Source organism: Otolemur garnettii, unplaced genomic scaffold, assembly GCF_000181295.1.
Source record: "Otolemur garnettii isolate 467f Iridium unplaced genomic scaffold, OtoGar3 scaffold00028, whole genome shotgun sequence".
Classification (NCBI taxonomy): domain Eukaryota; kingdom Metazoa; phylum Chordata; class Mammalia; order Primates; family Galagidae; genus Otolemur; species Otolemur garnettii.
Window position 1 is genome coordinate 13,524,667 of NW_003852423.1, and position 72,089 is coordinate 13,596,755.

A 72,089-nucleotide genomic window follows, 5' to 3' on the forward strand; every position below is an offset into this window, starting at 1 on the left:
TCAAAATCTGCCACCTGAGACACAGAAGAGAGTAGGCGTATTTAACCTCTGGCGCTCATCTCCCAGAGTTGTCCTAGAGAATATTAATGCCTCTTTAATACCATGATGCTTTCCACTTTGTCCATGCACTGGAGTGACTAGGCTTCTGTAGCTGGGACACAAAGAGTGGCAGAAAAGCCCAGGGTAGAAAACAGGAGATATTCCAGACTGTCACCAATGGTCAGAACAAAACAGTGGGACTAGGTAATGTGAACCGAGTCTAAGACACACCCAATGCAACTCTCAATCTTAACATTAGGAAATAACATTTTCTTTCAAAGTGCACATGGAACATTCGGGAAATTTGACCATACTTTAGGCCATAAAAAAAGGTTCAATAAATTCCACAAATAGGAAAACTATAAACAGCATTCTTTGAAACCAGGGAGATAAAACTAGCAATGAATTTTGAATAATGATGGATTTTTAAAAAACTATTTATGTGGGTATTAAACAACTGCTAAGTTAAAAGATAAATACAAAAAAATTCTTAGAAATAACAAAATGAAAATATTAAACATCAGAAGTTGATATTTAATTAAAGCACCGAGAGGGGAAATGTATACTAAATAAATAATACACCTATAGAAGTACATACATATTTATAACTCCTAACTCCAAAAACTAGAAATAGAATAAACTAAATAAACATAAAGCCAAAGGAAGAAACTAGTGAGACAAAAGTACAGTGAGTAAGGAAATATTAAAAGTACAAAAGCTGTTTCTTTCAATGAAATTGGAAGAGACAATTGATTAGCCAACCTAATGAAAGAAAAAAAAAAGCAGAGTGGGGAAATGACAAAAAAGAACTAACCTCAATCAAGGACCTTTTTTGAGGTCATATTATATTTGAGGACCTTTATTTGAGGTCATATATAATATTCTTACATATTATAAGAAATGACTATTACATCTGGTGACCATTCATCCAACCTTCCCCAGAGCAGTTAACTCCTGTGGTCCCACTATCCCATCTGTAGCTCTCAAAACATCCTGGTTTGGAAAATGATTTTTATGCTCAATCAAATTTTGCACAACTCTACATATAAATTTGGAAACACAAATGGAAATAAATAATTTTGTAGAAATAATGTAAAAGCAAGATTACCTAAAGCAGAAGCAGAAATCTAAATAGGTCAACTACCATTGAAGACAGAGAGGAAATAGTTTCATGGATTCCTCCACGAAATAAACACTGGGACCAGAGCCTAGTTTTATGAGGGAATTCTACAAAACCATTAGAGATCAGATACAAGTAATAACCAATGTTATTTATGCTATGCCAGGGCACAGTAAGAGGGGGAAATTTTCCAAATTCATTTTGGGAAATGGGAAGATTGATACCAAAAACTTGAAAAAGATTACACCAAAAAGAAAACTATGAACCAGTCTCACTTATGACTCTATCTATGTAAAAACCTTAAACTATTGACCAATAGATTCTAATGGCACAATAAAAAAATAATGTGTCCTAAGTGATTCCTCCTCCCCAGCATATAAAGCTTATGAAGTATTAGAAAGTCTTTTAATATAATTCATTATACTAATAAAGCTAAGGAAAAGGGTAGATCCAATTGTAAACAAGATATATTAGTTTCTAAATGAATCAGATGTTTAAATGTCAGAAAATGAAGCCCCAAGAATACTATTTAATAGAAAAGATCCTCTATAATCTGTAAGTGGAAGAATCTTTTCTAAGATATAACTTATAGCAGCAATAAGGAAAATTTGATATATTTGACTACATAACTTTTAAATTTGTTTCTTATGAACAGAGAGAAGGGTACTAAAATATAAATAGCAAACTTGGAAAAACCTATTTGCAACTTCTATTATAGACAGAAAGGTAATAACCCAGGCATTTAAAGGGCTACTTAGAAAAGGGTCAGAAGTCTGAATGAATTGTTCACAGGAAAAGAAATGAGGACTCAACCAGAGAAAAGAATGTCCAATCTCAGTCAAACGAAAGGCATTAGACATTTATTGAGACATCATTTTGGCAAAAATCCATAAGTGTGACCATTATTCTGTTATTGTCTATGAGAAAACAGATACTTTTAACATTACCAGAGTGAATGTAATTTCAAGCATTATATCCAGTGAGCATCCTTCAGCACAGTGACTTATGCATGCATTTTCTCTTTGATTTAATTATCCCACTTCTAGAAATCTGTTCCACAATAAAATAGAGAAAGAACATCACTCCCAGAAATGTCCTTTGTGCCTGTTTCCAGTTAACAACCTGTTACAAGCAACCACTCTTCTGATTTCTGTCACCATAAATTAGATTTGCCTGTTCTTGAATTTTATGTAAATGCAATCATAAAATATGTACCTGGATTCTTTGTTAAAAGTGTTCTGAGATTCCTTATATTGTTTGGGGGTAATGGTAGTTTGCCTCTTCTCACTGTAGTGTAATATGTATTTCACTATATAAGGATACCACAATTTGTTTATCCATTTGCCTGTTGATTGACATTTGAGTAGTTTCTAATACAGGTCTATTATGAATAATCTGCTTGAAAATTCTTATTCTCTTTATGTTTAAGTAAATACTTAGAAATGGAATTGTACATCAAAGGGTGGATGAATGTTGAACCTTATAAGAAACTGCCAAATATTCTCCAAAATGGTCATATCATTAACACTCCTATCAATAATATTATATATGACAATTCCAGTTGCCCCAAATTATTGACAACTTCTATATTCTTGGTTGTTTTTTATTTTAGTCATTCTAGTACATGTAGTGATACTCCAAAGTAAGTTTCATTTATACGATTGAATACCATTTTCATATGCCCATTGGCTATTTGCATATCTTTTACAAAATGCTCAAATACTTTGCCCATTTTTTAAATTGTCTGCCATTTTATTGTTGATTTATAGACATTCTTAATATTCTCTGGATATGAGTGTTTTGTGATAGGTAAGTATTTTGAATGTTATTTTCCAAGTCTATAGTTTGTTCATTCATTTTCTTTATGTTATCTTTCAGTTAGAAAAATATTTCATTCTGGTAAAGAATAATTTGTGAAATGTTTATACTGAGTCCTTTTTTGGTCTTACCTAGAAAGTATTTCTATGTCTTGAGTTTTCTGAAGGCTGTATTTTATATTTTCTTCTAGGAGCTTTATAGATCTAGCTTTTCTTGTTAAAGTCTATGATACATGTCAGATCAATGTTTGTGTGTGTCATGAGGTAGTTAAGTCTACTTTTTTCCATTTAGAACACCAGGTGTATGTTATCATTTATTAAAAAGACTTTCCTGATTGAATTGTCTTGGAAAGCTTTGTCAAAAACCACTTGATGTAACTACTTCTGGACACCGGTTTGTTTCACTCATCAATTTATCTATCTCTGCTATCTAACAGGGGATCTCAATCAACATAATTTGGTAACTTTGCATCTGTTCAAAGGTTTATGTAGTCTTTGTTTTTTAATCAATTTAGGTGGTGGATTCCATTTATAGATTTGCATATGCTGAACCATCCTTGTATTTCTAGGATAAAGCCCACTTGGTTGTGATGAGCTATTTTTTTTAATGTCCAGCTGAATTTGGTTTGCTAACATTTTATTGATAATTTTTATGTCTATATTCTTAAGGGATATTGATCTGTAGTTTTTTTTTTTTAGTTATGCCCTTTCCTGGCTTTGATGTCAAGGTGATACTGGCTTTATAGAATAAGCTGTGAAGGATTCCTTTCTTCTCAATTCTCAATGTCATAGAATAATTTCTGCAATGTATGTACAATTTCTTCATTGTAGGTTGGATAAAATTTGGGTGTGAAACCATCTGGTCCAAGACTTTTTTTCATTAGGAGATTTTTTATTGCTTCTTTCAATTTTGGTAATGGATATTGGTCTGTTTAGGAGTTCTATTTCTTCTTGACTGAGCCTAGGAAAATTGTCTCTTTACAAGAATTTGTCCATTTCCTCCATGTTTTCAAGTTTATACATTTCACATGCCCTTGAAAAGAACATGTTAACATAATTGAGTGGAATGTTTAAATGCCAATAAATTTCATCTGGTTGACGGTGTCATTCACAACTTCTGTACTGCTTGCTATTGATTGCTTTTCTACATGTTCTTTTAATTGAAGAATTGAAAATTTACACTAAAATTGTTTCTTTCTCTATTTCTTCCTTTAGTTCTGTCAGTTTTCATTTCATAAACCCAACTATTAGGTATCCATATACTTATGATTTATGTTAATATGTATTATTGATGAATTAACCCTTTTGTAATTATGAAATGCCTTATTTTTATCTGATAATGGTTTCTGTCCTGAAGTCTCCTTTGAGATTAACCTTATCATTCCAATTTATTTATGCTTACTATTTGCCAGATAATATCTTCTCCTTTTTTTACTTTTATCCTGTTTATGTCTTTATACCTAAAGTCTGTTCTTTATAAATAGCATATAGTTTGGTGTTTCTTTTTTTATAAAATCAGACAATCTCTGTCTTTAATCTGAGTGTTACTCATTTTATAATTACAAATGTCTATTTTAATGCTACAACATTAATCTTTCCTATATGTCTCATCTATTATTTATTCCATTTTTCCCTAATTTCTACCTCCTTTTGAATTTTTGGAGTATTTCTTAGAATTTTATTTTGTGACCATTCTTGACTTAGTAGATGTATCATTCATTTTCTTTTTTAAGTTGTTGAACTATGGTTTATTATATGCAACTTTAACATATACAGTCCATGTTCAAATGATATTATGTCATTTTACATGCAATGAAAAACCTATCAACAGTATTCTTCCCTTTTTTCCTCTTCCAATCTTTGTTCTCTTATTGTCATATATTTCACTTTTATATAATATTATGTTGGTGATAAACTGGTATTCTTTATGCTTTCTGCATTCAAATATCATTTAAAAATTAAGAAATTAGAAAATAGCCTTTTATTTTAATTTGCATGTTTACCCTTTCCATGGGTCATATTTTCTTGTTTCCTTGCATGTCCCATATTGTTTTTCTTTTATGCCATATATCCCTGCCCCAACAGCAGAGACTGAGATAAATAAGTTTTCCCCTAGAAAGTGGCACATTTATTCTTCTGTTAGACACTAGCATGAGGACCTGAGTCAGTCTAATCTGATATTAAGCTGTACTTTGACTTTGTTAAGTTTATTTCACTGCTGGCTCCAAGTGTTTTCAGGTGGCATAGGGATTTGCCCTTCAACATGTTTGGGGCTTTATACGTCAGTAGTGTTAAGATATTTCTGTAGTTCCCTGCCTAGCTGCCTCCTTTCAAAACTGTGGAATTTCTCTATATATTATCAGAGCCCAACTTTTAGGGTTTGGTGGTCTTTTCTTTGTTCTTCAGTCTCTCTTCAGGTTTTACTACCCAGCTTCTAGCCTCTGATCATCTCTAAAGTGTACATGGTGATGGCCTACAGTGCCTTGACATGATTTCTCTTTGCTCTATAGCTCTGCTCCTAACATTCAGCAGGTTGCTGCTTTGTGCTTAGTGAGGGCCTGAAAGGGATCTCCCTTAGCTCTCCTGTTCTGTCTTCAGTGGCCTACTGCATTCAAAGTGAAGAAAGTGCTATGAGTCTCAGGGACAATATCTCTGCCTTGTCTCAGACTCCTGCCCTTGCCCCTGCCTGCAACGTACTACCTGCCTTGTTGCATTCAATGAAGACCTTTGAGAAAGTGGTGACAGCAAGTAGGTGTAGATTCTCTCTGGCCAGGGATCTTCAGGATTCTAATCCATCATTCCAACTGATACCCAGTCATTAGGGCTTCTCTTATCTCTTCCTACAATGGATTCTTCTCCTCTCTTTCCATCAATGATGTTGGCAGCCATAAGTTTCTTCTCTCCTAGAAAGGATTACTTTCTCTAATTCAGCTCGTTTATACTTCCTGGCATCATCAACTCTAAGACAGTTTTTATGACTTATCTTGCTTATGTTCATTGTCAGAATTTTGTGATGTTCTATATCCTAACTGGTGGTCAAATTCTCTTCCCCTCTTTCAATGAAGGCCCTTTAAATGGTCCTGGAGCTATAACCTCTTGCCAGATGTTCTCAATTACACATTTCAAAGTTTTTTTGATCCTCTAAATACAGATTTTGTCCATGTTGATCAAGGAAAGTGTTATTTGACAAAATTAAATTTGATTTTTATCATCAGTGGGAATCGAAGAATAAGAGATGCAGCAAAGGAAAGGAAAAGGTTCCTACCATGAGCCAAGCGCTATATCAGATACGTCAATGGTACCATCTCCCCAAGACTCATAACTCTGCAAGACAGCTATTATTATTCCCATTTTGTAGTTGAGAAATGAAATCTCAGAGATTAAATTGTCTGTGTTCCTAGAATGTGAATAGAAAGGACAGGGCTTAAGTTCAGTTCTCTATGACTTCAAATCTTGTGTTTCTTCCCTAGGATATTATGTGTCAAACAAGAAAGTGTATGGAGAAAAGGAGGGAATTGTTTAGGAAGTAATGAGTGACCAGGTTGAAGAGGTCAGGTGAGATCAAGTGACCCTTGATTCTTGGTGTAGATGTTCAAAGCTGACCTCAAAAGCAATTGGTATCACTATAATTTCTTATAGTGTGATGAGAATATAAGAAAAGTTCTTCTGGAAGAACTGGCAGAGATAAAGTATACTTGCTTAATGTGCACCACTAACCCAAACCCAAATGAACATATAATCTAGTGAAAGCCATGTGCTTACTTTGTCAACATAGCCTAGAGGCAGATCCTCTAACTTTCTTTCCAACCAGCGTTCACCCTGTGGCTGCTCCTTTGTACGCATTCCAGAGCTGTCACTGCCAGGCCAGGGAGTCCTGGACAGATGGGAGGAGGAGGCCAAAGCTCTGTACAGAGACCCTTGCCAGCTACTGGGTAGCTGACCTTCTCCCTGGCAAAAGGCAAGAGAGTTTCCCACTGGGCTTTATGAGTGTAGTAATATGAGGCATGTAATTTCCTTGAAATCAAGTGCAGAAGTTATAGCTGCTATTTTAAATACATGCTGGGTTTAAAATTTGCTTTCACATATTCCTAAATTGTGTGTCATTTTTCATGCAGTTGAAACCAAAGAGGCAAAGTCCTAAAACTTTAAAAGATATTTCCATACCATAAAAACCTTAGTCAACACTTTTCCTTATGTTCTGGAGAGTTAATGAACTTATTAATATTTTTGTAGCTAAAACTCAAACACGATAACCCCTTATATCTAACTCTTCTCTCTGAGCAATAGAAGCTTTAAACTACTTTGTACATACCTTAAAATTCTATGTGCCCTTTGGGAGAATATACATGCTTGTTCCCTCTGTGTTCAGAAGCCCCCATAAACAGTGCATCGTGTTTGCCGTTACTACCATCTGGTAGCTGACATCAATTCCCTCGCTGGTTTCCTCCAACAAGGCAGCCTTATATGAATGCTTGAGGTAATGTTTGACAGGTTTTGGTGACACAGTGGGGTTTAGGCTTGGTTCCTTTATTGCACTGACTCTCTAGTGGAGATTTCTCAGAATCTGGGCAATTCTAGGATTTGAAAAACTCTAATAGCTTAACTGGAAGAAAGCAAGCAAGGGAACAGGGCAATGAATTTATTCTCTATAGGTCTGCTCATTTTCTTGCGCTGTGAGAGGTCAACAGTGACCAGTGTCCAGGTGCCCCTGAGTATCTTAGAGCTGCAGTAGCCTCTATTTTTTTAGCATGTTTCTCATCTTTAGCACCCTTACTTAAATGAGCATCAGAGAAGCTGTGATGGAATTAATATTCAAGGAAAGCTTTGGGTTAGTAACCGAATAAAAGCCACATGGCTCCCTTGCTGTTCTGCTGAGTAGTGATCACTGTTTTATACAATAGCCAGATGTCCAGCTTTAAGGACATATTACTCAAAAAAAATAAAATCATCTCAGTTTTCATGAGTAAGCAAATGATGGGTCAGATCTACCATTTCAATGGTGCAGGAGAATAGCCAGGCATAAAGTATGGGAGGTCGCCAGGGCAGATCCAGCTGGGGAAGGCATGAGGCCCTTTATAGAGTGAGCTGGGGGGAAGATCACTGACTCTGGGGAGAGGAGTTTGGTTTCAAGTCACCCCCTTGCTCTTATTAGCTGTGTGGTATTAGCAAGGGACCTAGGTCTTTGAAAATCAAGTTTTACACTTGTAACATAAAGTGAGCACATACACTTCATGGACTTGTAATGAGAATTAACCAGACTATAATTAGGAAATTGTAGTGGGAACTTAATAAAAGGTAGTTAGGTCAGGGTGACTGTGGCCCTTTGGGTCAGAATGATGCTCAAGGCCCTGAATTTCCAATGGATAATACAAACTAATATGGGGCTGGACCTAGCAACTGGACAGAGAGGCACCTAAGTGGGAAAGCTTTAGAACTGACTCAGCCACAAGAAATGAATAAAAATCAAGATAGTGTGGTGGGATGAAGGATGAGGTATGCATGGAAAATGGGGACATATTGCAGATCAGATGTCCCTCAAGCATCAGAAAGCCGTATGTCAGGTCCTAACAAGTGAGTGATGCAGCCTCTGAGATAGTCAGACCAGCCAACTGACCTCAGAAAGTAGGGACCAGCCCAAGCCTTTTCACCATGATTCACCCACATTCCTCAGAAAATGCTGTTACTGAGGCCAAATGTCAGAAATAATTCAAAGTTCATTTGAAGTTTGGTGGTTCTTGAACCCAGATGGCACTGTCCCTACAGAGGGATTGGAACTTGTAGTTCTTTTCAACAAGGATAGGTAAGTAGCTACTGCATTTTTTCAACTTTCAGAATTTGGCTGTACTTGGCCGTCTTCTCTACTGTAATTCACACAAAGGACTTTGAGATTATAGTGACATTGTATTTTATTCACCATTGAATCTGTAGTACCTAAAATGCTGAGTCTGCAGTATTCTTCATAGTTCAGTCAGATGGATGAACAGATATGCTGTTATTTCTCAGCCTAATATTTCCCTGCCTTTCCTTCAAAGCCATCAGCCCTTTCTTCGACTGCCCCAATGTATCTTCTTAGAAGCAGGTTCTTCTTGCCTTGTGCTCTCACAGCACTGGGCTCATTCCTTCTAGAGCACTCAGTGCACCTTTTTATGATTTTCCTGCATCTGTCTCCCCTCATTTCCATCAGATTATGAACTCTTTAAAAAATGGGCATTGGCTCTTACTCAGTTAACTCCCTAACAAACAGTAAGGAGCACCAAGAAGTCAACTTTCAGTAAACCGCAGTTGAATAAACTAACCCCCTTTGTGAGAGAAACCCTCCTTCCCAGGCCTTGGGCTCCAAAAATGGGCTACTGTTTTATTTAACTGATGGTAAATGTTGCAGAGCCTGGCAAAGAAGCCCACACATTTGTGTGTTCTGAGGGGACCCACCAAGGAAGCAGAACAACAGTAATCACAACATGTTAAATTTTTAGCAAGATGTCCTCTGAGTCTTTATGAAAGTGAGTCTCCCTGAATGCCATTCACGCTCTACCTTTCAAGGAGCCTTAGATTTGGAATCTGGTCAGTAGTTGGAGTACAGATGCCGGAGCCAGAGGGTCTGGGATACAATCTTGTCTCTGCACTTCTTGGCTTTGTGTGAAATCTCTTCATGCCCCACTTTCTTCATTCATAAAAAGGGATGATAATGAGAGTACCTACCTCATAGGGTTGTTGGGAAGATTAAACAAATAATCAGGTAATAATTTAAGTAATTAGCACAGTGTCCAGCCTATAGTAAGCACTAAGTTAAGGGCTAAACTTTCTTTTTTTTTTTTTGGCCGGGGCCAGGTTGGAACCTACCACCTCTGGCATATGGGGCCAGCGCCCCACTCCTTGAGCCACAGGTGCTGCCCAAGTGCTAAATATTTTTTTATAGACAGTTTAGCCTTTTAAAAATATAAGACAGGAAAAGACCAGGGACTTCTGGTCTGGACAAGACGGCATATATGGCAGAAAATGAGCTTGTGCGTGTGGTAGAAAATGTGTTCAACATCATTAGCCATCCAAGGAATGCAAATTAAGAACTCAGTGAGATGATATTTTATACCTATCAGAATGACCAAAGTAAAATATAGTAATGACCAGTATCTTGAATGTGGGGTTGGGTACATGAACCTACACAGATGATAAAATTATATAGAACTCAATACACAAGTACACACACACACACACACACAAAACTGAGGAGATCAGAAGATAGGTGAATTGCACTGGTGTCAATATTTGAGAAACTGTGATAATGTGCCATATAGTTTTATAAAATGTCACTATGGGGAGAAAATGAGCATGATAAACAAGGCCTCTATCACTTTATTTTACACTATTTTATTTTATTTTAGCAGAATCTTACTCTGTTGCCTAGTCTCACTCATAGTGCCATAGCTCATAGCAACCTCAAACAATCCTTGCCTCAGCCTCCTGAGTAGCTGGGACCACAGGCATCTACCACAACACCTGGCTAGTTTTTTCTGTTTTAGTGGAGATGGGGTCTTGCTCTTGGTCAGGCTGGTCTTGAACTGCTGAGCTCAAGAAATCTACCTGCCTTAGCCTCCCAGAATGCGAAAATTATATGCACAAGCCACTGTGCTTGGCCTTCTCGGTATTATTTCCAACAAACTACATATGTATCTCCACATGTAAGCAAAATCTTGATAAAAATGTCAACTAAGGTAAAAGAGAAAAAGACAACTATTCACTTTACCTCCTATCTTAGTAGGTACTTAAAAGCATTTGACAATATCAGAAAGATTAAAAATGTTTTCTATATTTTTATTGCAATGAAATGACAATAAATGACATCAGATTTTCTTATGGATTAAATAGTGCCCTAACATCAAGATCTGAAATGTCTTCTAAGCTGCTCAGAGTAAAGACATAGGCACTTATTTACCAGAAGGTATTGATCTGAGTGATCCAAGACAATTAACTTTCCTCTCTGGCAGGCCATTGGAGAAAATCAGAGATCCTGCAATATTTCTGGGACAAAATTGGCCTGAAAACATTCAGTGTTCTTTCTCTTTCTCTCTCTCTCTCGATTGAGAAGTTGGCCTCCCATCACTCATAGACACAGAAACTGCCCTAGATTGAGGAAAATCTCTCCAGTGGACACGATATAGATTATTGACAAATAAATTGTCTGGGAATGTTCAACACTATAATCATTTGTATTCATAAAGATGAGATATTAGTGATTAAAATGAAAATATATTCATTCACAGCTAGTACCATTAGACCTCCATCAGGAATGAATGCAGAAGTCAATTCAGCCACACATCAGAGGGCTTTTGGACCTACAAATCATGTCATGGCCACAATGGCTCCTTGTTCTTACACAGGGAGCACTGTAGGCCAAGGGTCTATGACTTCAACACTGCACATATGTGGTTGCTATTTAGAACTCTCCAAGGTATAGATTTACATTACCATCTGCCATCTCAGTTGCTGTTTACATCTGTCTTAGAAGGGGGAGGGGGACGTACTCAATTGCATTATGTGTAGAAATCCCTGGGAAAAATCAACAACAGCCACAAGCTAAACTTGAGAGAAGGAGATATGTCTCTCCAAAGGGGAAATAAGAAATTCACACTCTTTTCTGTTTGAAAATATTCCTTTCAAACTGGAAAGTTAAGGGACAAGAGTTTGTGAAAAGCCACAGGCTGGAATATCCTAACATGGTGAATCTTCTCTGAGAAGTCTCAGGAAAAAAAATCTTGATCATGTACATTTTAAACTTAAAGTCATGATGAATTGGACTTCATAAAAATTAAAAATCTACCTTTTGTGAAAGACTCTAGTAAGAGGTTGAAAAGACAAGGTGAGTTTGCAGTTGTCAAGCCACATTTCTGACACAGGGCTAGTATCTGGAGTATCTAGTACTAGTTTTAAAGAAACTTCATAACTAAACAATGAGAAAAATCAGCCCAGTTAGAAAATGGGCAAAAGGCATGTAGGAACATTTCACCAAAGAAAATATGTGAATAATGAATGAGCACATGAAAATATGTTTAGCACCCTTGGCACCCACAGAATGATGAGCTATGACTACCGTACCTACCTGTGTAAGGGCTTTTAAAAATAGTGGCAACACAAAATACTGGTGAAGACACAGAGAAACGGGATTATTTCTACATTTCTGATGGAAATGGGAAATGATAGAGTCGCTTTGGTAGTGTTGTAAAATTAAGCATGCAATTGTCAGCAATTATACTTCTGGGCATTTATCCCAGAGAAATTAAAAATTGTGTTCACATAAAAGCCTCTACACAATGTTCATAGCATTGGGAATGGCAATGCTCACAGCAATGTTCAAACATTGGGAACAGCCCAGATGTCTTTCAACAGGTGAATGATTAAGCAAACTGTGGTATTTGTGATGGAGTATTACTTGGCAATAAAAAGGAACAAATTCTTTCTTTTCTTTTCTTTCTTTCTTTCTTTTATTACTCAGCAATAAAAAGGAATTTTTTTTTCTTTCTTCTCTTTCTTTTTTTGATTACTCAGCAATAAAAGGGAACAAATTTTTTCTTTCTTCTCTTTCTTCCTTTCTTTTGCCAAAACCTGAGATTAAACCAAGGGAACAAATTCTTGATGCAACAACCTGGATGGATCTCCAGGGAATAATCCTGAGTGAGGAAAAAAGGTCAAACCCAATGCTTACATACTGTATGATTCCATTTTTATAACATTTCTGAAATAGAAAAGTTACAGAAATGAAGAACAGATTTGTGGTTTCCAGGACTCCAAAAAGTGGGTATGAGCTGGGAGAGTAAGAATGGAGGAAGATGTGGGGGGCCAAATGAGGGCAGGAAGGGGACGCCTGGGGGGGACAGGCATGCTCTGAGTAAGGCTGTGTCAATATCCATATACTAATTTTGATACTGTAGGGTAGTTTTACAAGATGTTACCTATGGAAATAATTGTTTAAAGAGTACAGGAAATCTCTCTGTATTATTTCTTACTATTGCATGTGAATCTAAAATTTCTCCAAGAAAAGTGGAATTTTTTAAAAACTTAAGGGTTTAGGAAGAAAGTATATCTTTTCCACCCAAGTTTGGAATGAACATGCCCCTAACTCATTGGCTGACGAGGCTGCTGATAAGAAGAGGAAGCAGGCTGTTTGAACAGAAAGCCTGCCCTGGGCACCGTCCCTGAGCATCCCGGGGCTTCCCTTCCTAGCCAGAACCATCACTGCTCAGCAGCCCCCATCTCTTCCTGGGAGGTCCTAAAATGGAACAGACAAGGATGTCCACTCTCTGCGGATTTGTTACCACAATCTCTGAAGAAATTCTAAGCCTCGGAGTCAGCCTTAGGATGAGTTTACTATGGTTTCAGCTCCGTTATTTGGGTTAGTAGCAAATGGGAAGGAGGCATCAACCTGTTACCTGTAACTAGCAGGTAGCTGAAGCCAGTGAGGGGGCAGCTGGGACCTACACTGTCCGCAACCTCAGGAAAGAAAAGCAACAATATGGGCAGTGCCTACAGATCTTCTGAGAACATGTCTCTTGGGCATCACTGTGTAGTCTCCTGGCGGCTGTCAGGGCCCTCAAGGCCTTCCAGGCTGTGCTGATCTCTACCTGTCCTCCCAAACTGACCATCTGCTCCTAACTCCTGGATCCATGACTGTACGCTGCTGCTGCTCCAACCAGCACACTTAGTTCACAGTGAACTCTCCTCCAGCGAGCTGACCCCAAATGCAGACACTTCCTCTCCCTCTGACAGCATCTTGCTGAAACACTTTGGGCCCAAGTCTTTTATGGAGTGCCCATGTATTCTTAATATTGGAAGATTTGGTTTTGTTTCTTTGAAGGAGGATGTACCCTTTTTTTGGCCTCCATACCCAACCCATACAACCGGGGGCTGCTTCCTTCCACAACGTGCTGTTTCAAATGCTTTACTCCGTGAGAGATACCACAAAGCGGTTAAGAGTGTGTTCTCCGGCATTCGGTTACCCTGTTCAATCCATGGCCTTACTATCTCCTGGCAGTGAGATGTGGCAGATGATTTGGCACCTCTGAGTTCCAGCTTCTTCATCACTGTTGAAATATGAATGTGCAAGTTGCTCGTCTCACAAGGATGGCGTGGCGATTAAAGGAACTGATAAGTGTGAAGTCTCTAGAAGAGTGCCTAGCTCATAGGTAGCCTCATGTTAATGTCAATGACTACTACTGTTACTTGTCATCAGGACAGCACTCTGAGAGGCAGTAATGATGAGTGAAAGTACTCTGAATTAAAAGCAAAAGAGTGGAGGGTGGAAATTAGCTGGTGACCTCTCTCGGGCAAGCCACTTAACCTCTCTTGCCTCAATTTTCATATTTGCAAAATCAGGACCTCCTTCCCCCACCAAGAAAACCCAATCTATGGCACAGGCTTGTTATGGAAATCCAGAGATGTAGCCAGCTCACCTGGATTTCTCCAGCATGCACACTGGAAGCTCAAAGCATGACTTTGTATGTTATATTTTGTAATGTATGATCATTGCAGTGGAGAGCAGTGATGGCGAGGTTAGTCCTCTGTTCTTCTCCATCCCCCTTGCCCTGGTGCCTGTGAAACAGAGCGTCCCCATGGCAACAGCAGCAGCTGGTCCCTAGATAAGAGGAGCTGGAGCCGGCCAGCAGCAGCCACTGCCGCACAGGAGCTGGGCCCAGCATCCGTGAGCAAACGCTCCCTCCCTGTCTCTCGCCTTCTCTTCTCACTGCCTTCACTGACTGGTAAGTGCTTTGCAATTTTACTCCAAAAACTTTTGTGGTGAGAAAGGCAAGTTTCTAATAAGTTGCAATTTCCCTGTAGCTGCTGGAACAGAAAGAAGGCTCTAGCTAGCTAGTGGCATGGGGCTTGTGCTTTATGGAGCAAGGCTAAGTTGGGGCAAGATGGGGAGCAGAGAAAGTCATCACTTTGAAGTCGTTTTTCTAAAGGAGGTGTCCTAATGAATTCTATAAAAGCCCCTGAATCTTCACAAACCAAATTGCAAAGCTTTAGGATGAACGTTTGGTATCTTTGCATATTCACACAGGAGAGAGCGGTTATCTTACGAGGCTGGGGTAAGGACACTTCCCAGAAAACTTCCCCATGCCCTACTTCAAGTCAGAGTCGCTCCTCCAGGAATACTGCCAATTTAGGTCTTCTAAATGAACAAATTTGATTTTAAAATGTGGCACTTTTTGACCTGAATTCAATCTTCAGATTGCAAAGAGACTTAACAAAGGGCATGTATTTTATATAGCCGGAAGGTGATGAAGCAGACTCCACATGGGCTGTAGACATAACTTTCTACCTTTTTATTCCACCAAGTAAATCTAGAATTGATTATTTTGTGGACATTCTTTAAATTACCAGAGGACAAAGCTAAGTCTCAACTCCCTCCTAAAAAATCAGCATTATCATGTTCCCCAGACCTGGAAATGGGTATTCTGGAGTTGGTTTGTACCTAGGACTGTTCTCCTCTCAATATGAGCTTTAAAAAAGGCAAAAAAAAAAAAAAAAAAAAGGATTAGGAGATTATTCTGATGGATCAATTTAGACGTACATATTAAAATCACAGGGGGGACCAAAAGATCAAGGAAGACCCTCTGACTCATCAAAATGTTGGCATGCAGGACCTGGGGGGTGTGTTTTCCACATATTGTGGTGTAAACACTCCCAACAAGCTGGAGAAGAGCCACTGTCATCCCCATTTTACAGACATGAAAACTAAGTTTCCAAGAGGATGCATAACCCTCCCAAGTTCATCCAGCTGGAGAGGGGTACAAGCAGCCAAGCAATTGCTTCACCCCATATTTCCTCACAGCATCCAATGCTTACAGTCGTGAGAAATGTCCTGTGCATGAGTTAACGCACATATTATTCTCACATCCAGCTGAAATACCTACTCAATGTTAAAAGACAAAATGCCCAGACCAGCGTCTGACCACAAATTGAACCCACTGATCTTTTCTCAGTAGCAGAGATAGTATTAATGCCCTCCTGAAATAGGGACTAGGTCTGAGCTAGTGGAGGGTGGCCTCCGTAAAATGAATGCATCCTCAGTTTCCCCAGGCTGCCCTGATGTGCCTGCCCTTCTGCCGTTAGTGGGGTTTCTTCCCTGGAACCCAGTTCCTTGGCCCTTTCCAATCCCTGTGTATTGCGACATCGATTTATATATCTCCCCTCTCAGTTATTCTTGCATTTGTAAGTCTATGTCTCTCTGTGAAAAGAAAAGCATTGTCCCTTCTGAAAAGGAAGATGAGGATTAGTGAGAAGATGCTGGAAATGTTTAAGATATGGGGTTCTAAAAACCTTCCTCAAACCCTGAAATTATTAGTGTATACCCCTTGGTCTCTTTCATGCTACACAGGTACCTATATTCTGTCAAACAACAATGGGAAAAATAATTTAGATCAACAATTCTTTATTCTCTAAATGAGAAATATAAAAAATTCTGAAAACGAAGAAGTTTGTTGTTATTAACTTCAACACAAAACCTGACCTGAAAGAATCTTTCATAGTCGTCTATCTTTATGTCAGTCAGTGTGAATAATAGTCTTGCTGCAGAAAAAACTGTACCTGATTGCTGGCACTCCCTGAGACCCCTCTGGGCGTTTATGTAATAAAAATGTCCTGATTTCCACAGCACACTTGGCCCCAGACATGTCATAAGGGTGGGTGGACTGATACTGACAATCACAGTGGCAGTCCAAGTCCCTGTATGAATGTTAGAACGCACAGCCCACTTTGAACCAAGATGAATGTTAAAGGGGACATTTATATTAAGACAGTTTACAAAACACCCCCACATGTGAAGTATCAGTCAGCGGGCATCTCTAAATGTCCTAGTTTGGGGGTTGAAATTTGAAGACCTAAAGGACCAGCTGCTTAGGTCTGAAAGAAAGAGCTGATGCCTAAAGTTACTACACTACAGGGAGAAGCCCAAAGAGATGAGGCAATCCTCCGAGCAGCATGCTGAGAGTAGCGCCCCATTATGACACCTGCTTAGGGTGGAGACAATCAAAGAGGGGAAGGCACAGGCAGGGTCAGGAAGAGGAAATGGAAAGATCCCATTTTCTTCTTTCAGGAATTAGACCAGATCACATCTGAAAGTGGTTCTCTCTGAAAGAATTTTATCAAAGCTGCAGTAGCTTGTGGGGAGAGAGGGTGAAAATGATTACATTGTGGTTGAGCTCCAAGGACCCTCACTACATCTTTAAGGTTTAGCAACTTCATCAAAGTTTCATGGCTTTTTAGTTAAGGACCTGCGATTCAACCTGAGTCTATATGACTTGAAAGCACAGGTTCAAATTACATAGCCAGCTATTGGGCACAAAGGAGCAGCTAAATGATCCCGGGACTGAGAGAAGCGTATCTTACAAGAGCCAGGGAGAAGGAGAGGGAAGCTATTGCTAGACAGGACTCAGTGTAGAGAGTCAGGGCTCACGTTCAAATGATGATCCTGACTCTGTGTGTGTAACTAATGGTAGGCCATTTTGACCTTTTTGAGCCCCAGTTTCTTTTTCTGGAATTTTGACCAGATCTTCCATGAGGGTGAGTTCCAGTGCAACATCTGAGTGGGCTCGTGACTATGTTCAAAGAGGAGGAAAATTGGTTAAGTGGATGCCTAAGACCACAGTGGAGACTAACTTTGCCTTCAGAGCACAGCACGGAGGCCACTCATCCTGAGTGATGCCCCCCGCCTCTCCACTCCACTCAGGCCAGTGGGGGCTGGCCTAGCCAAGGGAACAGCGTACTTCCGGTGGTCCCAGGGAGTCGGCAATCTCTATACATACACTAAAACAATGGTCTGAATTGATTTCTGCTGAAGTCACTTGGTACAATCAGTCTGCTCAGAGTGACACTAAAAGCCATACCCAAGTGATCAGCTAATGGCTCCATCTGCCATGCAATGATCTCAGCTTATACAGGAGAGACTTTCCTGCCTTTCTGAAGAAAACTGGCTTATTTCTCAGAAGACAACTGAGTTGAACTCATTTGAGGGGGTTGAAATGTTAGCACCATGGGTCTACATGTTCATCTGCATGCCAGCAGTCTAGGAATCTCAAAAGAAGAGGATCAGTGGGGTCGTTTTAACTGTATGCCTTCCTCCCTTACCAGTCTTGCTATGGTCAGATATGAGTAATAAATTATCCAAAAGGAACTCGAGATGCAGAGTCTAGGCAGACACTAAGGAAGATTTTCTATAAATCTCAGCTAATGCATTTCTCATTCAGACCTGACACAGACATGTCCATTCTGGGTTTCCACTCTTCCTCCTGAGCAAGGGCTGTAACTTAATAGCTCTGGAAAGTTCAGTGGATCTGTGGCCCAGGAAAGATGAGAGATGGGGAAAGGGAACAGATTTATTCTCATCTCAAGAATCCCTAGGGGGAAAATAAAGATGGATTCAAGACCTACATGTTCTCTACAACCATCATAATACAGACAGGGAGGCAGTCATATTACTTTACAGTCGTAGGATGTAAGGCTAGAAAATCAGAAGCTCAATTTGGGTTCAAAGGATTCACTTTGTTTTTAAGGGACTTGGCTGTATAACGAAAGTCTGCAGAACCAGATCTGAATCGAGGCTGGGCCACTTAATAGACATGAGACTAAATAAATTAATTAAACTTCCTGAGCCTCAGTTTCCTCACCTGGGAAGTAGACAAAATTCTACTTTGCAGAACAGAGAAAATATAGGCAAAGTTCTGTGACTCTCTGCTAATTTGTATCTAATTGAGAGTTGGCAATTATCCACTCCAAAACCCCCAAAGTGCCTCTGAGAAAAGGCAAACTTGAACATTTAATACACGGCACCTACCAATAAATCTGTGTGTGTGTGTGTGTGTGTGTGTGTGTGTGTGTTTCATTTAATTTTGGCTAGAATCTCAAGGTTAGAGCTTCTAGTAGCTAAACTTAAGAAGCAGACTTGAATTGGGAACATAACAGAAAATGCTCAAAAGTATAGTTATTTAATAAATAAATGAATTAATTAACATAAGGCATACTCTTTCTTATTTTATTTATTTATTTACTGATTTTTTATTGTTGGGGATTCATTGAGGGCACAAGAAACCAGGTTCCACTGATTGCGTTTGTTAGGTAAATTCCCTCTTTATAATTGTGTTTCTTACTCTTTTGTAGTGCTGGAGAAGAAGTGAATCCCCTCCTTGATGATGTCCACTCAGCAAATGCAGCCACTGGAGCTGTCAGAGGACAGGCTGGACAAGCCAGATCTTCGCTGTGGCCATGCAGGTAAGTGCTCTGTTGTGAATGTCAGTAGTGGGAGCCAAAAAGGGGGAGCGTCTGCTATTCAGTTTGCAGGCAAGTCAGAAAGAAGCCTCTTGAAACCTGATAGTCTGTGCCTTCTGGTCACAGCCAGCACCAGATGGGCAGGCAGATAGCCACGGGTCTGTGGGGTCTGCCATGTAAATATTAGCTGAAGCACTGGGGAAAACTTCATTAGAGACAGCGGAAGAGTGAGGGTGACAGAAAGAGAGAGAGAAAGCATTGTCCTCTTTTCGGGTTCTGACAGTCCCAGACAGGGGATTTCTGAGGCAACAAATGAAATGTGGCAGTGTAGCTTGTTTCTGGTATTTCCTGACACACTTGCACCCCATGTGCAGTGCCAATAAAATATTTCAAATATCTCTCTTAGCCTATCAAGATAGAATTTTAAATAGCCTTTTTCTGCTTTATTGTCAATCTGTTTCCTTTCCAGAACTGACTTTTTGCATAACCTTTGCAATGAAAATACCAGAAACATTTCTGCCTCTACCCATTTCTAAAAATGAGACACACTCAGACTTTTGATGGATGGGCCTTTTGCATATTCATAGCCTTTGTCTCTGCCTCGCTTGCTTATGACTCCCCCCTCCTCTCCTCTCTCCCCATTTGCCATCAAGATATTTTATGTTGAGGATTTCTCTAAAAATGGGGAAAAGTGCAATGGGAAAAAAATTCACAATTGAAGCAAATGTCTTGCTCTCTGCACTGTGCGCTGAGGAGCGTCCTCGGGTTGAATGATTGCCCTGTGACAGGTCTCCACCCAGCCTGCCCCTCTGGAGACCCACAGCGTGCAGCACCCACTCTGAGCAACATTCATTCACTCATTAAACAAATGACTATGCTATGTATAATGTTGGGGGGAGGTGACTGTGCTATATAGTAACACATTTGAAAAATTGCTTTTTCAACCAGGCATTATAATACCTAGTCCCAATAGTCAGATCAGCCTGACTCTATTCACCCATTCAACATGCCTTTATGAAAGGGAGAGGCAATTAAGAATAAAATTACAAAAGGAATATAATCCTTAATTTCCAGGGAAGCTTGGTCTGGAACAAGAGATGTATCATTATAGGACAATGAACCAGTGTTACAACAATGACAGAGAAGCCCAAAGGAGAGCAACCTAAACAAAAGGATTGAGGAAAGGTTTTAATGGGTAAGGAGTAATCAGCTGGGGTCATTACATACGGCAACTTCTGACAGACTTGATGTAGAATCCAGGCTCAAACGCTCTGGTGAGTTGATGCAGAAGATTGAGAAAAGTACTGAATAAGAAGACCACAGGCCCTTGAAATAGGGTGGGCAAATAGGAGAGTTTCAAAGCCAGGGGGCAGCAGAGCCCAAGTGGGAATCATTAGAATGACTTGGTTGCCTTCATAGAAATGAAGGCAAGTGAGAAATTTATGAGAATTCTAGGGGAACATACCAAGACCAAGGGAGATTAAGATTCCATCCTGACCTCTGGGGAGTCCAAGGTCAGCAAGCCTTGAGCCAAGGAATCCAGGGGCAGTTAGCACACAGAGAGAACCTATTCTCCCATCAGAAATTTAACTCAAAACCCACTCTGTGGCTTGACAATATTCTTAAATTCTTCTTTGTCTTGATGATTCATTCATTTGAGTTTTCTTAGAGTTTTACAGAATTCTAGTTTTTCATTGGATTATACCAATTCATGGGAGACTACTTAAGTCCTCTGGGGAAAAGGTCAAAATGAATAAACACTTTTCTTTTTCAGACCAAATGCCCTCTGCCCCAATTATCAGGTATAATCGGAAACCAGTCAGTTTGTGCCTGGACCTTTACTCACACTATATTCTTTTATCTTTGTATCCCATCAAAATCAGATGATCTTTCAGACCAGTTCATTAAGGACTGTGATCTCAAAAAGAAGCCAAGAAAGGGGAAAAATGTACAGGCCACCCTGAATGTTGAGTCAGACCAAAAAAAACCAAGAAGAAAAGATACACCAGCACTGCACATCCCCCCCTTCATACCAGGTAATGGACGGCAAAGTTGGGTTGCACAGCAGTAGAGGGGAGTCACTTGCCACCAGGCCACAACAGTCTTACAAATCTTCGCTTAAATACGTGGGTATATTTTAACAAATGAGTACATCCATTACAATATGACAAGCTGCTGTAACAGATCACTTTTAAAATTTTAGTGGCTTTATTTTCTATTCAGCAATAGTGGAAGTCAAGGTTGTGGGGAAGGCAAGTTCTACTCCAAACTCTCATTTCATTCAGGGACCCAGGCTAAGGTTTTGATATCTTCAATATATGGTGAGCAAAGTCTCCAGGAGCTTCCCAAATCATCCAGAGTATCACCTTGGAGAGGGGGTGAGGGCAGATGAGGGAGGATTCTGGGTGAGCCAGGGCTCTGCCAGTCACAGCCCCCACCTAACTGCAAGGAAGGTCAGGAAATTTGCCCAAATCTATGCCCAGGAGAAATGCAAAACAGTCTGGTGAACAGCAAGCGAGTCTCTATAACACCCCTAGATGAGACATGTGACATTCCCCTTTTCTCCAAAGTTTCATTTTCTTTTCTCCTTCCCCCTTGGTCATTTATTTGATATCATCTCTGTTCACAACACATGTGGGCAATGCAAAACAAATGAAACACGGATCTTGCTGGGCAAGAACTTTCAGTTTTCAAAAAAATAATAGTACATAAATAGCTGAAACATGCCGTGAGAACTGGTGCCACAATGAGGCCCTTGAAAAGGATATTGGGAGCTCGCTCTGGGAAGAGAACTGCAGAATATTTTATATAGGAGATTGTTTTCTAAATGATGGAGAAAATTTTCACCTATGGAATAGAAGTGAGAAGGCAGCAGTTGGACATAGAATGACAATTGAGGTATCAGGGCATGTGTACGTGTCGCATGTAAGCTTGCAGAACAGCAAGATGTGCCCTCCGGCTGAAGAGCATGGCCTTTGGAGGCAGAACCTGGGCTGTATTTTTGTCTGACACTTGTGAGTTATAATAATTGGGTTATTATAATAATAACAGATCTTTGCCTCACTTTCTTCAGATAGCTGTAACTTTAAATTCCTCAGGGTTTTGTGAGGCTAAAATAACGACGGGCATCCTTTATATCAAGGATATTCCTAGCATAGCCTAAATCAATAATAACTCTTCTTATAAAGAAATTTTCTTTGTTAAACTAAGTTGGAAGAGCTACATGAACTAGCTTCACTGGGTGTGTAACTGGGCACAGTCCTAATATGCTCACATTTGTATGTGTGTATTTGACCCTGTTTCTCTCTGTGTTCCCTTAACTGTGCAGGTGTGCTTTCAGAACATCTAATTAAAAGATACGATGTTCAAGAGAGACATCCAAAGGGCAAAATGAGCCCAGCACTTCATAACACTGACCTGGAACAGAAAAAGCCAAGGAGAAAAGACACACCTGCCCTGCACATGTCCCCCTTTGCAGCAGGTAAAAGAGCTGGTGTAAGGCATTTGCAGGGGACAAGGGGACAGGTCACAGCCTTACCATCTGGAGGTGCCAGTGGCATGGCCTCTGTCCTGGCCCAGCAAGCTGTGCTGTGTTCAAGTGCTCTGGGGAGGAGTCAGGCATTCACTGCTGCTTTTCAGGTTTATCTTCACTGGCAGCTCCCCAGGGGCTGAGGTGGAGAGGGGGCGGGTCACAGCATTACTCATGCTTCAGCAGAGCTGGTCAGAATCACTGAACCCACAGAATAGAAATGTCAGTAGGTCCTTGAGAAGAGCTGAAATGCCCTCCTCCCTGGTCCCCTGTGGATCATGCATCCTAAGGCTGATGGCTGATTCTCCCAAGATACCGGAACTAATTGGCTAAATCCTCAAAAGGAGAGAGAGAGAGATTGACAGAGAGAAAGAGAGAGAATAGGGGCGGTGCCTGTGGCTCAAAGGAGTAAGGCGCCGGCCCCATATGCAGGAGGTGGTGGGTTCAAACCCAGCCCTGACCAAAAAATGCAAAAAAAAAAAAAAAAAAAAAAAGAGAGAGAGAGAGAGAGAATAATAGCTATCTTAATATGTATGAAATCCAACCAGAAATTCTTACCAATCTATGTGCACAACCCCAGGCTATAAGGAAGCTACTCTGTGAGAGACAATCCTTGTTCTGTTGACAGAATTTTATACGCAAGTTGGGGAATAAGACATGAGCATTCATGGCTAGAGTGTGAGATGCGTGTGGTAGGTTTTACATAAGTAATTGTGGCAGAGGAATCACAGAGGGGATAATGTGCTAATAATTACTGACATCCTACTAAGCATTAGGTACTGAGTTTGGCACATCTCACAGATTTTTTAAAAATTAACATAATAAAGTAGCTATTACCTCCTTTCACAGATGAAGAAACTGAGGGAGAAATAATTTGGTGACTTTAAAGTCTTATGTGGATGAAATTGAGGAATAGATGGCTGACTGGCAGATTGGTTGGATCAATGATGAGATGATTAGGTATAGAAATGAATAGATCAAATTCCATACAGGATCAAACACTCTTATTGTTATGTGGAGGAGCCAGGACTCAAACCCAGGTATCTGACTTTAATGCGGTTTTGCATATTTGCTATTGGATAAGAGCTCCGGAGATCTCAGGAGAACTGACATAAGAACTGGAAAACACAACTTGTTAATTCCAACTCTTTCTCCATGGAAAGAAGGAATTGTTATACGGTGATATTTCTATAGTAGAAGTTCACAGTGCTAATGTAATACAGGCATAACTTGTTTTATTGAGCTTGGTCTTGTTATGCTTCACAAATACTTGTTTTTTAATGAAAGGTTTGTGGCACTCCTATTTTGAGCACCACTTTTCTAACCACATGGGCTCACTACAGGTCTCTGCGTCACATTTTTGTAATCCTCACGCTATTCCAAACTTTATTATCACCATTATTATTGTTACATTTGTTATGATGATTTGTGATCAGTGGCTCTTTGATAGTTCTGTTCTAATTACCTTGGGGTGTCACAAAATGCACCCATATAAGATACAGAACTTCATTAATAAATGCTGCATGTGTTCTGACTGCTCCACTGACCAACCATTCCCCCATCTCTCTTCCTCTCCTTGGGCCTCCCTGGAAATCAAAACCTAGAAATGATTAGGTTTAGTGAGGGAGGCAAGTAAAAAGCTGGGTTAGGCTGAAAGGTAGCCTCTTACACAAACAGCCAACTTGTAAATGCAAAAGAAAGGAAGGGCTGTTCTGTAAGGAAATTAAAAGGGCTACTCCAGTAAACACATAAATAAGAAAGTTAAGCAGCTTTATTGCTGATATGGAGAAAGTTTGAGTGGTCGAGATAGAAAATCAAACCAACCACAACTTTCCTTTAAGCCAAAGCTTGATCCAGAGCAAGGTTCAAACTCTCTTTAATTTGATGAAATCCAAGAAAGGTGATGAAAGTGGTAAAGAAAAGTTTGAAGCTAGCAGAGGTTAATTCATGAAGTTTAAGGAAAAAGGCTATCTCCGGTTCAAGATGAAGGAGAAAGTGCTCATATAAAAACCACAGAAAGTTATCTGGAAGATCTATCCACGATCACTGATGAATGATCTACACAACAGATCTAAACACCATTTCTTGCTACACTAAACCACAGATTTTATTTTTATTGTTGAGGAATCGTTGAGGGGACAGTGAGCCAGGTTATACTGCTTGTGTTTGCTGGATGACGTCCCTCTATTAATAGTGTCCCATCCCCAAGAGGTGTGTCACATACCATGGCTCTACACTCCCCTCCTTCCTTCCCTCTTTCCTTTCCCTCCATTCCTCCTCCCCCCACCATGTACTAGCATCAATTGTTCTCATATCAGAATTGAGTACATTGGACTCTTGCTTCTTTATTCTTGTGATGCTTTACTAAGAATGTATTTCAGCTCCATCCAAATTAATACAAGAGATGTAAAGTCACTATTCTTTTTAGTGGCTGAATAGTATTTCATGGTATACATATACCACAGCTTGTTAACCCATTTCTGGATTGGTGGACATTTAAGTTGTTTCCACAATTTGGCAATTGTAAATCGAGCTGCAATAAACAGCCTAGTGCAAATGTCCTTATAATAAAATGATTTTTTTTCTTCTGGGTAGATGCCCAGTAATGGGATTGCAGAAAAACAGCTTTTTACTGGAAGAAGAAAAAAAAATCTTCTAGGCTTCTAGGGCTTTTCTTTCTAAGTGGGAGAAGCCAATGCTTGGCTTCAAAGCTTCAAAGGACCAGCTGACTTTCTTGTTAGGGATTTAACCAGTTAGCTGGTGACTTTAAGTTGAAGCCAGTGCTCATTTACTCTAAGAATGATGCTAGGTCTATTCTGCCTATGCTCTGAAAATAGAAACAAGAAAGCCTAATAGTACATGTTTACAATCAGATTACTGAATATTTTAAGTTAACTTTTGAGACCTACTGCTTAAAAAAATTCCTTTCAATATATTACTGGTCATGATGATGTGTTTAATCACCAAAGAGTTCTGATAGAGGTGTACAAGGAGATTAATGTTATTTTATGCCTGCTAGCCCAATGTCCATTCTACAACCCAGAGATCAATGACTAATTTCAGTTTTTTAGTCTTATGATTAAATAAATACATTCTGTGAGGCTACCACTTGCATAAATAGTGAGTCCTCTGATAGGCAAAGTCAACTGAAAACCTTCTGGAAAGGATTCACCATTCTGGATACCATTAAGAACATCTGTGATCCATGGAAGGAAATCAGAATACCAAGAGTCACAAGAGTTTGGAAGAAATTGATTTCAAAGCTAACTGATAACTTTGAAGAGATCAAGACTCCAGTGGAGGAAGTCACTACAGGTGTGGTGAGAGCCACAAATAGAAGGGAAACATAAAGATGTCACTGAATTGCTGCAATCTCATGTTAAAACTCGAACCAATGAGGAGTTGTTTCTTATGGATGAGTAAAGAGTTTCCTTGAAATGGAATCTGCTCCTGGTGAAGCTGCTATGAACATTATTGAAAGGACAATAAGTAATTTGGAATATTACATTAACTTAGTGGATAAGTCAGTGGCAGCATTAAAGAGAACTGACTCGAATTTTCCAACAAAGAAGTTATACTGTGGGTAAAATGCTACCAGACAGCCTCACATGCGACAGAAAAATATTTTATAAAAGGAAGAGTGGATCAATGTAGCAAACTTTAGTGTTGTCTTACTTTAAGAAATTGTCCACCTTCATCAATTACTATACTTGTCAGTCAGCAGCCACCAACTTTGAAGTAAGACCCTTCATCAGCAAAACGATTATGACTTGCTGAAGCCTCACATGTTTGTCAGCATTTTCTATCAATGATGTATTTTAATTGCTTTTTAAGATATAATTCTATTACACACTTAGTAGACTACAGAATAGTATAAATAGAACTTTTACATTCACTGGGACACCAAAATATCCATGTGATTCTCTTTATTGTGATACTTGCATTATCGCGCTGGCCTGGAACCAAGGCTGCAATGTCTCTGAGACATGCCTGTGGTAAAATCTTGGAAAAATCCTGCACTAAGGGAATCACTTTGATTTCATATAACCTAGGTCTTCTACACTTGCCATAGATACTTTTTTCTGCTGCCTATTAGTCTCATCATTTAAAGGCTATGCAACAGTATGGGAAATTCTGTGTTAGAATTATACCATAAAACGCAAATCCATTTTTCGCCCTTTATTTTTTGCTTCTATCAAAGAGTAGTTGTTGCTAAGTGAAATGAGAAGGATAGACAAGAGCACATATTTTCTGGCTTGCCAGGCATAGAGTGTGAGGAGACAGTTTCTGCAGAAATGGTCCAAGGACCGCATCAGAAGATCTGATCCTACCTCCAGTGCACTTCTTATAGGTTACCTGTATTCCTACCTAAGCTGGTCCCCTACCTGATCACATATACCCATCCAAGCTCTGCCTCTGTCCCAGGTCCAGTTACCTTTCAATACTCAGCCTACTCAAACCCTCTGCTAACACAATCCTCTAAATCAAAAAGGATTCTTTTCTATTCTGAATTATTGCTGTTATAGTCATGGGCATGCAATCACCTCAGACTTGGTCATCTATCTCTTTTAGCATTGTCTTTATTGTTCTTATTATTGTTACTGTAGCTACTGTTTCAATTCACTTATCCCAATACCTTCCTTAGTGAATTCATCATCTTGGACTGGGTTGTGATAGCCTTGTGTTTCCGGTATTGACCTTGAAGTCTAGTCCAATCATTTCTATTTAGCAATACCAACTATACATATACTAATTTGATATTCAATTTGGCAATCACAGTTTTGAAGTACCTGATGGAGACTAGTTATTTTCTGCCCATTCTTGTATCTGTTTTCATTGAAAACTTTTAAAGAAAGTCTTGGTGGAGGAACACAAGTATTTATTGGGAAGGAGTCATCCTAGTATACAGAATTGAATATGTGTCTTAGAATCGAAAAGGTCTGGGTTTTGTCTCTGGTTCTGCTCCACACTGGGTTTATATCCCCGGGCAATTAACATAAACTATAAGAGCCACCTTCATTTTATCCACCCCTGAAAGGTAGAACATAAAATCGATCCTCTGTGGTTGTTAATACAGTTAATTAAAGTACATAAGGCACTTACCAGACTTCCTAGCATAAAAATAAAAGCGTTCAGTAAATGTTAATTCCTCTTCATTCTCTGTTCAATCAGATATTCTTTGAGATGACCCATTTGTGAAGGTGGAAATTCTCTAAGCCACAGAATTTCACCACTCCATGTAAATCTGCTGACTCAAAGAACCTTCTAATGTATTGAGTTCTGTTTACCTAGCAATGGATGCTGCCTATATCTCAATATCTACCTCTCAAGAGAGTAGCTTCCCTATTGAATCAAAAACATTTATTAAACAATGAAGAATAATAGTTGGGGGTAGGGTTAGGGGGCTGTATGTCCATTGACTTTACCTACCATGGAATTAGTTAAATAGAAAATCTCCATGTTATAAGTGTGTGCAATTATAGATATTGTCATGTGATTCTAGTTTTTATTAGCATATTAGCTGGAGAACTTTCTAATTGAAGACCCTTTTAGTATTCAAAGATTTGGCAGTAATCAAAATACCAGTTGAGCTGATAAGGATAGTGCCTCCAGCAGATGTTCAGAAAGACTCATATTGGTTCTAATAGGGTGCTGAGAGAGACTCACAGACGATTGCACTCTGGAGACATCTCCTCTCATTAGCCCTTGGCAAATGAGAACTGGACAAGGCTTCACTCTCTCCTCTGAATCTCTTCCTAACTACCTTCTTTCTTAGAGTAAATGAGCTTATTTGACAGGTTCCAACTGCCAAAACAGCCCCTAAAAAGGGCATCATCTCAGGCTTTCCTGCCAGCCACAGGCTTGCTCCCCACTTGGCCCATAGTTGCCAGCCCCCACCCCTTGACGACTGCATGGCAGGGAGCATTGGTTATGGTTGCTTAGATCTGGGTAGCCAAGGCCTGCTTAAGAGAGAAAAATGTCTTCCGTTGAGATCTGTGGCAAAAGGAACCAGGCAAAGTGAAGAATCGTAAGGCTAGAAACACTGGAGAGAGGCCTCCTAGAAAATTGGTCCATGATCTATGAACATTTGTGCAGGTTGGAACATGAAAGATTGAAATACTGTACTTGTGCAAAAGAAAGGCACCAATATGTCCACTGAAAGTGATACCTCTTGTTTTGCTAGGAATAAAGAATTGTCTCTGGTGTGGTTTTCAGAAGAGGTGGTGTCTTAGCTCTCTGCTCCCTCAGATCAGAGGCATACATCTGTCACATGGATGAACAGCTTTAGAGGGGCCCAGAGTAGGATCACGCTCTAAACAGCTTTCTGGGAGATTGATTGGCCCTTAGAGACCTTGGCCTTAAAATACATCAAGCACTTATAAACAACTAAGTCTCCTAAACTCTTCCGTATAGAGATAAGGAGAAGAGAAGAAACTGCCATTTGCTAAATCCCTACTGCATTCAAAGTCTTGTGCCAGATGTTAGAGCACCCTCTGAAAACCTCACGGTTCAGTAGGAGTGATGGATAGATTGTTCAGTGGTTTCAACAGTTTCTACAATGTGAAAAGTGCTTTAACAAAAGTTCATGTAAGTTGTGGCAGGAGCATAAAGGAATGTGAGCCTAAGTCTATCTTGGGGCATCATACCCTGTGGGGTATACAAGTCATTTCTTCTCCAATTTTCATCTGAATAAGCTGAAGCTCAGATAGCTTAAGAGATTTGCCCAAGGCTGAGTGGTCACCAAAGGCAAAGCTGTCTGGGTCTCCATTTCTTCAGTGACGTGCCTGGGCTTCCCATGGGAAAGCGTGAGGATCAGGAAGGGGTTAAACCAGATCAACACTTCTCAAACCTGGGTCACCTTCAAATCACCAAAGCATCAGGAGCAAGAATGCAGTGATGACATGTATGTGCTCTGGATTTAAGGTTCATCCCGAGCAACCATATCAGTGAGATCAATATTTTCATGAGCTACTCATATTCCTTATTATAAAACATTATATGATAATATTAATGGTTAATTATATTAATATAGAATGATAGTTCACTTTCCACTTGAAATGATCTGCTATGCCCTGTGGAAAGCCCAGCTAACTTTGGGAAGGGCTGGCCTTGACAATTTAATAGGATCCTGCTCTATCTGCAATCCCGACTTTGAGGGAATGTGTGGAGAACAGTCTCATATGAGTAGGTTTCAAGGATAATCCAAAGTGATCAAGACTTGGGAATTTAAAGGCTCTTTCCATTTTGAATCAACCCAAATTTGGCTTAACATGAAGAGCTGTGAGAAAGGAAAGATGGGAAGTTTGGGGTCTTGGCATAGCCAACCCCATGTTCTCCTACCCTGCTAGCCTTAATTCCAAATAAAAGTGCAAACCACCATGCCGCAGGTATAAGATAAAATACCTCCCAGTGTGTTTCATGAGTGATTTATGCAAAAGCTTCAGTTTTAACCAATCTCTTGAAATTGTTTTTCTCCTCCAATAAATATGAGCTAATTGGTAAAGAACCCATGTGAACAAACCAGGAACTAAATCAAATGAATAGTCATTAAGATCAGCATGTAGTTCTCATTAATTTGCTGCTATTGAATGGAGTCCAGTGTCACGACAAATCCTCTTGTGGTGCACAGCTTCCTTCTCTCAAGTTTAGATCTATCTGAAATGCTTCCTAGACTGACAGGTCTCTAACTGGGAGAAGAGGGAGAGTGGGGAAACCCACATTGGCTGGAGCAGGGAGACAGAAACCACAGAGGACTGGCTGTGAACCACAGTTTCCTTTGCCCTTTTATTAAAATGACTCTACTTAACACTTCACAGTATGAGCAGAGCCACCCAGATCTCCTTGGCTGGCCTTTTCTGAGCCGATGGGTTCAGAAAACTGCTCTCAGAATTTTGAATTTCACAGATCAGTAAACTTTTAAAAACATATATTGTGGAGCCCAACATAGGAAAAGCAACTTTTTACTTTGCCTAATAAGGATGCTTTAGAAAACCATTTAACATCTCTAAATTTTCATTTAAAAAGGGTATCCCCAAAAGAAGGAAAAGAATCATCTCAAAATAAAGAATAGCTTTTAAAATTCTAGCCATACATCTCTATAAGAAACTGACTACACTTCTCTTTATTTCCTCATTTCTCTCTGAACTGCATGAACTTTATCATCTATTGGAATAGTACTGACCTTTGCAAATAGCACGTCCAGACCTTCAGCTCATTATTCCCCCCCCCGAGATGTTAGTAAAATGCTTTCAAATTCAACTTCATGAAGCTTACCAGTTCTTTACAAAAGGAAAATAAAGGAAAACCCAACATTTAGTTGCTCTGCTAAGCATTATTGCATACATCTTATTTAATTGTCACAACAACCCTTTAAGATAATTATTAGCATCTTCACTTTATAGATGAGAAAATGTAAGTGTGAATGTGCTGGCTGGCCCAGCACAGACCCCATGAGTGTCAGAAGCCTAAGTCCAAAGCAGTCGGATGCTTCCCTTCCCACTGTGCCACACTCTTAGGAGCAGAACTTAGAGAAGAGGGGGAAGGTTGCTCTGACCCAGGTTGTACATCCTCCTGGGACCCCTCTGGGAATGCCAAATAAGACCATCCAGCTCCTTCACTCTCGACGGGCACCTGCAGCTGTCAGCTTGCAGGCACTAAGGGGCTTCAGGGTTGCCATGCTGTTTGTTGTGTACTGTGTCTATGCAGCAAGCTTGTCTAGTATTTAAAGTAAGGCATTTAATTGCAGCTCTGTGCTTTGCTTTGCAGGTGTGACACTGCTCAGGGACGAGAGACCCAAAGTGATCACGGAAGATGATGAAAAGGATGGTGATAAGATAGCTATTTAAAGATAGTTCCCTTGCGACCACTTGTAAATAGGTTAGATCAATTCCCTATGGTGACCTAGAGAAAAAAAAATAGACTTGTTTCTGCTCTCATTTTTGTCATAGTGTGAATTCAAGATCCAGACATTTTTCCCCCAGGAGACATGCTACATCAGATTGCCAGTTACTTCTTTGTCTCTCTCTTCTTTGCGGCTGGTTTCTATCCTCACATTTTGTATACTCATTTTCCAATGCAATGGAGAAGAAAAAGATTATCTTAGATTAGGGAGTGCCAGGGAAAGCTGTGGTGTTCAGTTTCTTCATTTTGGGGTCAATTCATGGAGCAAAGACCATGAATAACATTGAGATAGTTTACTTGGTTTATGCAGCTGGGTAGAGTTTGACTTAGTTTCATCCAAACACCACTCCCAGGAGGAGCTCCCTGTCATCAGTTGGGGGGGTGAGAATGTTTGGGTTCTAGTTCTCTGACTGCTTTAGAGAACATGGTTTTTATTTCTCCTGTTCTATCTTAAGGGGTCAACTGTCTCTGAGGGCATTTCTAAGATCCTTGTAACAGGCACTCTAAAAGGTGAATTTATGAGCAGGGAGAGTCATCTCAGCCCATTATGTGTTGGTTGAAAACACAAGAGCCAGAGACTGCTGGTCTGTCTGGAAACTGTAGCAATATATTCTCATATTTAGCTTTTGCTTTTGAAAACAAGTTCTTAACCATGCTGTCCTGACATTTGTGATCTGTGTCACAAGTAAGCCCTTACTGATGATAAGTGAAATACCAATGTTTATGATGAATTTACTTTTTTAAAAATTAAGGTCAATTGGGGCAGCACCTGTGGCTCAGTGGTTAGGGTACCGGCCCCATATACTGAGGGTGGCAGGTTCAAATCCGGCCCCGGCCAAACTGCAACAAAAAATAGCTGGGCATTGTGGTGGGCACCTGTGGTCCCAGCTACTTGGGAGGCTGAGGCAGGAGAATCGCCTAAGCCCAGGAGTTGGAGGTTGCTGTGATCTGTGTGATGCCATGGCACTCTATTGAGGGCAATAAAGAGAGACTCTGTCTCTTAAAAAAAAAAAAAAAGTTAAGGTCAATTGAAGACCATTCTGATATTTTTAGCATTCTCGCTTACTTAGACTCCAATATGCTTTCTTGGATGGGAGGCAAACGTGCAGTGTTAGCTAGTCAGTCAGGATCTGTTTATGGCCCCTGCTCCGGCCTACAATCTGTGTGTGCTTCTGGGAGGACCTTGTATATGGGCCTCATTCACCAGCCAACAGACTGGGAGAAAGATGAGAACTATTAATAATAGGAGGAAATAAAGATATTTACATCCACATTTCCATGCCCTGGTGCATTTTTCCTAAAAATGCCCTATTTCCTTACTTATAATTACAAAGAGATTCACAAGGTTTAGTTTGGTTTTATCCTGATTTTATTTTTGTTTGTCCTACAGAAGTTTAGTAATATTTGAATAAGCTATTAATATTTAACAGTCCACACAAGAGAATGTACGTAACACTCTAGATTTCTCTTGGAAAAACATATCAAGACCTGAAACCTGAAAACATCCCACCTGGAACATTTCATCCATTGACTAGTCAAGACCCATGTTTTGCTCATAATGATTTGGGACCTTTCTGATGCCCATGCTCCACTCCCACATCAGATGGTTTCAATCAAAGCTTTTCCGGGGAGGGGAATAGAATTCTGCCCAGCCTGCTGGTTGAGGCATAAGTGGTGAAACAGGCCTCCATAAAATCTTTCAGAAACCAAAAGCAAATACATGCATGTGGATAATATCACCACCAACTGCAATTTTTACCGAGGAATCAGAAAACACAGATGCACTCGCATTCTCTCAGATTTGCTGTATAAACATGATGTTCACTAGCAGCCATGGCCGCAGGCTGCTCAATAAACTCCAAGGATACTCAGGCCCTCGTCTTTGCAGAGTCCCTGGGGTGGGAGGAAAAGACTGGTTGTTGGGGAAACAAAGGCCTTGGGTTCTAGCCCCAACTGTGTGACACTGAGCAGGTCTCCAGAACTCTCTGAGTCTGGTTCTTTCTCTGGAAAATGAGAATAATAGTTCTTATTTTGCCTTTTGAGATAATATGTGGCAAAGGGCTTTGAAGCCCACATCCCCTTCCAACTGAAAGGAAGTTAGAAATTCCTGTTCTCCTGGGGTAAGAGGACAAAGGTGGACCCCCAGGGCTCCATCTCAGTGCCTCCTACCTTAATTCTACCCCTAGTGATTGCTCACACCTGGGGAGGAGGACTCACCTTAATAATCTACCAGTCATAACTTAGCACATGGACTGCAAAAGGATGTAGAAAATTCTCTAGCCTAAGAACAGGTACAAAGAGTCTTACAGGTGACCTAAAACAGCCTTAAAACTAAATATCATGTCAATAGCTTAAATCTACCTTGTGTTCCACACCCACAATGGGCTCTCAGGGAAGCTCTTGAGAGGTCCACATTTGTAGAAAGACTCTGGTTCCAAAGCCCTGAGCCCTGAGGTAGGCCTGACTCAGGTGGTATAAAGAACTGCTGCCTATACCCCTCGCCTCTTTGCCTCTTTTCCTACTTGCCCTGACAATGGAGGCCTGTTTGCTGTCTATGGTAAGCATATCCTGCTCTGTAAATGTCCATATTTTGTAAACCTAATCTTCTTTTTCTCAATAAACATTATCTCATGCTTATCTTACTTTGGAGTGTCAGGTCATTCTTTTGACCAAGAGCACTCTGGCAACCAAGGACCCAGGCAGCTGCCTGAAATTCTGATATTTAAGGACACATTCACCTCCCTTGAAACCCAAAATAACTGTAACATAGGATAATTTTAAGACACTGTCAGAGCATGGACTGTGCCTTTTCTATTGCCATGTCCCCATTGCTTAGGTATTAAATGGATAGCAGTTAGGCAGAATCAACTCACAGTATCTGAAGAAAGACTTCAAGTAGGGAGATCCCATCATGAACTGCACAGCCTTAACTGAAAGACCAGCCCTGTCTGCCTGGGAAGGACAACCTTTGTTATAGAGTCCTGGTCTCAAAAGAGCACACAGAATGGTGCAGAGCAAAACCAGCCAAGATATAACCAACCCTGGACATCACTGGGATGATTTGAGTTGAAGCCAAACTTACCCCACTTCCCTTCCCCATGGGGCCTTTTTCTGGTCAAGTAGAAGCTTAATGATTATAATTACAATCCAATTAAAACAGTTCTCAGCACATTATGAACAACTTCCCTCCAAACAAATAAGAGTCACATTAAGGAACTAAAAGCATTATATGGTAGCCCATGTAGAAAGAAGGCTCAAATTAAAGACATCTCAAAGGACCAGCAAAGTAGTTGGCCATGTGTTCATTTTGAAGGCCACTACCTGGAACCCAGGCTACCTGACAGGAGGAGGCACAAGATGTGAGATATTTAGCTTCACACGGGGTCTTTCTTTAAATCCAGAGACCCTGTAAAAGCTGTTGGGGAGATCACACAGCCAACTTCTAATGCCTAATTATCACCTGGAGAAGCCGAGGCTGGTGCTGAAGGGTGACTGGTAGTACCATAAAGGACTCAAGCAGTGTTTCTTTTTACATGCAATTAAGTGAATTATTGTCCAGGTCACTTTCTTTAAAAACAAAAATAGGCTGAGATAGCATGCAGTGGTGAAAATAAGTTAGTAAAGCTATTATTTTTGCTAGCTGAGAATGAAAGGGGAGTTATATGATGGATTGTGTAGAATCTCTGTCATCCTCTGTAAATGAGGCTCCCTTGCCACTTGTAATTTCTAAGTGTGAAAGTGTTACTCAGAAACCCCCACAAGGCAATGAATGAAAGCACAGAAAATGGATGAACTGAAAACACCCTCCTCTAGGTCTCCTGGACCTGGGTTGCCTTTAAACTGGCTTTGATGTATAATCTCTGCAGGCTTTAAGAACATTTAAAATGACCACAACTCTTGACCACAAACAAACAGGGCAGACGATTCTTCACAGGCGAGTGTACTTATGGGGAAAACAATGTACTATCTGATGTAAATCAGCTCTGCCCTGAAAATCCAAGATGACAGTTTACCTTTCTCCAGAAGAAAAGATGGGTATTTCCTAACCTGTAATAGTAGGTCCTTCCAGCTAGATGAGATTCCACAGAGGAAACTCCTGGAGACTTCCTGAGAAGAGGCACCAGGAGCCCACTTGGTCCTTGCATCCGATGCCAATTATGTACTTTGGGAGTTGAGCAAAAACAGCAGACTGCAGATCCTCATGTCCTTATAATCACATGTCAGAACTGTAGAAAAAGATCTATACTTTAATATTCATCAATCAAATCACTTATAAGATGTATTTAAAATGTATTACTTAATCACTACTAAAATAATGCCCTTCAGGAAAGGAAAATTGTGCTCTGAGCCCTCGTGTCTGCTCAGTCTTTTTCCTATTTTATCTCGTTTGCTCCTCAAAAGCAATCATAACAAAGTTCAATACCCCCAGGAAACTGAATTGGAGAGGAAGCTAGGACAGACACTCAGGTCTCTGAACTCCCAGCCCAATGCCATTGCTATAGTGTGTGTGAATTAAAATAAAATTTTAAGGCTTCCTCCCACCCTCAGTCAATGATGGAATGGACCCCTCTTGGCCAAGAGGATTCCCTAAAACTGAGCTGCTAGCCATGAGAAGGGAGGTCAGACATGCTTCATCATGCCTTTCCCTTGTGACATATTAACAGGCCTGAGGCTATGCAAAACAAGCTTGCAGGTCTTCAGTATACTAATAAACTATTTGAGCAGGGGTATGGTCTCTAATTAAGGGGCCCTAAGTCAAGCATTTCTGTTGGGGTTGGGGTTCCCAGTTTCCTGACTTAGTTGACCTGATTCGATTACATAGCTGAGCTAGAAAATTCAACCCAGGCTCAGAGGTAATTGAAAATAAAAATGAATGGAAACTGGAAATAAAATTGGAGTGACACAGGCAGAGCAGATAGAGAACAAAGTAACTTGCGCAGGTTTCGATGTAACAAAGAGAAATTTTTTTTAGGAAGAACAAAGAGATAGTTTAGAGCTCTTCCAAAGAGAGTTGAAAGTGGTATCCTCTCATGAAAGAGGTGCAAGAGAGACAGAGACAAAAAGACAGTACAGAGCTACAGATACCGTCTCTGTTTGCAATTGGTTGCAAGTCTTTCATTGGCCTCTTTGAACCTCCAGGCATTATTGTCCTTTCCTATTGGCCATTGAGTATTATCTCTTTCTATTGGTCATTGATTACTGTCTTTTTCTATTGGTCATTGGTTACTAAAGTTACCTCATACCCACATTCTTATGGACCCTCCAGACTTCCTAGTTCACAAAGACAGGTTTTCTTCCCACATCCCCATTCCCCGGTCAAAGCCTCTTTCTTTGTGTCCCTTCTCAGTTCCTTTTTGCTGACTCTGGGTTTTTTAAACAAAGCTTAACTCTTTCAGCCAATTGTCAACTAAAGAATCTTTAACCTATCCTCCACCTTCCAGTTGTCCCACCTTTTCAGGGCAAACCAAAGTACTCCTTCCATGTATTAATCCATGACTTTATCTATAGTTCCTGTCTCCCTAAAATGTACAAAACCAAAGTGTAACCCAACCACAGTGAGTCCACTTGCTAAAGGCTTCTTGGGTGTGGTACTAGCCATGGTCCTAAAAATTGGCTCAGAATAAAGCTCTTTAAATTATCTTAAACAGTATGGCTTCTCTTCCACTGATACATGGAACTGTTCTGAAAATCCATAAAGCAACGCCCATAACATAGGTGAGTTAAAGAAGGAGGTTTTTCAGTGATCCACAAATGAGTCAACTACATAAGTGGTTTTGTAGCCAGAATCTCTCCCTGTGCTGAATCCTTGGTCTCAGAGATTGGAAGAATGAATCCATTGACCACACAAGTAAGACAAAGGACAGATTTTACTTTGGCATGCCAAACGTGGGTTCTCCACTTGATAGCCTGTGTAGGCTTTCTGTCTAGGGGTTTATAATCACTTTTCTTACCCTGCAGGCAGGGGGTTTGGAAAGATGAATGTCACAACTGTTTTTGCCAGGGGCTTGAGGGCAGAAGTTAATTTTAAAACTGCCCTTATGTAAGAATCCAGTCTCATTTAGGGTGTGTTTTCTGATCCTGACATGGCAGCTTTGGTGGGACGTTGGTCAGACTAGCTTTTGGACCTACTTGGGCACAGAGAATGTGCGTGAGCTTGCTTAGGTATAGAAAATGGGGGTCTCTGTCCACCCCTGAGATGGGGTAACTGTATCAATTCCTGATGGTTTTCTCCATCCTCTCTGTCTCCATTTTTGATAAAGTAGATATATTAACAAATATGTTCAATTATCCAATACCTGGAATGTAATCATTGCTGTGAGAACTTATGTGTAAGTAGTGTTGGAGTCATTTCTGTCCTCTCACTCCACTCCAGACTCCAGGCTCTATATTATCCATTTTCTTTGCATCTGGAGTAACTCTTTTCCAACACAAATCTGACCATGTGGGTCCCCCTCCTTAAAATCATCTCCTTGCTCAGAATAAAGGCATAGATCTCACACCTGGGCTCTGCCCTCCTCTGGGCTTCAGTGACATGGGCTTCTGCCACCATCAGGGGCCTTCCTCTCTTGTTCCTCCCGCCCATTCTCTACACCGAGTGCCTTGACACCCAGTAAAGTCCTGTTCATCTTTCAGAGCTTAACAAATGGCCACCACCTCAGGAAAAACTCTTTTCTCATCTTTTGAAAGCCAGGTTTCTCCATTACTTGCATGTCCGTGGGCCATCTTTTTCTTTTTCTCCATAACTATCACCTCTTTTTGTGATCATCCATTTGTAGAACTGGTTAACTTCACTGTTGTGTAAGGACCATGGACACAGGGACTGTATCTTGGTTCACACTACTTGCTCCCATACCTTGCATAGAGTTTACCATCATGTACATGCTAAAGAAATATCAGTAAGTGAATGGATGAATGAATGAACAAATCTTATAAGAAGCCGAGCTTGATAGCCCTGCTATCTTCCTAATTGCAGAACACAAAGTTATTAACACCTGTAATAGACTAGATAGTGACACAAACATCATCACAGCAAGTTGGTCTGCTTCCTGGACCCCATGTTTCATCTTTAGCCCTCTCAATATGCAGCCAAGAACAGTTCCATATCAATCAAATCCTCCTCTTGGGGATCAATAGTGGAGGCAGAGGCAAGGAAGGGTAGCTCCCTACCAACTGGATGGCTCTGGTGTCATTGCTTAAGAAAGCCATGGCCAGTGAGGACAAGGACCTCACAAATGCTGAAGTTGAAGAGTTTCAGCATAAAAGATAGGGGAGCTGCCACAGTGCTCCAGCATCTAAATCATCTGCATTTTAAGACGCTGGATTATCACTATGTGGGCTTACTCAATGGGTTATGTTTCATGAGGAGAAAATGCCAGCCATCCCTGATATGTGAGAACTAACAAAACAAGAGGGTACCCAAAATACTGGTTTGACCTTGTAAAAATATTAAAATAATGATAGTCATTTATTAGAACCACTTACTATCCATATGTACTATTACTGCTATTATTGCAATAGCATTTGGGTTCCTCATTAATCATGGGTGAAGCCTTCTTTGTTTAATCTCTTTTCTAAACATGGAAGAAACCTCTCTGTATTTTGACTCCGTCCTTTTAGTGTATTGACATCATAGCCCAGATGCTCACAGCCTAGGCTGGGAAGCCTGGAGTTGGTAAGCATATATCTTCCATTCACCTTAACCGTGGGCCTGCAGAGTTTTTATCCATCCCAGTGGTGACAGTGCAAAGTCCTATATATCATAGAATTCTGAGAATAGGAATCTGCCCTTGCACTAAACATCTTTAGCAAACTGACTGAGACTTCTCAAGGCCCAAATCATCCTTATCCTTGCTGTTCCAGGTGGTTTCTGGGTGACCCCACTTGTAACGTGGTCTCAAGGACCCTATGAATCCATTCCCACCTGTGCACAGGTCTTTGAAGAACGTATATTTGCTATGAGTTTTGTTGGGACCTCCTATTACAAAAATTTTTGATCCTTTGATGGTTTAGCTATACACCTTGGTGCTGTCATTATCCTGCCAACCTTCCTTTGTTCTTTGGAGGTATTGGGCCTGGATCCAGAGACATTTAAGGTGAGACAAGTGAAGTATCTATGTGCAAATTGGAAAGAGGTGCTCGCTCTCAGCAGCATGCAAGTACCAACCCTTTCTGACTCACATCTTCTTCTCCCATGAATCTTCCTGTGCTTCCTGTTTCCCCTGCCTTCTTTTCAATCAGTTGCCCAAGCCATTTCCTACAGGACCAGATAATGCCCACTCTGGGCTTTTCAGTAAGAAAGTATAGGCAGTTCTCATATATACAGTTCAAATATGTGCAGATTTCAATTATCCCCAGTCCCACAATAACATGGTTTAAATCTCAAATATTATTATATCTAATACTGACATATCAATGGTATGTTAATTGTAATTTCATAATATAAAATTTTCATTGATAGCTCTTCAGTCCATACGTTACTGTGCAAATAAGATGTGTACTATGATTAGTGACCAGTCACATCATTTCTTCTAAACTCTGAGAGTGAGTCTCATGATGCATCTCAAATTCTGCTCCTCCACAGACAGCAAAGGATGTAGCTGTGTTGCTCTCTTGTCTCCTAGTGATAAACCCATGTGACATTTTACAAAATCAATCATTGAACAAGGGAATTAGGGTGGTGCCTGTGGCTGAAAGGAGTAGGGCACTGGCCCCATATACGGAGGTTGTGGGTTTAAGCCCAGTCCTGACCAAAAATTGCAAAAAAAAAAAAAAAAAAAGTGGGGAATTAGCCACCAGTGCAGGAAAAGTGATAGCACTGAAAATAAAACTGAAGTTGAAGGTAAAGGTAAAGGGAAATATAGAAGACACAGCCTGAGGGCATGTTGACACAGCTACCAGAAGGGAAGTTCCAGTGTGCAGCCAAAGGAACCTCATAAAGATCAACTTATTGACACAAATGAGGACAGCAATTGTAATAAAAAACGATGAATATGTCTCAGAGGAAGTGATTCCAACAAAAATCTCACATTAAATAAAACTTCTTGGTGCTAAGTGGTATTTCCTGATGCTAAAGACACAAAAGATAAAATGTTGGAAGCTTATTCCAATATGGAAACTTGACAATTTTCCAAGGCATAGAAAAATTGTATTATAAGTTATATGACAAGAATATGGCAAGTGCTGTCACACTATACTTGATATATTTTTGCAAAGAAATAAAACATTTTATGGGTGGCACCTGTGGCTAAAAGGATAAGGCACTGGCCCCATGTGCCAGAGGTGGTGGGTTCAAACCCAGCTCCAGCCAAAAACTGCAAAAAAAAGAAAAAAGAAAAGAAAAAGAAAGAAGGAAAATGTTTTAATTCTCAAATCTCAAATGTTTTGATTTACAAGTTACAGTCTTCTAAATAAATATTAGTTTTACTATATTTTATTTTTGTCTATATTTATAACCAACACTAAGAGTATCTATGTTTTCACAAAAGAATTTTTTTTTTTTTTTTGAGACAGAGCCTCAAGCTGTCCCCCTGGGTAGAGTGCCGTGGCATTATAGCTCACAGCAACCTCCAACTCCTGGGCTCAAGCGAGTCTCCTGCCTCCGCCTCCCAAGTAGCTGGGACCACAGGCACCCGCCACAACGCCCGGCCATTTTTTGGTTGCAGCCGTCATTGTTGTTTTGGTGGGTCCGGGCTGGGGATTCGAACCCGCCACCCTAGGTGTACATGGCTGGCGCCTTAGCCCGTTGAGCTATAGGCACCGAGCCTCACAAAAGAATTTTAAAGGTCACAGAATAATGGTTATTTTTGCCACAGATTATAAAAATTTTTTTGCACAGTTTCAGCTTTCAGGCATATTAATGGTCCCAAACTACCATGCAAAGCAAAGATTGTCTGTCTTTAGATCTTGGGACCAAGCCAAAGTGTTTAAGTGTGTACTACTTGGGATGTAGTGGGGGAGATGCAAGATAGGAGAGGTTGCATAGTATCAGTTCACCAGGATTCCAGGATGCAGGAAGAAATTTTAATTTGAATCCAGAGAATGGGGTCTGAAGTTGTAAGGCATGAAGTAAGCTGATCGGGCCAGAGCACAAAGTAGAAGAACAAACTAAACAGAAAACAAATAAATATTAATATCAAGAAGACAAAAATTAAGCAGGTTCTTGATGCATTAGACATCCCAGTTCAGGAGCAAATGTGCTGAGGTTTTACTTTTATTGACAATAGTAGATAGCTCTCTGGAAAGAAAAAGTCCCTTAAAGGATCTAGACATTTTCAGGAGTGTATTTTTACAGTTTTACAAAGTCTGACAATTAAGTTCATGAACTCATCCTAGAAAAGGTGCTACATACTTCATCACTACTGTCACCTTCAAACTACTCCTCTTGGGAAGCTATGCACTGACGCCAGTGCCTACTCCACCCTTCAAAGCAATTGTGGAACTCTTTTTCTGGAATGGCTATCAAAGCTGTCATCATATTATCCTTGCTATTCTGAATGTCATCAAAATGCCTTCCTTTCAATATTTCCTTTGTCTCTGAGTAAAGAAAAAACGTCACTGGGGGCCAGATCAGGTGAGTAGGAAGGTGCTCCAGTACCGCTAAAACTCTCTCAATGATGGTGCTATGTGAGCTGGTACATTGTTGTGATACAAGACACATGAATTGCTGGCCAAGACTTTCAGTTAAGATTTTCCCATTTCTCTGTTGATGTTTACTTGGTCTTCTATGCCTCTCATAGTCAGCTAACAATTCTAATGTGCAATTTGGCAAATTTTTGCAATGTTTTCATCAATTCTATTCTTACTGGCCACCCTGACCTCTCTACATCAGTGATGCTTTCTCTCTCCTCAGAAAAACTTTTAATCCATTTGTACACTGCCATTTTCTTCATGGCATTATCCACATAAGCTTGGACTAACATATTCCCAATTTCATGTCTACTCTTTCCAAGTTTAACAAGAAATTTACAAATGTTTGTTCATTGCTCCAATCGAAGGTCTGGCATTCTTGCAATGGCACACAAAACCATACAACAAAAATAATGAACACTACTCAACAAGACACTGCTACACATCGACATGAACACAACTACAAGACACTGATATCCTAAGGTTATAAAACCTTACTGAAATGTTTGTACTGTGCTGTCAACGCAAGTGCATGAACTTAATTGTCAGACCTTGTAAAACCGTAAAAATGGGCTCCTGGAAGCCTATTTTCAAGGAAGAGAAAGAGAAGGTGACCTCTTTCCTGGGCCAGTGGGACAGAAATTTATAATGGATGTCAGAGTCTTCAAGACGAGTTGGTGTTTATAATGAATAGAGCAAATGGAGAAGCAAAGAAAAAAAATGTCAGAAGCAAATTGCTCTAAAAAATGAGAATTTAATGCAGGATATGAGAGGAGGTAAAATAGGAGGTGGCAAGTCCTTCTCAAATACTTGAACTTGGCTTGGCACCCATATCTCAGTGGTTAGGGCACTGACCACATACACTGGGGATGGTGGGTTTGAACCCTGCCAGGGCCTGCTAAACAACAATGACAACTAAAACAATAGCTGGGCGTTGTGGCAGGTGCCTGTAGTCCCAGCTACTTGGGAGGCTGAGGCAAGAGAATTGCTTAAACCCAAGAGTTGGAGGTGGCTGTAAGATGTGATGCCATGAAACTCTACTAAGGTCAACATAGTGATACTCTGTCTCAAAAAAAAATAAAATAAAATACATGAACTTGACTCATAAAGAATAGTAAAACAACCTTAGACTCAGAGAGCACTCCTAGTTGGTAGGAGTTTGTTCCAGAGCTCCAGGCAGACTGCACAATCATGGGTATGATGGAGCCCAAGCAGCACTTCCCCACCCACACTGTCTTGGATTCCTGCTTCACAAGCTACATCTTTATCTGGCACCTCTGGCAACAGGCAGAAGGATGACACAGACTGAGTCTGGGAGGAGGGCTTAGTACACAGGGGAAAACAGGTCCACCAGGGACTTGATGGAGAGACTGAGGACCTTGGCACACAGGGACTACAGCAGATTGTGAACTATGGGCTCTCTTCTGCTGCACACAGGTCTGTGGACAGGGGTTGAAATCACAATGTATAGAAAACCTCTGGCCCTCTCAGAACATTGGAGAATCAAGTTTGTGACTCTCAGTGAAGTGAAAAAACAGGAAGGGTTTCCTGGAATTTGAAATCGTGATGGTTCAGCCATACCCAAAGGAAGAGTGGGCAGACTCTCCAGGGCTGATGGCTCATCTCTGCAGTGTGAGCATCACTATCAGAGTGCTGGGCTGGGCACCAAGAGTCCTGGTCATACGTTCCCATCACAGGAAAGCACCCTGAAATGAAGATGAGGAACCCCTGTCCTATGTTCAGCTTCCAGTATGAACAGGAACCCAGGGCTTGGACCTGACAACCAGACATGGGTGAATTACTACCGGGTACAACCCAAGGCAGCCACTAGCTGCTGCTGGATACCCAGGCTGGGTCCTGTGTGCTTCTCACAGATCCTGAGATCACCTTAGAGGAAAGTTTCTGACATACTCTCCACAGTAAGTAGAGTCAAGGGTGTGGGCCCTCCTGAGGTTCTGGAAACAGGGTCTTAATACCAAGAAGACCCTCAGTTACCAACATAGGACTGCCAAACTGCAGGAGCAAAGCAGGCAAAAGTAGGCTGAGGGGAAGAGAGAAGAAGTTTAAAAGAAGCCAGTGGAGGGGAGTCAGGTAGGATGTGGGATGAGGGAGGCGCTGGACCCAGCGGTAGTTCTAAGTTCTGGAATCCTGAATATTGGGGTCACTTTCTGCTAATATTTCTGCAGCAACTTACTATAAATGCTTGAATGTAAATGCGTCCTGATGGCAGCCTGGAGCTACTCTGCCCTGAACACTCTATGACTCACAGGACTCAAGAGGAACTGTGCAAATGAAGGGCCCTGAGGCTTAAGCTTTATTAACTTCCAGGCAAATCTGCCCCAAGCTGGGCCCAAGAAACAGATGGCTGCCTGCCCTGCGGGGGAAAAGGGAGCTGCTATGAGCCTGAGTAAGTCTGGACTCCTACTTTCTTCACCTATTTCTGCAGTGGTTCCCAAATATCGTATGTTTTCTACACACCTTCATTAACAAGGTATTTTTTAGCAAGTTTAATGGAATTAAAAGGTGAACACTGAGGCAAGGAGTGGTGGCTCACACCTGTAATCTTAAAACTCTGGGAGGTTGAGGGGAGTGGACTGCTTGAGTTCAGGAGTTTGAGACCAGCCTGAGCAAGAGTAAGACCCCTGTTTCTACTAAAATAGAAAAAAAAAAAAAAACTAGCTGGGCAATATTGTGGCAGGCACCTATAGTTCCAGCTATTTGGGAGGCTGAGGCAAGTGGATCTCTTGAGCCCAAGAGTTTGAGATTGCTCTGAGCTATGACACTATAGCACTCTACTGAAGGTGACAGAGAGAGACTTGATCAAACAAACAAACAAAAAAGCTGTACATGAAAAAGAGTGTTTGTTTTAAAAAGTTAAAGAATGAGGAGTGGTGCCTATGACTCAAAGGAGTAGGGCGCTAGACCCATACGCCAGAAGTGGCAGGTTCAAACCCAACCACGGCCAGAAACTGCAAAAAAAAAAAAAAAAGTCTTGGCATAGTTTTTTCAGTATAGACTAGTTTGTCCTTCCATCCTGAGAAGCTGCATACAAGTCCCCTGCCCTGGTCAGTGCTATTATAATTTCTCCAAGCAGAGTTCCTATATGTTCTGACAAACAGCTCTTTCCCTGTCATGATCTCCCCAGCCACAGGATGCCCTCTATCCCCACCCATTGCACAACCACATGGTTTGTGTTCCACCTACCGTGTCAGACAGTAGTTGAAATAAACGTGATTTCCACACGTGAATTGGAATGAGCCAGTATTAGAGAACATATAAAGAACTGAATTTGTGAGTAAACCACCATTTCCCTGTGCACATGCGCAGATACTCCCAGTCACTACATACTAAATCCAGCACAGTGTATGATACGTGGGTACTCAGTGCCCCTGATTTTTAAACAGCCGTTTGCCCAATTAAAGGCAACCTCTGGTATGCAAAAGTAAAATTGCTATCTTTGTACATTACTGTGCATTCTGTACCAGTGTCCCAGAACCTGGCAGGCCAGTCCATAACTAGACAGCCTCAGAGTGACCACTTTCCTCCTCTGTGGTGATCAGTGATACTCAAGCACCCAGCTGTGGAGAGCTGGCTGTGCTGCCTTAGCCCAGGGGTAAAATCCACGCTTAGTTTGTGTTAACAAGCCCACGTGGATAGGCCCCTGGTGTCAGGAAGATGTTTTGATCTCAAAATGTGGAAGCAACTGGATCACAAAGAGATGAATCCCCAGCTCTGCAATTCTCTGCTGGATGCATCTTGGATTTGCTTTGAAATAACCTATGTGGGGAGAGAGTCGTGTGTGAGGAAAGGTGGAGAGGTTGGGAGGGAGAGATGACCCAAGACCGTGGAGCCGGGTGATGGCTTGGTGGAGGGCTCGTGATACTGCGAATGTGTGAGTATTTCCCTAATAAAAAGTGTCCTGAGAAACAAAAAAGAAAAAGAGAGAACAAAATAAGCCATCAGACAGGCATAAGAAGGATTTGAGGCATGGGAGTCAGTCCCATTGCACTAAAGCAGGGGTGACCAATCATTTTTTCTTCCGCTGCACATTGAGAGACGAGTTGTTTGGACCACATATTAAATACACAGACACTAAAGAAAGCTGATGAGCAAAAGAAAAGGGCCGGGCATACCTTCGTGATATCTGACATCTTAGATAAGCAAAAAATGTCCTCACAAAATCAGCACGTGGCACACGGGCCACAGGTTGGACACCCTTGCTCTAAAGCTTCTACTCAGAAAGAAACCAGCACTATGGCTGAGCCTACTCCCCAGCAGGCCCCTCTGTCCTATAGGAAAGCTTCTTATTCCACTGTCAAATGTTTGGGGGCTCCTTTGTTCAAAGGAAATCCTGCTCAGAAGGCCAATATGTAGGGTACATAAAAGCTGAGTCGCCAAGCTGGAGTAGGGCAGTGGCCCCAAGCCCACCCCCACCTGTTTGTTTCCCCTCCCCACTTCATGGAGTGGCCCTTAAAGAAACCCCCACTAATCTTTAGCACAGGGCCAGAAAGAGCCGCACCAGGGAATGAGGCGGCTCAGAGCTTTCCATCAGCTGCCTGCATCCTGAGTGCCTCCGTTCACACTCAGCCCCCAGCCCCCTGTGTTGGCCGGGATGAGGGTTTTCATTGTGTGGGTAATGTATGGGTTTTAATATACAAGTTTGCAGCCTCTGTCTTTGATATACCCTGTGCATTTCTGAATAGGAACAACGTCCCTGGCGACTCCTCACTCTGAGCAGCAGCCAAGTCTGCAGCCGGTGTCCTACGGAGCTACGCAAAAAGCCGGCAATAAAAAAACTAAATAGCAGATCAACAGGGTGTAGTTCTTGAACAAATGCACATTCATAATTCGTAACTGTATGGTTATAAATCCCCTCCTAGAGCTTTGCTCTAACGACCCAAAACAGAGAGGAAGCTTTTATTTTTTTTTTTTATTCCGTTTGGGTATTTGGTGAAGGAGTGATGTAAATTTGCCAACAGTACAAATATTTATACTTTTTAGTACCTTAACGCATTACCTCAGATGTAGTGCAGTTACAAAGAATCAGTGGCGAATTTTACCAAACCCTGCCTCTGAAATAGAATTCCAATTAGCCACAGATAGAATTTTAGGAGAGAAACAGAGGATGCTTGGTTTTCAGTGAGAAGGTTAAAGACACAGGCTCCATCACCAAATCCTCAATTGCATGGTGTGTGTGTGAGTATAGGCATACAAATTTCAGTCCCAAATGTTCTTTCCGATTAAAGTTAAGTACACAATGTTTGGTGAAAAGGAGAACATTTGGGGGTCCATGTCATCTCAAGCTCAACCCTGATCGGGAGGAATGAGGACAGAGGTCAACAGAAAGAGAATTCTAGAGCAGAGATTATGTTCACCAGAGATGGTGGCCCTCAACAACGGAGCTGCTGTTATCTGGGTGCTTAAGTTAGCAAATGACATCCAATTATTTGGAATAGCACTGGCCAATACCCTGTGACAATTCCCTGTGACGATAGAAACATTCTGAGCTGTGCTGTCCAACATGGTAGTCATTAGCCACGATGTGTCTATCTGAGCACTTAAAATGTGGCTAGTGACTCTGGGCAGCTCAGGTTTAATTTCATTTATTTTAACTAATTTTAATTTAAATAGCCTCGTGTGGATATTGGCTACCACAGCAGTGCAGGTTTGAAATGTTAAGATACCTGCTTTGAGATACTATGGTGGAATTTAGAATCAGCCATCCAGACACATGGTCTGATTGAGTAGTTGGATGATATCTTTTCATCCTCGTGAAGCAGAGACAATGGGGTTTAGGAACTTCATGTTAAATGTTAGAGCTTAAATAATCACAATAATGGAATTTGATAGGAGGAATAGCAAAGCTTGAAAAAGCTCTTATCAGGAGGCTCCCACCCATACACGAACACCTGCTGAGACGCTTTTGGTCTTGAAAGAGTCAAGTTAAATGCACAGCCACTTGCATAGTTGCACAAAGAAGGTCTAAACCAGGGGTGCCCAACCTGCAGTCCGCAGTCTGTGTGCAGGTTATTTGAGGCCTGTTCCGCTTATCTGTCATGTAGAATATCAGGGGCACGGGCCTATTATTTTGTTCATCAGCTTTCTTAGTATTTATGAATTTAACGTGTGGCCCAAGACAACTCTTCTTCTTCTAATGTGCAGCAGAAAAGAAAAAAAATTGAACACTCCTCCAACCAAAAAGCGATGGATGGGAAATGATACTCCCTGAATATCTAGCCTGTACCAAGTATTTCCTACCAATAAACTCTCATTTCATCTTCACAACAATCCCACTCCCAGAGAGCAGGAAAGAGAAAGAGTCTCAGAAAAGCAAGTGGCCAAGGCTTACACAGAGAGCCTGGATAGCCCTTGGGGGTTAAACACTGGCCATAATTGCACCCAACCCTCAGCAGGTGCCGTGTCTCCCTTCCGACACAGGCTTCCTCCAGTGGGCTGTGTCCTCTCCCTTACTCTCTTCCTTACTCAGCTCTCTTCTCTCCCTTACCCCTCCCGAAGGTTCCCCATCCCCTCCCAATGCAGTTGCTCCTCACCCTGGTGGGAGTTTAGCTTAACTCCTCCCCATTTCTCTACAACCCTCCTGCAAGCTCCGGGGCCCCATCTCCAGTTGCTCCTGTAGGCACCTTTCTCTCACTTCATGCTCAACATAGTTCTGAAACCCAGGTCTTGTCAATCTGAGTGCTTTTACGTTCTTTGACTCCAAGTTTTACGTTCTCCTGATATAAAATTTAATAGCCACCTTCATTCACCAAATACTTATTGAACATGGGACTAGATGCAGAACAGTCAAGAGGGTAAACATGTGGACGACAAGTACCCTGTTCACAGAGGGCCCACAGCCCAGCATTGGAGAGGTGTCAAATGGGAAAGAATCCAATTATGGATTTAAATACAGTTAAGCTGGCTACCCTGCAGCTATGGGAGCGTACAGCAAGGGAGCCTCACCCATCTGGGGGGTGGATGGGACGGTTAGGAAAACCTGCCTGCAAGGAATGATGTTTCCACTGAGATGTGAAGAACTCATGTGGGCGAACCAGGTGAAGAAGCAGAAGGAGTTGGAGGGGAGAGTGGCTCCGGGTGGTGGCAAGAGCAGGTGTTAAACCCCTGGGAAGGTGCAAGGCTTCTTAGAGCAGCAGTTCTCAACCTGTGGGTCGCGACCCCCAGGAACTGTATTAAAGGGCCGCGGCATTAGGAATGTTGAGAACCACTGTCTCAGAGGAACTGAAAACGAGCCTGTGTGTTGGGTTTACACAGGGTGGGGGATGGCGTGAGATGAGGCAGAGGGTCCTTTAAATCAGGAATATCTCCATCTTCACTGTGTATCGCTCCATTTATTTCTTTTACTCTTTCTAGAATGCCTATTACAGAGATGTTGCTGGTTCTAATTCTCAGCTCTGTATCTCTTAATGTGTAATTTGCTTTCTCATACCTCCATCCTCTTCCTGTGCCTTGGGGAGAATTCCTCCGCCTGATCTTTTAGTTCACTCATTTGCTCTTCATCTTAATCCGTTCTGCTCTTCCACTCACTCCTGAGTTCTTTACATCTACTGCTGTAGTTTTCTCACTCCGTCATTATAGTAACTGCTTATTCCTTCCTGCTTCATACACAGCAGGTATGGGGGCTTTTTTTTTTATTTATTTGTTTTGAGGATACTTAAATGATGTTTATTTTAAAATTATGTTCTGCCTGGTCTATCAGATTTGTTTCACCTGGGTGAGTTTTCCAGCCTGGAGCCTTTTTGTTCATTGGTTGGTTGGTTGCCCCCCCTTGCACCTTTCTCTGTCTCCATGTGTGACATCATATTCCCTGGGCTCCAGCAGCAAGACTTGGTCCCTAGGGAACAACTTCAGTCTGAGTCTAATTTGGTCCCCTTCTGATGATTCAGGGAGTAGACAGGGCCCACCTGGTGCTCTGGTGTCCACTCAGGACACTCCTGGAGTTCTGTGCTGCCCTCTCAGAGTGACCCTGTGCCCCAGGGAGATTCCCTTCCTCTCCAGCAGTGGCTCCCTCTGCCCCATCTGTGGCGAGCCACTCTCAAGATAGGTGGGCACACCTGGGAAAGGAGGGGTGCTCCGGGCAGGCGGGTCAGTCCACACTCACTGGCGTCTGCACCCCAACCCAGCCAGACCCAGGCATAGCCTTGTGTTTCTCCACCACATCAACAAATGATGCTTTTATTCTGCCACAGAATGCTTACAGAATAAGCAGTTATTTATAGAAGATAATGAGGGGTGGGAGAAAAGAGGGGCCATTGAGAAACTTTTCCTTTAGTTCATTCTCATATATGGCATCCTGGCCCTCTGGAGGCTCTCACCACTCCCAGGCCCCAATACGTGCACACAAGTCCACTCACTGACCAGACTCTCGCCGTGGTCGGCTTCTCTGAGGGTTTCTCACTGGCTTTGCTGTATTTTCTCAGCTCCTTCCACCACCTTCTTATTCCTATGAAGATCACTGTTGGGCTCAGGAGAAGGAGTCGAAATCCCACGTGGGTTCAACATCTGACTGCTGTTTACTTCTTCACATACAGCTGCTTAGCGAGCAGTCTGTACCCAGTGGGAAGACAGAAGCTTCTATGCATCAACCACATCTCTGCCTTCAAATGTGCTTTGCCTGATCTGGGCCTCTGCACCTCTTACTGACAACTTGGAAAGATGTCATAGCTCTCCTCACCCTTCTACTTACAGGAAAGGCTCCGTGTGGTAACAAAGACTCACTTTCAGGTACTAGAAAGTTTCTCCAGTATCTTAGCACTAGGCAAGGCCACCTTTAAACTTCTTCCCCATCCAGAGAACACAATGGCAGCACCAAACCCATTTTGTTTTCCCAGCAGCTCTCTTCAAAGACCTTGACCTCCTCAACTTATCCCTTCAATGTTCCTCTGACATGGGTGGTGGGTAAGGGTGGCACAATTCCCTTTTGTCATTTAAAGGTTCCCCTTCTTCCTTTGGGTCCTCTCGGGATCTCACACAGACAAGGCTTTGTGAAAAGGTTTAAGCCTTGCCACCCTCACTGCACTGCCCGCTTGTGTTGTGTGCACCAGTCATCTCTGCTGGACCACAGAAGGCTGTTTGTCCCCTGAACAAAGATGGCCCAATCTCCTGGCCATCACCAGGCACTGGTAGCTCTGAGGGCTCCTCCTGCATATTGCTACTTTCATCAGATGAACAACAGAACCTGGGCTCTAGGATGAGCTTTCACACCATGATTTATTGCAACCTCTGGTAAAGGTCCACTTGAAATGATGCACAGACCCAGTTGCCATTTTGGGGCATGGAGAACTTGTGTCAGCCAAATGAACTATTCCTCAATAAGAAGGAAACCAGGACTACAACTTCCTGAGCTCATTCCAAACTCAGAGCCTGGGCTGTTGAAACTTTCCTACCAAAGTACAAAATGCTAACAGATCACTTTGTCCACTTGGCACTAAGGACTACCCTCCAGGAGGGAAGGAAAACTCTTCAACTATCTTCAAAGGGTGAATCAAAAAGGGGCAGATTGTATCATGTCGCAACCCGTTGGGCTCCTGTGGCCCTGGTCTCAGTTAGCGCAGGAAGGAACCAGGTGAGAGGCAGATTAGAAGTACAAGCTTGTGGAAGGCGGGCTAGCCCTTACTTTCTGGGTAGCCCCAAGCAACCTCCGCACCAGCCTTTTATTGAAAGGGAATGATACCGGTGAGGGGAGTAATTAACAATGAGTAAGTGCTGAGGGCACAGGCTCCCCCCACAAGGAACTCCTGTGGAGGAATGGCCGGAGGTCCACGCCTCAGCTGCAGATCATCTTGCTCAGATGTCATCTGGCTCTTGGCGTCTCCTACAGTATCAATGCCGGCTCCCTGGTATGGTAGGTTACTCTAATTATTTAAGATGTTGCTGGTGGGGAAATTGAGTAAAGGGCATAAGGGTTCTCTCTGTATGGAACTGCAGGTGAATCTGCAATTGTCTCAAACTGAAAGCTTGGTCGCAAGCAAGTCAAGTTATTATTAACTTGATTTTAATTATAGAACTGTGGTTATTTTCAGGTTTTTCACTGTTTAAATAATACTGTGATGTGTGCATTCTGACATAAATATTTCCAGTTATTTTTTTGAGTAAGATCAATAGAAATAGAATTCCTGAGATACAGAGGAGACTGGGGCTGCCCTCTGTTCTCTGGTGAAGAAAACAAATCAGCTCTTCTCTCTTGGGTGAAGACAACCTGGCCCTCTAAGGCACAGCCCATCAGTCCCAGGATTCACTAGCCTGTTTCTCCTGTTGCCTAATGAGAGTCATTCCAGGACAAACAAATCCCCAAAGTATGAGAAGTGCAGCATTTGCCTTACCCAGTTCTGTTTTTGACTATGTTATTTTGGAAGCTATTTCATGGTGCTTATAGTCAGTTTTCTAGCTGGCCTAACTCACACAACCTCAAACTCCTGGGTTCAATCATTCCTCCTGCCTCATGTTCCCAAGTAGCTTGGACTACAAGGGCTGGCCACAACACCTAGCTGATTTATCTATTTTTAGTAGAGACAGAGTCTCATTCTTGCTCAAGCTGGTCTCCATCTCCTGAACTCAAAGGATTCTCCCACCTCAGCCTCCTAGAGGTGCTAGAATTACAGGTATGAGCCACCACCACACCCAGCCAGTTTTCTATTCTTAAGTTGTAGAATTTATATTAATTCATACATGAATTTATTCCCTCATTCCTCAGGTATTTATGGATTGTTTTCCAAGCACAGAGGGCTCAGAGATAAAATATGACATAATCCCAGCCTTCCATGATCTCATCCCACTCTGGTGGAGGTTGCCATGCAGACACTGACGGCCCACTCTGTCCAAAGCTAAGCACAAGTCAGTTCTAGACTCAGAAGGGTGGGGAGTGGAGTTAAAGGCTGCCAGGGAGGTCTTAGAAGAATTCACCACCACCCCCCACCAGGTGAGATTGGAGCTTGGTTTCAGTCATTTGGCAAAAAAAAAAAAAAAAAGGACAGAGAATACTATGAGCTGAGGATAGCTAAGCACGAGCAAAGAGAGATGGAAGCAAAAGAATATTCTGCATCCTATGTTGATAAATTCTTCCGATGCAAAGCCTGGATTTTGTACTTTGTGATCACATAGCCCTGCTTCAACTGCAGCCTCCGTACCACTGATGGGATTTGACCTTCGGCATGTGTCTTTGAGGTCTTGCCTCTTTGAGGTCTTGCCTCTTCATCAGAAAAGAATAAATGATAAACGTAGACTTTGTTAGGCCATTGTGAAGACTAAATGTAAAAAACATGTGTAAGTTTCTAGCGCTGGGCTTAGCGTAAAAAAAAGGCACAAAATACACAATGGGAAGCTTTTCAACAAAAGTTAATTTTCTTTCTATATTCCATTAAACAAAAACTGTCTTTCACTTGAGCCTTCCTGGGAAATATCTTCCCCTGCCCAGAGACCCACAGTGATGGGCCTGGTCTGAGGTTTGCTCAGGTGGAATGGATTCTGTTTATTCCGTATCAAAGTTTTGGTGTAATCACAAATTTCATGAAAAACTAACTCTTAACAATCATAAGCTCACACAGAATAGGCATGTAGGGAGGACTCAGTGAGAGAAAAAAGTGAAATGTTTTGCGTTTTCAAACACTTTCCCCTGTTGCATTGCATTTTACCTTTTTAAATTTAACAACAGCAGTAAGTTTAACTTTGGTGTTACTTGCCGATTCTGAATCTGAAGTTCCAGCATCTCAAGTACTCACCTATTTCAAAAGTACTCACCTATTTCATATCAAGGAACAGCTGCTCAGGCCACATATGTTGGAAAAAGGCAAGGATATGACCTACCTGATTCCTGCCCAGAATATCAACTGGAGGCCAGGTCTAAATTGTAAGTTCAGTCCAGTAGGGAAAATAAGGCAGTCGGGAAGGGAAGGGCATTTGGGGTTGGGACAGATCTTGGAAGCCATAGCTATGTGGGATGCTTTTTTTCACTGAGTCCACTTTGGGAAGCAAAACATTTGAAACTGTCCTCAGGATCCTTCTCTATAGAAAACATGAAGCATAATTTGAAGGCTCAAATAGACATTTAGGGAGGACACGTGGTACAGTGGGGAGCTTTGAAAAGAGACCCACATGGTGTGTAAGTGACAACCCTGTCAACTCCTAGCTGTGCCTCTCTTAGCTTTTCTATCTTCATCTCTAAACACAATTTGGTAGGCCTTCACCACCTGGTTGACCTAACAGGTAAATGACATTATGCATGGAAAGCCTCTGGTTCCTCTAGACCAGTGTGATTCACCATGTTTTATCTCATGGGACACTTGAACCTAGAGTTAAAATTCCACGGCACACTTAAATGATGTTGATCAAAAATAGACTTAAAAAAAAAAAGAAAATACTACTTTGCTTTAAATTTCTTTCCAAAATAATTTAATTAATGATCTTTACAAATGTTCACAGCACACCTAAGGTTCTCTCACAGCACGCCAGTGTGCCACAGCACACGGGTTAAAAATCACTGCTCTGGACGTAACTCGGTTATAGTTTACCTTCTCTCCTCAGTGGTTTCTCCTTGGTGGCTGTGGCCTTGTTTACACTAACTTGGTGTTTCATCAATGAACACTTGTGCTGCACAAACCCACACCCATGTGTGCGTGCACATAGTGCACACTCACACACACACACACACACACGTCAGCCTTCCAGCTCAATGGAAATATTCCAGGGATGCTGGCCTGCATCTCAGTTCTTGGGTTCAGGTTCTCCCCCTTCCCTCCGCCTCTGCCTCCTTCTCCTTGCCAGACTTCCAGGGGACACATTTTCATGGCCCTTCACTCCTCTGCAGTGCCATTCTAACCTCCACCCTTTCATCACACCGCAGCCTCCTTAACCTCCCAGCTGCAAACTCGTGGCAGGGTTTGTTTCAGCCCGTAACTCCATCCATCTCAGAACCGTCCCATGCAGTGTGGGGAAGGAAACCTGGACTTCCAGGTCAACTCAGTCAAATAAATATTTACTTTTTAAATTGTAAGTACTCTTTTTAAATTTTTCTGGCCAGAGAGTGAAGACTGAGTTCATGACCAGAGCCTTATTAGGTACCGTAGATATAAAGGCTGAATCCTTTCTGTCCTCAGTCAGCCGGGGAAGACAGGCCTGTGGGTAGATAATCACAAGGCCCTGCAATAAATGCAATGATGGACACTTAACTGAGCATCAGGGATCACACACCCAGTGGTGAGGCCTATTCTGCTTCAAAGAAAGCAAGTGGACCAGAAAAACACAGGATGAGATGACGCCTGACAGACAGAAAGATGGACAGAGGAAGGAAGGAAGTGACAAAGAATGGAGCCCTAGAACAGCCTGGGAGGTCAGAAAATCAACCTACCAGATCAGGAAGTGCAAGAAGCGATCCGGGCTCAGTAGCTCACGCCTGCAATCCCAGCACTCTGGGAGGCCATGGTGGGTGGGTTGCTTGAGCTCAGGAGTTTGAGACCAGCCTGAGCAAGAGCAAGACCCTGTCTTTACTAAAAAAAGAATAGGAAAAAAAATAAAGAAAATGCAAGGATAGTAGAAAGAATCAGACAGGCAGCAAACCATGAAGGCGTCCAGGCTGTGTGCAGGAAGAGGTGGAGAAGGTCAGCTGACTCACCTCATAGGGGGATGCCTTTGGCTGTATTGCTGCATGACCTGTGTTCAGGAGCTCACTGGGGGTGGGAGGGCATTTGGAGATCAAAGCCTGGGGGGGGGCAGGTAGGGAAATCAAGAGCCACAACTCCCTGAGCTCACAGAAAGTGGCCAGACCCACACAGATGGAAACAGGCACTGAGGACCAATTGGCCAAGTCATTTAGCTCTTCTCAGGAGCCCCAACAGACCATGGTGAGAAGTCACCCCCTACTAACACTAAGTTCAACATGATGTGGGTGACACTTTTGTATCAGTAGGTGAAATATTTCCAGTAATACCCAAGCGTCCAAGCCTGGTGTCAGGCTTCCTGCAAGTTAATCTCTTGCCATTGGGCTGGTCGGGCCCATATTCTGGCAAAGGGCCAGGGAGAGCTGAGGAGGGAAGACATCATTCCTTCCCCCTCAGCAAATCACTGTTTCTGCATTGTTTATTTCCCCGGAGCTCCATCACCTCCTCCATTGCTGAATCTGATGAAGTCGGTGTTGCTTGGAAGGAACTTGCCCCTCTGGAGGAGGAAATGCTGATGAAAGGGTACATCAACGCAAAGACTGATCAACACTCAGCGAAGCCCTCCCTGCCTATAGGTATTCCTGCATCCTCAGACGCCCTCCATCTTGGGGGGCAGCAAGCAGCCCAGACACAGGTGCTAGAGGAGGAACATTAGCCCTTTGTTTTCCTGCAACACCTGCCTGGGGAGGTTGGTCCTTCCCAAACCTTTTCTGCCACTTAGTATTACTTGTCTTATGGCAGTACCAGGTAAATCATAATAGTAACTCATTTCAGGCTGTTTTTGAGGGCTTCTGTCATGTTTTGGAGACCAGCTATGATGGTTTTCATGTCAACTTGCCCAGGATATGGTACCCATTTGTTTGTTCAAGTCTAGATGTTGCCGTGGTATTTTTTTTAAAGTTAGTAATATTTTTAGACTGAAAGTAAAGTGTAATGTAGGTGGCCCTCATCCAGTCACTTCAAGGCTGTAACAACAAAGACTGAGGTTTCCTGAAAAAGAAATTTGGCTTTAAGATGAGAACATAAAAACCGTGCATGAGTTCCAAGCCTACCTGGCCAACCTTGGGAATTTTAGACTTTCCAGATCCCATGATCACATGTGCCAATTCCTTACAATAAAAAATAATGTATCACTCTCTCTCTCTCTCTCTCTCTCTATATATATATATATATTTGCGTTATTGGTTCTGTTTCTCTGAAGAACCCTAACACACCAACACAGTTAAAGCTCTTAATCCCCACAACTTGTGTTCAGTCTGTTTTATGCTTAATAGTTAACATGGCTAAAATCAATAATGGTCAACTGTAACCCAAAGGGGACCTTGGTGATTAACTGGCATACATTCTTGGATCTAATTCTTCAAAGAGAGAGCTGGAGGAGCTCTAAAGTTTCAAAAGCTCAAGGAAGGAAGGACTGCTAAGTTAGGTGAGTGGAAAAGAGATTCATACGTACAATGAGGTAAGATTCAAAGGTGGTCCTAGGGCACTGGCCCCATATACCAGAAGCGGTGGGTTCAAACCTGGCTCAGGCCAAAAAAAAAAAACTGCAAAAAGGTGGTCCTATCACTTTAGGGGGAAATGCCAAACCCTGGGCTTAAAATTTCCATTTCTAAGAGAAAGTCATCCCACAGGGCTGTCCCAAGGAAACCACAACCATAGCGGGCATTCTGCCATTGTCCATTTTCTTTTGTTCCCTAAATCAGGGTAAAAGGTTCTGCCCCAAAGGACACATACATATTTATGAGAGAAATTGACTCGTGGTGCCTAATCTTTTTACCTCTCAAATGGATAGAGATTGAGTGTCTTTCTTGTCTTCTCCTAATGGCTCCTTTGCAATTACCTGGGTAACATCTGAGCCCCATAATTAAAGTGGTGGCCTCAGGCAGGAACCTCCACTCACTGGGGGTGGCTTTTGGCGGCTAACGTCACTTGCTGAATGTATGGCACATGGTGCACCAACTCTGTGTGGAGAGGACGGTGAGAAAGGAGGGCGGTGGTGACTGGGATTCCTAACTCCAAAGCATCTTCGCATTCAGGTTTGTATTTTTTTTCCAGCTCCCATTTACCCCCCAGCAAAGAGCAGCTATTACAGCTCCCAGAAAGCAGATAGGGAGCCTGAGGTACAGAGAAGCAAGGGACTTGCCCAAATTCTCTGAGGCAGTAAGCATTAACCTGTGAGTGGAATTCAAGCCTATGCCTCTGAATCCTCAGCCATCGCCATTTCTATTCTGGCCTTTCTGGGATTCAATGTTACAAATGTCTCCGCTATGTACTCTTATTTATTTTTAGAGCTACTACTAATACTCTGGTCATTGAAATGCCCCTTTCACACACCAAAATGCTTTGTATGTTAAAGAAGTAATAAAAAGAAATGCCTCCCCAGCTGCCAAAACTTGACTAAGATGTTCCCACAAAGGATTTACTGCACAGCTCTCTACAGAGCAACTACTATGGGGAAGGCACCGTGGGGTATGAAGCTGAATAAGACACAGGCTCAGGCTGGGCACAGCGACTCACGCCTGTAATCATAGCACTCGGGGGGCCAAGGTGGGTGGATTGCTTGAGCTGGGAAGTTGGAGATCCCCCCCCCCCAGCAAGAGTGAGACCTCTCCTCTACTAAAAACAGAAAAATTAGCCTTACCTGTCAAGTGAGAATAACGGCTGCATGGCCGTTCTTGTCTCCTGCGGATGGTAATAAAGATTAAGTGGGGTGATGCTCACGAAGGAAAAGGCCTGCTCTACAGTAGACAGTGAACAAATAAGGGTTGCTTTTTCCTTCTTGGGTCTGTGGCTCTAGGGCAGGTTGTTTGTCTTTTTCTTTTTCTAGGGCTTTGAGAGGTACAGAAGAAATGGGAGTTTATATAGTGTCATTCCTCCATATCCATGAGGGACTGGCTCCAGAAGCCCCTGTGGACACCAAGATCCGAGGATGCTCGAGTCCCTGAGATAAATTAGCACAGTATAAAACCTATGTGCATCCTCCACATACTCTAAGTAAGGTCTGCTTTACTTATAATTCCTAACACAATGCCTGTACCTCACTTTATTCATGTCGACATAGAACTTGGTGTGAGGCTAATTCAAGTCTTGCTTTCTGGAACTTTGTGGATTTGTTTTCCCCAAAGATTTTTCACCCACAGTTGGTTGAACCCACAGATGCAGAAGGCATGGATGTGGAGGGCTGACTACAATCATCAGAGACATGAACTCTGCCAAAACCAGCATGCAGTGCAAGCCCCCACTCTCTTCCCAGGTCTTGTGTGAAGGGGTACATCCTTGTGGAAGCCTGCCTCGGAGATTTCTTTGTTCCTACAAGTAAGACAAACACTGAAGGCCCACAGACAGAAAAGAACTGGCATTGGGGGTGGTTTTAAAGTTATTTTCCAAGAGCAGTAGGAATGATCTTGCCTTTAACTTTCTCCCTTAGGACTTTGAGTTTCTAGACTGGAATACCCTGCCTCACTCCTGTGGGATCCATCACACACCTAAGGTGGTACCTGGAGACTGGAAGGGCTCCTAACGTTTGCTGACTTAGTTGAGGGCCCCAGGCCAGCTTTCATTCTCCATGCCAGAGACCTTTGTCCCAGAGCGTGGCTTTCTTCCTACACACCACCGCCACCTGCTGGAAGCATTACCACATTGCAGTTGCTAGCCAATACTGATTTAGAATCCGTATGTATTCAGAGTATTGTGAGCCTCTAGACAAGGTTGAAGTTTATTTTTACCATGTCAAGACTTTCTCCTCACAGATAAAATTTTTATATAGTTTATTAATATATGGGTGCACACACATAGAAAGAGAGAACCAAGGTGACAATGCAAATTATGAGAGTCCCTTGCGTGGAGAGAGGCTCTGTGAAGAACTGGAACCCAGCAAAGTGTGATAGTGGCATGAAATGAGATGGGGAGGCTGGACCAGTGGCCACTTAATGCAGTTTTTGTCCTAATAAAAAACTAATTGTTCACTGTTTCACTGCTATAGGGGAAAAAAGAAATGAACACCACCACCACTTTTTTTTTTCACTTTTTTGATCTCTGTCTTCATGTAGAGTAAGACTTTTGAAACCTAGAATCAAGAATTTGGCTTTTCCGTAGTTCAGGCTGACCTCCCAAAATAATAGTCTGAATTCACTCTTTCAAACACAAAGTATCTCCACTCCGTGATATCAAAGTGTAGAAAAATAAGTCTAAAATCTAAACTTGTATCTGTTTCTCAGCAATAACCACTCTGAAATACTCTGATTTTGTTCATCATTAGTACAGAGGGGATAAACTGAAGCTTTAAGCCTTGCTCATCTCAAAGGACTGTTATATAGTTAACTAAGATCATAGAAAGCCTGAGAAACACAGCAGGTACTCAGCAGTAATCTATTTGCTGTCCCATTCAGCCATTGTTCATCTTCCTGGCCTACTTCCAGGAACTCATAAATTAATGAAGTCTATAAAAATCTGTGCCTCTCTTCTCCCCACTGCCATCCCCTAGCCCTGTGGGGTTTGACTGAGAGGGTGACCAGTTCACACCTCTCTCGGGCCAGCAACTGAGCCGGCCAAAGGGAAACCCGGGAAGAGGGATGTGAGAGGCGAGAGGGCTAAGGAAGAGGAGGGCTAAGACCAACCTCAGGACACAGGCACTACCTGACAAGAAACACCACCAGGAGAGGTCACTCTGAAAGGCCATCCCAGGGGGAGAAATGCCTACAGCACCGAGTACTTCAAGAAAAGGCCACAGTGGGCCAGGAAGACAGCAAGCCCACAGATTCCTCAGGGAAGCATCAAGGCTGAGAGCCCAGGCAGACCAGGATTCAAACAGTAGCACCCCCTCTGGCCATGTGTGCAGCCTCAGTGGGACACAGAACATGCTTAACTTTCATCTTCTCTTGGGTAGATCACAGTGGTAATTTCTGCCTCAAGAAGTGCCAAGGATATGATGAACTGGCACGTGGAAGCCTGTCCATGGAGACCTCCTCATAGGAGATGCTCAGAATGTTTTTGTTCTCTTTGGAGAACCCCAGGGGCTCCTCCTGGCCACACTCCTCTTTACTGCCCCCATCCCACATTCCTGGCATGCCCCCACCTCTGGCTTCCATCATCTAAACCCAATGGCAACTTTCAGCTCATGTGTATGATTACCTGTTTAGTTCTTCTCCTGGGGCTCTTGGAAATACCTTGCTCATGAGGTGACAGTGACTGCTATCACCAGCACATTTTAGATACACACACGCGTGTACATCGACACACATGCACACATGCATATCCTAGCTTTTCAGAGCGAATTTTAGTGGCAATCACATCTTTAAACAAGCGGGGGAAAGCTTCACTCGGGAACCAGCCAACTGAGGAAAAAGCTATAGAAAGGGTAGGGGGCAAGAGGGCCTTTCCGGGGTGCATAGAATCTGCACCCTGGGTGAGAAGACTGGCCCAGTTTTCAGAAGGCTCCTGAGCTCTCTTTCCTGCCTCTCTCTGCGTTCCTTCTCTGCTCTCTCTCTTTTCCCTCTCATCTCCCTCGCTCTTCTCTATGCTACTCTCTCTCTTCTCTTCCCCGCTCTCTCCTTATCTCTCTCCCCTCTTTTCTGTCCTCTTTTCTCTCCTCCTCGGTGCTGCTCCGCAGCCTCCCTCCCTCCACCAATAAAGACCTTTCGAACAAGAAAAAAAAAAGAAGAAGAAGGCTCCTGGAAACACTTGTACTCTCCATGGAAACATAGATAACCCTTCACTGAGCACTGACGATGTGCCAGGCACTGTGTTGTGAGCTTTAGTGCAGTTTATAATGTGACCACTTCAGCTACTATGATGTGCACTGAATCCATTAGAGAGTAGTTGCTTGAAGGATTCGGTTGTCTGTCCCAGGTCACACAGCTAGTGAGCCATGGAGGCATGGAATAAAGCCAGTAATAGTGCTGTGCTAGGAAGTCAGGGTACAAGAGGTGGTGTGCCAGGGAGCCCATGGCATGAAAGGAGTCCTTTGCAAGGCACCTAAGAGCACACTCCCAGTGCAGGTGACTTCTCAGTCCTCTGGCCACCAGTACCATCTGCCCCCTCCTTGTCCCGTACGATTATAACTTTGACTTGAATTGACTACAATTCCCTGCCCAGACAGTGAGATCCTAACCAGCTCAGCCTGGCCAGGACCATGCCCAGATACTGCCCTCGCCTGCTGGGTTCCCATCCTTCCCCACCGCCAGTTCTGGCTCACCAGCTGACCCAGGAGAATCAGAGGAAACAAGGTAGGCAAAGGCAATGACTCTGAGGACGATGGGCACTTGCAGTAGCCAGAACTCGTGGAGCATGTGGGGGGAGGGCGAGGAGCAAAGGTGAGAGGCTGTCAGAGGACATCTCAGCTGCCGTTGGCACTCAGCCTGTGTTCTGATGGCAGTGGGAGGCCCCTAGAGTTTGTACACAGAGGAAGTGACTTGATCAAATTTGGAATTAAAAATATCACACTGGTAGTTTTAATAGCTGTGACCTTGCATTCATCAGCCAATCTGTACTTTTACTCCATAATGCCGTAGAAAGATTCTAAGACAAACAAAATTTGTAATAAACTGCAATGGTATTAACTTTAAGAAATAAAAGAAAATATTTTCCTGTTTAAGTACCATGAGTTTTCAGTCTGGGTCATCAGAGAATGGACCATAATAAATTTGCCTATAAGTAAAAGGACAAAGTTAAGGGACACACTACAAACTTAGAAATGGAAATAAACATTAGAGGTTGTCTAAATCAGTGTTTTTCTATATTAATAGTATGACTTTGGGGAAATATTGCCTTTAAAAATAACAAGAAAAAGCTATCATGAATTCAATAATAGCACAAGAATATTTTATTACTTACAACAACATCCACAAGGACTTGAGAAGAACAATTATTTATCTTTATCTATCTATATATGCACACACACATACACATGAGTAGCACTCATTTCTTTTGTGGAGTCTTTAGTCATTGCATATAAATAAAACTTTTTCCAGCTAGTGAAAAAATGATGAGAAGTAAAACAAAATATTAGAAAACTACAAAAATAACTCTAGAAATCATTTAGGAATATGAGCAATCAGAGTACCAGCATTCCCTGTTGCTCCCCCTAAAATGTAAAGCCTAAAACACAAAATACATACATCATTTTATCACCAACTCAAGTAAGTCCTGAAGCTATGAAGTCAAGTCAAGGGTATGTTCTTTGGATAGTTGGAGTGACACTGTTTTGGAGAAATTTGAAAGAAAAGAGTGTTCGTTCGACAGGGTGGATTAACTTCTGAAATGTTTAAATAGCACCAAATATCAATGGATTATGACGTGAAAGAATTGTTTTCCATCATGCTACAGGCCACCAGGGGTCAGGATGTGGGTAGCAGATGCTTTCCTGTACTTAGGCTTTCAGAGACCTTCCGTCTCATGGTTCTACCGGCCGCTGGGGGCCTGAGACCTTTCCACTGCAAACTCCGAATCCAGTGGCTCATGAGGCCACAAAACTAGTTGAGAATTGTGAAGGAGGTTTGGGGCCAGAGCTGAGGGACAAGGCACACATCACTTTCCCCACATTCCTTTGGCCAGAGCTCCATCATATGGCTGACCTAATGGGAAGAGGGCAGAGAAAAGGAGAATAAACCAAAGGGAACAGGTTTGGTGAACACCCAGTCAGTGCCAGCCGCCACCCCAACTAAAAACCAAAATGTAAAATCCTAGAAATAATCTTCTCACCCAAGAAAGACCACAGAGGCACCAGAAGTGGTTACTTCACATAGCATCTTCAAGAGGGATTTACCTACCATGTGTACCAAGATCTTTCCAAAGGCACCCTGACATAAGACACTCTGAAGAATTTAGTTTTCTGATTGTTGACTTTACTCTCTCATAAACTCATCTGCCTGAGAATTGGTCTACACGTTCATGTCGTTTTCATTTCCCATGTCACTTTCTCCCACTCTACAAACAGAAGGCGTGTCACAAACGCCAGCCTGAACGCCTCATGGAAAGGTTGCGGGAAAATGTGGCCCAACAGAGAGAGGGAAACACCTGAGCATCTGTGTTTAAAGAGGAAGGGCTTTATTTCAGTCAGCAGAGCCATGGAGGATAAAACCCCAAACAGCCACGCTCCCCGACTGGCTCTGTCTTTTCCCTTTTCCCTTCAGCCAAGGACTCCTTGTCCGTGGGTCTCCTTCTCACTGGTCAGTTTGAATTGAGCTGGAGGAGGCAGGCGTGGGCTTTTACAGAAGCAGAAGCGAACATTAGTGTCAAGGTCCCAGGATGTTGAGTTTCTACAAATTCTTAAGAGCGAAGTCACTAAGGGAAGGACTTTACAGGTGTATCCTTGGGGCTTCTGTGAGAAGCCATTTGTCTGTTTAGACTTTACTTTTCCCGAGTATCATTGCTCAGAACTATTAACCAAAGCACCACAAGCCCCTCTCTAACCCTGGCCTTGTCCTCCCTTGAACTTTATGCTATGGAGAGTTAAAATGTGGCATTTGAGCTCCCTGTATGGCTTTCAGGGGACACCCTTGGATGGCAATGGGTTCTTTGCTGGTATTTGGAGAATGTGGGCAACAAAGTGACCCACTGCCTTGCTCTCTAATATGAAAAAAGAAAAAAATATTGATAATGGAGTACTATAATTGTTTCTTTTTTTCCAGTATGTGAATGACTAACATATTTATATGCTATGCACACACACATATACAGACACATATAATTTATAATCATTTGAGGAGTCTAGATAAAACTTTTAGTATACTTTAAAAAATCAAGAAAGTGAATGACTCACATGCCTGGGTTATAAATCCTTCTTTGACTGAAATAATTTCCAGTTCGTCATTTACCACAAAATTGAAATAGGATCTATTGAAGCTGTCAGAATGCTAGAGTACCATGTGCTTATTTTTTGGCACGTTACTCGAAAAAAGTTCAAAGATTTCAGGAACATTACTATAATAAAACTTCATTCATTTCCATATCTTTATTTATGGGAACTAGTTTCCTCAACGCTAAAAATGAAACACTGTTATCGTTCTAGCAATAAATAATACCCTGCAATGCATCCCTGAACTAACTTAAGAAAAGCACCTTACTCTCTCCTGAAGAAATACATTTCCATCAAAATTACATATTTTATGTTTAATACTTTGCTTATCAAAATTTATCATGTAATTTTGTTGTTTTGCTCTAACCATAATTCTACACAATCTTTATAATTGAAGATAGTCCTACTAGATTATGTGATGAAATATCTTTTTAGTCTCAGATTTTGTGTGCCATGATCTTTCATCTTTTTTTTTAATCTTTCTTGAGTATTTTTATTCATGAGAAATTTGAAGAGTCTACATGAGGTGATGGCAACTAGATTACCTGGTTTTGTCTTAATTTTATATCTCTCTTAAGTTTTATAATATATATCTTACCTCATCTGTTTTCAGTCCTTTACTGTCTTTTAACATCATTTTTTTTAATGTTTAAGTTTTAAATCTTCTTGTTCTAAAATAAATTCATCCATTCAATTATTTTCAGGACTATCAGTTTCCTCATTCTTTTGTTAACAAAGTCTCTCAAGTTCTTATTTTGCTTTTCTTTAAATTTTATTCCACTATGTTTTCAGCTGCTTCATGTCTTAGTTTCGATTTTCAGTTGCAAGTGTATTTTCACTTATTTCTACCCACTATCATCTCTTTAAAAATTCTTCTAACCAGGGTGTGGTGACTGAGGTTCATACTAGCCTGCAGTTGACCTGCCTATACTCAGGGTGATTTCTTTTACTTTTAGGAAGCTACGAGGCTCATCCTAGGAGCCAAGAAGAAATGAGCATACATAGGAATGACAAGAAATTTGGTATAATTGGAATGAAAGGTAAAATGTGTATATAGGATGAGAAATGGCTGCAGAAGACATTGGCAGGAGAGCAAACCAAATACACCCAATTCTCTTCCTACAACACCCCCCAGAGGTCACACGTCTTTCTGTTTCTGCAGCTTGGGCACAGCCCTCCTCACGTTGTTTGGCAGTTATTTGTTCCTAAACTTCTGGGCAAGAGCTCCTGAGACTAACACTTTTGTCTCCGTCACTGTGGCAGCACTCTCAGCACCTAGAACAGTGGAGGAATTCAACCAATGTTCTGGAATAGAAGGATGAATGGTACTCAAGACTGGAGCCAAGAGTTATGAAGAAGGGAAATGGCAATGGTATGGTGTGTGCATATACGTTTGGGCAATTAAATTCATGAATTCATCCTAGAAAAAGTGCTTCATCCCTCCGTGCTGAACATCACTGTGGTCGCCTTCACAGTACTCCCCTTAGAAAGCTAGTCACTGAGGCCAGTGTCTTGTCCACCCTTGAAAACAATTTTTCTAAGATGAGTTTGTTAACTTAATTGTCAGACTTTGTACAATGACAGCTTGGATGACCATTCCAGAAAGAGTTCCAAGTGCTCCCTCTACTCTCACTTATGCAAAAACTCAGGAGTCATCATTGACCCTTTTCCTCAGTCTCCCATCCAAGTTCTGTTGATTCTGTTTCCCAAGTTCACATCAAATCTAACTTCCTCTCCATTTCCAATGCCACCTCCTCCCCTGGCCTTAATTCTCCCCATTTCTGTGGTCTTTTCATGGGCTTCTTAGTTTTCTCTCTTTACCTCTTCCTGTTGGGTTTTGGTAGTTGTCTGTGTTCTTGGTTCTGGGTTCAGTTCTTGGCTGAAGAATGACCAGACACATCAAAAGCAAGGTAAGCACAAAATGAGGTTTACTGGGGAGGAAAAGAGTAGGTCTACAGAGAAAATGCAAGAAATAGGTCTACAGAGGCAGGTACATTTGTCACAGATGGGGAATGAGCACCTTGTCATGACAAAAAGGGGTCTGGTAAAGTTTGGGGTCCTGTTTTATACTGTCTGGGTTGGACCCTCCCAGTGATTCTTTAGATGTCACCATGGAACCACTTTTATGAGTATGTAATGCCATGAAAGTTAGCCTTAAGTTACTCTAGGTCACTTCTCAATCCTATTGTTCCTGGATTGCCTGTCCCAGGCTGGGGAATTTCCCGAGTTCTTGTGCAGATTGGCAGCATTCCTCCTTCCGGCAGGCGTGGTAGTTACTAGGGGCAGGATTAAGGTGGGGCAGCACCACAAGTGAACCGCCCTTGTCCTTCATGCCAAGTGGGGCAATTACTCCAGGTAGCACCAAGGCGAGGTACCCACTTTGTCCCTAAGGCAATGTCAGAGATCCCTTGCTTACTATCTAACATTCCAACTCATTCTCCTTATGGGAGCCACAGAGGTCTTTGCAAAATAGGGATTTTATCCTTCTGGGAACCCAACAATTTTTGTAAAAGAATCTTTCTATTACATTTAATATCAAGGCCGTAATCCCTAACATGCCACTAAGTCACTGTGTGATTCAGTTCTCATTCTGATGGGTTCACCTCTTGCTAGCCTCCTAATTGTTCACTGTGCCCTGTGATACTGCCCTTTCCAGTTCATGGAGTGTGTGCTCCTGGGTCTTGCTCTTTCCCCTCTTTGGAATGTGCTTATCTGTCCTTCAGATGCCTGAAGCTGCTGTCCTGCTGCGATCAAGATGAGGAGAGTCAACCAGAGTGTAAGAGAAAATGACAGCTTTCAAGGACACTAGAGACATGTTGTCAACAACTGAAGTTATATTAATAATATCACATGAGCATGGAAACATTGCCTGCAGGATGCAGTGAACACACACAAATGTGAACACACACACTCACCCAATTCTGTTTTGTCAAAAAAGTAAAATTAATATGTAAGTATCCCCCTGCAATTTCAGGGAAGTAAGAATATTATCTTTTGTTTATAGTGATGTTTTTGTTATATGCACCAAAATTCCTGTAGTTTGTCTCCCACTATTTTCCCAAACTCTATTTTTCACAAGTTAAGGTGTCTTACTGTATGTGTATATGATATCTATATACACACCTATACACTTGCCCATAAATAGAAATAGAACTAGTAAAGAACCTAAGCCCTGTCTGTGTTTGATACAGAAACAAACCTAGACATAAATGTATGACACTCTTTTCAGGATGAAAATGATATTCTTCCCTGCCGGCCCACCCTTGTAAATTCTGAGATTCAACATTCATCCAGCTAAAAATTGTTACCATGGATTGCCTAAACCTCGTGCCTCTTCAAGACACAAGGGGGCAGTGTAGCCCAAGAAGTGACTGTGATTAGCCCAGTTAGCCCTGAAACTTGATTCCACCAAATTAAATAAACCAGCATAATTTTTAAGTGTGTGTGCCTTACCCGAGTCCTTAAGCCATTAAATTATTACAGGATGAAGAGGACCCAGCTGCCTGTCACTGTCAGCCACGATGCAGAGATGAGGATAGGTCCACCACACTTTGTCAGAAGGCCAGGATTCTAAAGAACAGTGAGAGTATCCTCTCCAAGACTGTTCTGTTCTTCCATTTCCAAAATCACAGTTTTATACATAATGGTTTAAAGCAAAGACCACATTAACTCTTATTTTAAATAATAAACAGCACAACTTAGTGACAATCTATTACAACAATCCTCCTAAACTTTGCAAGGACCACATTAACTCTTATTTTAAATAATGATCAGCATAACTCAGTGACCTATTGCAACACTTCTGATTCACACATCAATTGCCTAAACTAAAAAGCAATCTTCCTAAACTATTCAAGATGGACATCTTTAGGGTAGGAGCTAAATTTACAAAACAATAAGAATGAGAGACTGGAGGCAAAGGTCAGGCAGGACCTAGGACCAGACCAGCTATGCCCCCTAGGCCCTAGCTTGGCTGACTGCATCTTATTCTCACTACATGTGCTTTCAAGATCATCATGGCTTCAACCTCATTTCCAGAATGAGCAAAGCTTCATGGTCTTTCAGTGACACCATTTTATCTGGCTTATTAACATTCAAATTCTTTTCAGCTGAGAGGCTGTTTACTGAAAACACAACTGTGTTATCTAAGTCAGCATAACCCAAGGCATGTTTAGCTTATTTTAGGAAATAATGAGATTGGACTCTGACATTTGTTTCCAAAATTCTGCTGTTGCAGGAAGATGAGGCCCAACAGAGAGAAAGAGCACCCAACACCACGTTTATAAGAGGAAGGGCTTTATTCACCAGCCAGAAGCTTATGGCATAGAAGAATTTCAAATGGCCACGCTCCCCAACTGGCTTGGTCTTTCCCCGTTTATTGACAGTCAAAAAAGTTCCACCCACAGGTACCCTTCTCACTGGCCAGTTTAAATTAAGCAGGAGATGCTATTCCAGCCCCTACAGAACTACAGAATTTCACAGAACTTGGAAATTTCCAAGTTCTAGGAAGTTAAGGCTACAAATTCCCAAGAACTGAGTCACCATGGAGAGGACCCTGCAGGTGCATCCTTGTGGTCTCCTTTAGAAGAGGACAGACCTCAACCTTCTTGGGTATCCTCTTTCACTGGAAACTATGGACCTTTCATGGGAGGGATGTTCGAGGGACAGAATGGCCTAGACAAATTACCTGCTTCTAAAGGGGATGTTCTCAGGCCTGTGAAAGCACATACAGTGAGTAGAGATGGAGTGTCAGGCTGGGGCAGACACGACAATGACACACCTGGTCTGGTCACTTTAAGTCCTGCCTGACCTTCACCCCCTGTCTCCCATTCTTACTGTTTTGTAAATTTAACTCCCACCCTAAAGATGCCTATCTTGAGTAGCTCAAGAGGTTGGATTTAGGAGATTAATTTTTGAATCGAAATGTTGTTTTGAGTCTTGTGTTATGCTGATTATTATCGTTTAAGATAAAGATTACCACGGTTTTTATTTTGAACTTTCATGTATAAAAATTGTGATTTTGGAAACAGAAGAACAGAACCGTCTTATAGAGGCTACCATCACTGTTCTCCAGAATCGCCAGCCTTCTAACAAAGTTCAGTGGGCTTATCCCCATCTCTGCGCCTTGGCTGACAGGGACAGGTGGCAGTACCCTCTTTGTATGTGAGGAAAAAAGCAGCATTGTTTTAAGAACAAAGTTGCAATCTTTAAGCATGTATCTGTTTTTCTGACTCAAATGAGGTTTTGACACATGAAAGGCTGTTTAATCAGCATAACAGAACATTAAGACAAAGGCAAAATTATGCTCTTTCTTCATCCGTAGATGCTAATTGATTTTAACAGAATGAAAATTCCAGTGGATTGGAACCAATTGCCTGGAGCTCTGCATTGGTAAGGCTTCTGAGGCCATTTCTGGGCTCGGTGAGAAAAATTAGTGATGGCCTGCCATAAGAGACAGAGAATTATAAGGAAGGTTTTCACAAATTTACACAGTTTCTACCTCACTGTTACTCCCAATAGGTATCACGTCCTCTCATTACATTTCAGGATCTGTTTTATGCAAAGCACTATATTGATAACAACATAAGATATAAATAAGACAAAGAAACAGGACAGTCCCTGCTCTCAAGAAAATGGTCACACAAGTGTAGTAGGGATGAATTAAGATCTATGTAATTTGAGGTAGAAGGGTGCATTAGAGCATTACGAGGATTAATCAAGCAAAAGGTAATTTTTACTTGGGGAGATCAGTGACTGAGTCCCAGAGAAGGGAGAACTTTCTGCTGAGCCTTGGATTAGGGTTTGGGTTCCACAGGTGAAAAACACTTAGAAGAAATGTCAGAAAAAAGGAGTGATGAACAAAAATAAGAATAGACCTGGCTCAGTCCAGGGGCAGCCACACGCGAAGGTGTGTGGTGCGACACTGTGCTGACAGGAATAGATGTCACTTCATGCTGAACTTTGTCCTCTGGGAAAGACACAATCAATATCTTCCCTACATATTTGTTCCTTAAACAGAATAGCCCATTGGTTTTGCATCTCTTCGTGGCTTAGGATTCACGAATGCAAACGTTTTGACATTAATGTGATCGCTTTATCCTGAGCATGGTGAAGGCAGATGTTGTGTGAGGTAGCAGATACACCCAGATGTCCCTGCAAGCTCTCCGGTGCTCATGGACAGGTGTTGTGTCTTACTCTGTCGGAAGCCCACTGGGCAAGGACCCAGTGGACAAACTTCCCCAACAGAGGAGAATATATGCACTGGCAAACTTGCTCCTCCTGTTTCTCTTGATAAAGCCTCCACCACAGGTCATTGGAAGTGAATGTTATGGTTCTAGGAAAAGTCTGAAATAGAGGGAAATGCCACCTCTTGCAAAGAAGGTCATGATTCCTAAGGAAGGAACCTGTAGGTGGTTGCAAAATCCCGGAGAAGAATCAGTGAGGAAAGTGAAGATGGCTTTGGGGGAATGTAAATGACTTTGAGAATGGGTGGCTAGGGAAATGGTCATGGTGTTGCTGGAGGAATTTCTCTGTTTTGGATGTCAGATTCTTTTTGTCTCAGGCTTTGAAGTCTGAAGCCATGGACTATGCAGATAGTGTCAGGACAGAGTTTAATGACAGAGAAATAAATAGATAAGAAAGAAAGGCAACCGAACCTCTGGCAGTAGAGGTGGGGGAACGGGAGTGAGAAGCCCACCTGGGCATTTAGTCCAGGGGCTCATATACTGCCTGTGAGCAGAGAGTCTTGGGAATGTACATCACCTTTGGCTGGGGGCCAGTGGGCAGAAAACATTCTGCCCAGGTTGATCAGCAAATGAATGTGTCTTCACAGTCCCTGTCTCAAGTGAGGAAGCAAAGTGCATGTTTTTCACTCCAGGAGGAGACTGCCAAGCTGAGATTCCAACCAGGCTGCTTTTTTCTGATCTTGTTTGAGTCCAGAGAATGCAGTCTGGAAAGGTCTGTTTGCTGAGGCCTAGAAAATAGGGGGCAGGGGGGAGGAGGTCCCTGTGAAGCTCTGAATAGGGAACCCGGTCTCGGTAGCAATAATAGAAACATACAGCAGGAAGAGGACAGTACGAGAGCAGCAGAAGAATTTGAAAGTGAGGCTTACGGTATCTCCAAGACACTCTGATGAAAAAGTTCAACAGGGGGTTGGGAATGCAGGTAGAGGATTGAGAGAGTGATAGGGACAGATTTATAGATGCAGGAGTCAAGCTGATAAAGTTGGTGGTTAACATCCTAAGAAAGGATACAATTTATGGGAAAATCTGTCCGAGAAAGAGAAAGAGGCTGCTGGCATAATCTCGGGGAAAGTCCTCTGAGTAGGAGAAGTGGTAGA

The 72,089-nt window shown here is 41.9% G+C and overlaps 1 protein-coding gene across 2 annotated transcripts; it reads left to right on the plus strand.

Annotated features, from left to right (window-relative positions):
- The first annotated feature begins 14,433 nt into the window (after nt 1-14,433).
- On the plus strand, nt 14,434-31,790 carry PPP1R17 (protein phosphatase 1 regulatory subunit 17). 2 transcript variants are annotated; one of them, XM_003788559.1, is made up of 5 exons: nt 14,434-14,723; nt 19,123-19,233; nt 21,114-21,266; nt 22,559-22,711; nt 31,526-31,790. In XM_003788559.1, exons 2-5 carry the CDS (start codon nt 19,152-19,154, stop codon nt 31,603-31,605), a joined length of 468 nt encoding a protein of 155 aa, XP_003788607.1. In that variant the 5' UTR covers nt 14,434-14,723; nt 19,123-19,151; the 3' UTR covers nt 31,606-31,790. The 2 variants fall into 2 exon arrangements, with proteins under 2 accessions (XP_003788607.1, XP_012659801.1); XM_012804347.2 differs by lacking the exon at nt 21,114-21,266 and having other exon boundaries at nt 14,632-14,723; nt 31,526-31,728.
- Nucleotides 31,791-72,089: the final 40,299 nt, after the last annotated feature.

Coding starts and splice junctions, on each gene's coding strand:
- PPP1R17 (XM_003788559.1), top strand. CDS start 19,152: ATGATGTCCACTCAGCAAATGCAGCCACTGGAGCTGTCAGAGGACAGG. Junction 19,234..21,113: donor TCTTCGCTGTGGCCATGCAG/GTAAGTGCTCTG, acceptor CATCAAAATCAG/ATGATCTTTCAGACCAGTTC. Junction 21,267..22,558: donor CATCCCCCCCTTCATACCAG/GTAATGGACGGC, acceptor TTAACTGTGCAG/GTGTGCTTTCAGAACATCTA.